General features: G+C 43.0%; 15 non-coding genes across 15 annotated transcripts; 13 read left to right on the forward strand and 2 right to left on the reverse strand.

Annotated features, from left to right (window-relative positions):
- The first annotated feature begins 4,444 nt into the window (after window positions 1-4,444).
- On the forward strand, window positions 4,445-4,517 carry trnak-uuu (transfer RNA lysine (anticodon UUU)). Its single transcript has one exon. It is a non-coding gene; the product is annotated as a tRNA-Lys (tRNA).
- A 2,949-nt stretch (window positions 4,518-7,466) lies between these two features.
- On the reverse strand, window positions 7,467-7,540 carry trnat-agu (transfer RNA threonine (anticodon AGU)). The gene has a single exon. It is a non-coding gene; the product is annotated as a tRNA-Thr (tRNA).
- A 304-nt stretch (window positions 7,541-7,844) lies between these two features.
- Window positions 7,845-7,918, reverse strand: trnat-agu (transfer RNA threonine (anticodon AGU)). The gene has a single exon. It is a non-coding gene; the product is annotated as a tRNA-Thr (tRNA).
- Window positions 7,919-28,762: 20,844 nt separating this feature from the next.
- On the forward strand, window positions 28,763-28,835 carry trnak-uuu (transfer RNA lysine (anticodon UUU)). Its single transcript has one exon. It is a non-coding gene; the product is annotated as a tRNA-Lys (tRNA).
- Window positions 28,836-29,256: 421 nt separating this feature from the next.
- Window positions 29,257-29,338, forward strand: trnas-gcu (transfer RNA serine (anticodon GCU)). Its single transcript has one exon. It is a non-coding gene; the product is annotated as a tRNA-Ser (tRNA).
- A 9,697-nt stretch (window positions 29,339-39,035) lies between these two features.
- trnas-aga (transfer RNA serine (anticodon AGA)) lies at window positions 39,036-39,117 on the forward strand. The gene has a single exon. It is a non-coding gene; the product is annotated as a tRNA-Ser (tRNA).
- Window positions 39,118-39,741: 624 nt separating this feature from the next.
- On the forward strand, window positions 39,742-39,823 carry trnas-cga (transfer RNA serine (anticodon CGA)). Its single transcript has one exon. It is a non-coding gene; the product is annotated as a tRNA-Ser (tRNA).
- Window positions 39,824-40,123: 300 nt separating this feature from the next.
- Window positions 40,124-40,205, forward strand: trnas-aga (transfer RNA serine (anticodon AGA)). The gene has a single exon. It is a non-coding gene; the product is annotated as a tRNA-Ser (tRNA).
- Window positions 40,206-40,507: 302 nt separating this feature from the next.
- On the forward strand, window positions 40,508-40,589 carry trnas-aga (transfer RNA serine (anticodon AGA)). Its single transcript has one exon. It is a non-coding gene; the product is annotated as a tRNA-Ser (tRNA).
- A 1,069-nt stretch (window positions 40,590-41,658) lies between these two features.
- Window positions 41,659-41,740, forward strand: trnas-aga (transfer RNA serine (anticodon AGA)). Its single transcript has one exon. It is a non-coding gene; the product is annotated as a tRNA-Ser (tRNA).
- Window positions 41,741-42,794: 1,054 nt separating this feature from the next.
- On the forward strand, window positions 42,795-42,876 carry trnas-aga (transfer RNA serine (anticodon AGA)). The gene has a single exon. It is a non-coding gene; the product is annotated as a tRNA-Ser (tRNA).
- A 302-nt stretch (window positions 42,877-43,178) lies between these two features.
- On the forward strand, window positions 43,179-43,260 carry trnas-aga (transfer RNA serine (anticodon AGA)). Its single transcript has one exon. It is a non-coding gene; the product is annotated as a tRNA-Ser (tRNA).
- Window positions 43,261-48,854: 5,594 nt separating this feature from the next.
- On the forward strand, window positions 48,855-48,928 carry trnat-agu (transfer RNA threonine (anticodon AGU)). Its single transcript has one exon. It is a non-coding gene; the product is annotated as a tRNA-Thr (tRNA).
- A 304-nt stretch (window positions 48,929-49,232) lies between these two features.
- trnat-agu (transfer RNA threonine (anticodon AGU)) lies at window positions 49,233-49,306 on the forward strand. Its single transcript has one exon. It is a non-coding gene; the product is annotated as a tRNA-Thr (tRNA).
- Window positions 49,307-49,925: 619 nt separating this feature from the next.
- Window positions 49,926-49,999, forward strand: trnat-ugu (transfer RNA threonine (anticodon UGU)). The gene has a single exon. It is a non-coding gene; the product is annotated as a tRNA-Thr (tRNA).
- Window positions 50,000-60,537: the final 10,538 nt, after the last annotated feature.

Here is a 60,537-nt window from a genome sequence, read left to right on the forward strand (position 1 = left end):
TGTTGCAAAGTCTGTTGTCTCATTGTTGAGGGAGCTGGGTGTAACTGGACAGAGTGTGAGAAAAATAGTGCAGGAGGTTTCAGATAAAGCATTACAATCCAGCCAGTGGATTTGGATTAGAAGATACAATAGCAGCTGGGGGCCCAGCACGGGGAGCACTTAGGGAAAACAGACTTTTGAAAAAGCAAAGAAGAAGTTCAAGCTATTTAAGTGGAGGGTTTGGCACATGTGATCCTTTTGAAACCAGGCGGCCATTTTGGGTGAGTTGGCTTGGAGTGAGTTGTATGGATTTGTTTTTGATGGCATTATTAGTGATTGTAGGACTGTTTAGGTGAGTTTGTCTGCTGAATCTGCTAGTGTGTCTTGTCCTTCCTCCACCTCTGGCACCCTCTATATTTTCACTACCCCTACCCGAACCAGGGTTTGAATCCCATTCCTGCTTTTCTTACCTCTTTTATTTCTTCCCCCTACCCGAACCAGGGTTTGCATCCCCACCCCGCTGTGACTGGTGTGCAGTTGGTGAGAGTGAGTTGTATGGATTTGTTTTTGCTGGTATTTTAGTGATTATAGGACTATTTAGGTGAGTTTGTCTGCTGAATCTGCTAGTGTGTCTTGTCCTTCCTCCACCTCTGGCACCCTCTATATTTTCACTACCCCTACCCGAACCAGGGTTTGAATCCCATTCCTGCTTTTCTTACCTCTTTTATTTCTTCCCCCTACCCGAACCAGGGTTTGCATCCCCACCCCGCTGTGACTGGTGTGCAGTTGGTGAGAGTGAGTTGTATGGATTTGTTTTTGCTGGTATTTTAGTGATTATAGGACTATTTAGGTGAGTTTGTCTGCTGAATCTGCTAGTGTGTCTTGTCCTTCCTCCACCTCTGGCACTCTCTATATTTTCATTACCCCTACCCGAACCAGGGTTTGAATCCCATTCCTCCTTTTCTTACCTCTTCTATTTCTTCCCCTACCCGAACCAGGGTTTGCATCCCCACCCCGCTGTAACTGGTGTGCAGTTGGTGAGAGGCTGAGGTAGATTATGGTCGTTGTGGTGTGAGGGGCAGTGTTGGCTGGCATTAGGGGGGTGACTCTGGGACGCCAGTGGTCATTGTCTAGCCTCCTGGAGGTGTCATGGGCCCAACTAGACGAAACACTGATGAAAGGAGGTTCCCACCTGATGACCCCAATGATATGTTGGTCAGCACTGCTCATTGATCTATATAATACGGAGTGTAGGGAATTGTTCACTGAGTCTGGTCCTTTATTTATTTTATTTTTATTTTCTTTAGCACAAGTTTCTTGTGTTTATATTGAATCCAACTAACAGGGACACTGCCTGGAGTTACAAAAACTTTTTTACAGTTTGTGTGAAAACAAAAAAACATTTCTGACTGCACTTTTTACTTTTATGCAGCCAACACTTTTGTATACAAGGTTCAACCTTCAAAAGTCTTGGCTAGATATATTTATAGTGTGTTTTCTTGCACTGTTTGAAGACCTCTAAAACTTGTTTTTTTGTACAGTTGTGTTTCCCCTCAATTTAAATAAAACTTGTTTGTATTACATTCACTTCACTCTCATATTGTTTTTTGTTAGGTTTTTCAGAATACAACCATATGTGTCACTTTTGCATAGATGTTTACAGTTAGTTGAAATACTTGAAAATGTCAAGGTGGTGACAACTGCCTCAAAGTCTCTGAAAAGGCCTTAGACCCCAGAGGGTTAAAGCATAGCCTGATGATCGCCGTTTACTTGCGATTTGTCCATTCAGCTCGGAACGTTAGTATTGCGTCTGTACTTACATAATCCTCTCCAATCACTTCACCACAAACGTTCAGTTCTCATTCCACACTAGGTGAGCCTGGTCGAGATGTTTCTGACGGCTCTTGTTGCAGCATCTCTGATGAGGTCAGGTCATCTCTCCCTTTGGGCGTCCGCTCACACTTGGCTGATGATCCGGGCACGGTTGCTCCTGCATGTCTGTGTTGCTTGCGCAGTCCTCCTCGCCCAAGTCTACACAGAAGTCTTCAGCTTCTTTGGCCGTCTCGAATAATAGCTGTTGTCCTCTGTGGGTCACTTTTAATGTGGCAGGATAGATGAGGAAGTTTGAGATCCCTTTTGCATGCAGCTTACTTTGTACCTCCACAAACTGTTGACGTCTCTGCATGGTGTACGCACTGTAGTCTGCTTTAAAGCGGATCGTTGCCGTTGTATTGTCCTTAATTGGCCCGGTTCTCTGTGCCTGTCTTGCCCCATTAAGAATTGCTTGGCGATCTTGGTATCTCAGGCATTTGAAAATCATGGTGCGGGACCCCGAGTTTCTCCCCTTTCCTTTCGCATAAATTCGATGTGCCCTCTCCAGTTCAATGATGGGTCTGTTCTGTAGAGTGGGTATCCACGCGGGTAGCTGACGTTGCAGGAATCCGATGGGATCGTTTGCCTCTCGACCTTCCTTGAGCCCTGTGATGAGAATACTATTGCGACGAGACCGGTCTTCCAACTCAGCTAGCTTCTGCTCAAGTTTTTTCTGGTCGCTAACGCAGGCTTTGACAGATGTGTTCATCTCCCTATTTTTTCTCTTGGTGTCATCCACATGTTGCTTAAGATCCTGCACAGTGGAGTCCTGTCTCTCGAGTTCAGCTCTGATATGTTGCAAAGAGGTGTTAATTTCTTGTAATGCTCCCTTCACTGCGTTTTGGACAACAGATTCGAGCATACCCTGTTGCTGCTGCAGGACTTGAGCAATGATGGCTTCCATGTTTAGCTCCGCGTTGTCGTTAGCCGTGTTCGCTAATCTTTCTTTCTCTGCTGCTAATTTAGAGGATAAAGATGCCGTTTTTTTCGCTGAACGTTGCATTTTTACTGGCTGTGGTGGTAGTTGAAATACTTTCAACCGCTGATGTAACGAATAGACCTGATTATTTAGCAAAAAGTGGAGGTTTGTGAGGAGCTCTAGTCTTCAGCGTCCATCATGGTTGTTGGTCACGTGACCTCCCAAAGTCTTTATTTTAAAGAAAACGATCAAAACAAGAGTTTTTCTGGAAGAGATTTAAATAAGTTCTGAATATGCATTGAAGAGAGGTTACATTTGAGTTTATTTTCTTTGTACAAAACTTAAAACAAAAACCTGAAGTCTGCACACTGTGGAAAACTGGTTTTGAGGATATTTATGAAATTTCCTCCTAATAACCAACTTGGGTCGGTCTCCCCAGTGGAACATTTTATTTGTAGTCTGCAGGTTTCATGTTTTCAGCTGGAGATGGATGCTTTTTGTTCTGTATGTTACATATTTTTATCTTGATCAGGACATTCAGAACGCTTGCATGCACAGGTAAGTCCAGCTTCAGTTCCAGGTGTACTCGTCCATTTAACTGGACCACCATGTTGTCCCAGCGTACATGCACGGGATAGACTGTGTAGGAAACCTTCATGACATTCTGCTGCCTCTAACTTTCTCTGTGGGACATCACGCTGCATGTAAGTGCAGCTGAAATCGCTGCCAACATGTTGTCTTTAAGTCACCTGAAGGGGGATTTTCTCAGATGAGGCTGCGGTTACAAAATCAGGATTTTATTAGAGCAGAGCGACAGTCTGGACATGCTTTAAGTGACCACGAGTTGACCCGTAGTCTTAATGGGCTGATTTTCAGTTAAGCCGTCTGACCAAAGAAACAGAAAAATATGTGGATGAGAGCAGCTTTATTGGGAATTTGGCTGGAAATATACACTCATTCTTTCCTGTTTTTACTAAAAGATGCAGAAATATTAAACTCTGTAACATGTGTTTAGTGCACCAACCCATGCCAACTCAGTTAGCATATATACAGTTATAGGAATAGTTTGCTGAATGTCCCATCTTGTAGACAGCCTCAGTGTTGCATTTCCAGTCCAGTCTGCTGTCCAGGTGAACCCTCAGGTATCTGTAATCCTCAACCACCTCTTCACCGAGGAAGGAGACGGTGTTCAGCTGACTGCTGCTCCTCCTAAAATCCACAATCATCTCTTTTGTTTGTATTCAGATGAGGTGATAGTTTATTTTCCTATAGATGTGATAGTTTCATGTAGATGTGCTGAGGTGTGACAGGGAAGCTGTTGGTACATGGAGGATGTGAGGTCTGTAGCAGGAGGCAGCAGCATGCTGAGTTTGTCTGAACTCTTCCATCTGTCTGATCCCACATTATCCCAAAGCCTGTGAGCTTTTCCATTCCTGACCACACATCCCTCACACTGTTCTGCTGCAGATAGTTTCCCACCGACTTGCTCTCTTCCTTTTTTCTTCACACTCCTCCTTAACTCCCTGTTTCCCTCCATGAAGGCCTTCTTCTTTATGCTCAGTGGCTGCAACACAAGTTCACATCAACCAGGCGTTTGTTCAGAAAACAGCGTCACAGCTTTGGACTCAGGAAGTGTTTCAGATGTCAGCTGTCACTCAGACACACTTTCATAGGGCCTGGATAGCTCAGTTGGTAGAGCATCAGACTTTTAATCTGAGGGTCCAGGGTTCAAGTCCCTGTTCAGGTGTAGAAATATAATCTACCTCTTAACCTGTACTTCCCTCTATGCCTGCACTCTGTTTCTACACTGTCACCTCTGACAGAGCCTGGCTGATGCTTTCCCTTCTATGTAGCTTATTGTTAGCTTTGCTGTTAGCTGCATCATTATATCCTCATTTGTAAGTTATATAAACTTTAGAATATTTCTATATAAACTATAGAAATCACCTTAAATACACCAGCTGCAGAGTGTTGATCACATTCACTGAAACTACAACAGGTTAAGAGCATTTATCATGAATAGTTCTGCTTTATATCAGGGCTTCTTTTCACTCAGATTTCACTATTTGGACAATCTGTAATGAATGAACACCCAGAACAGAACACAAGACATTACAGAGATAAATCAACGCTGGTGCAGTTTAAACAACAAGGGCATTGTTTGCTTCATTTAAGGGGCAATAAAACAAAGCACTTCATCAGAAAAATCAGTGTCAGAAATATATTTTGTAAAGGCCTCAAGAGACATAGATGTTGGAGGAAGCTGCGTAAACTGTGATGATGTCACAAGTTCAGTCGCAGTGGTGCTTCCAGCTTCTCTGGAGTTTGGTTTGTTCCACATAAGGAGCAGCATTCTTTAGTATTTCAGCTTTAGACTGACAACATTTGCTGCTCAGTTTTCCTCTGAGCCACAGAGATGCTCAGCTTTCATTGTGTCCAATAACTGCAGCTTCTAAAGTGGATTTCATAGCACTGCTGCATCTCTGACAGTTATCAGATCATTTGGGGGGAAACACATACATCACAACCCTCTGAATCTGCTTTCAGTCCCACTTGAACAGTCTCTCACAGTTTCAGACACAAAATGTGTCTTTTAGTTTGAATCTCAGCTGATATCTGCAACAACTGTAGAGGGACTCATATCATTTCACCAGCTGGTGTGATAAACTTACAGAAACAGCTCAGGAGCAGCACCTGGGATCTTTTGGGAGAAAAGGGGATTCTCTTCATGCTGATAGAGCTGGTGATAAATGAGTTTATGGATCCTACATATTACAGAGTAAAACAATAATAAAGGTGCTTTCTGAGCCTTGACATCTTTTTCCTTTATTAGAAAAATGTTCCAAATTTGAATCCCATGGAGGGAGCTAATGAAGCAAAGACTGATGCATAAAAGCATTAAAAACCTCTCCTGTAAGTTCTCTGTTCAAGTTTTATTTAGGTTCAGCTGCATGTTTCTCTTTATGGAATCTTTAAGCCCTCATAGATCAGTCTGATCCCAACAGAAGTCTGGCAGGTTTACTTGGTTGCTGTAGTTCACTAAAGCAGGACTCTGAGCAGGGCCCTCCACTAACAGGCTCCTCTCCTTTAGAGCCAGTGACAGGGTTGGGTTTGGGAGGTGACGCTGCTCTGTGCTTTAAACAGCAGGCTTTAATCCACCAAACTTCAGTTGGTTTATGATCTGCTTTTCAGAGGATTTGTAAATGACTAAATAAATAACACCAGCAGACAGGGTAAACACAATAGTTTACAGATAAACATGTGTTTGATCATGTGTGAGGCAGCCTTTCCCTGTAAGACTGAGCCAGAAAAACAACAGCCAGCACATGCAGAGAATTACATTCTCCATCACATCTCCCTCCTTTTGATCACACATGTTCATATTAATTAACGTTTTTATGTCCTGCCGGCGGGACGTTGCATACTTCAGGGGGGTCGCGAAATCTTTGGTTGATTAGACGATTTAAAAAAACAAAAAAAATTAAAAATTAAAAATTTCAAACAGTTTTTTCTCACAAATTGTGTGCAAACGTGTGCCATCCACAGATGCTTTGAGGATTCATTGTCCCATCTACATGCATGTTTAAAGTTAAAATCTGTGGATTATTTGAATAGCTCAGTGTTGTATGCAAGATGTTTGTTTATAAATGGCAGTGGCACGGCCACCTTGTACCTTGCACTTGTTTAAAATAAAAACATGAATATATTAACCTGTGTATTATTTGAGTAGCTTAGTATTGAATGTACAATAACAGAGTAGCTATGTTTATACACGGCACTAGGCCCCGTTAAATATAAAACACAATTGTATGCCATATAAATAGTAGGGGGGTCCCTGCTTCAACTCTCCATCAGTTTGGGGGTTCCTGGCCTGAAAAACGTTGAAGACCCCTGCCTTACAGTATTCTAAGAGAAGATACAACTCCAACAACAACGGTCCTGATACGTTGGCAAGAGTCCAGTAAAAGTAAAATAGTTAGTCTACAATAAGTCTTTCACCCACAACGACACAACTGCCTTTTGAAATGTAATCATTTGTGTGCAGGACATTTTTTGATACGATTTTTCCTTTTTTGTTTTTCCAACTGCCCTTTTAGGTACATGGGGGGAGTTGACCTATCAGATGGCCTGATAAGATACTTGAAGGTCTTGCACAAAACACAGAAGTAGACTTTCTTGTTCCACTTCATGGACATTGCTTTTGTGAATGCATCTTGCACAAAGAACATGGCAGAAGCAGAGGTAAGGTTCCTTTGCACCAGAAGGCATTCAGGGAGACCTTAGCAGACATCCCAATTCTCCCGGAACTTCCGGGAGTCTCCCTGATATTGATAGTTAATCACGGATGCCCGCGAGTCGGATCAAATATCACGGATTTTAGACTATGTGAGGGAGTGTTTTTTTTTTTTTTTTTCAATGATCTAACTCTGACTATTTCACAGTTTGTACGTTCATTTTGATGTTATGTAGTGTGACAGGAGGAGAACCTCCACCGTACTGTACCCTAACCATTTGACGTGTTATGTGAACGGAGGAAAATTACACTCAGAAAGAATAAAATAGGCATAAATGAGACTTTAAAAGCTGTGTGCTATTTATACGCACTTTCATTAAGTGGACCAGTGAAAAGGATTTAGTAGAAAGCTGATAACAAGCTGTTTTATATGCTAAGTCTTATTAAGCTCTGAAGCATCACAGGCACTGCTGGGATTTGAACCCAGGATCTCTTGTTTACTAGACAGGCACTTTGACCAACTAAGCCACAGCGCCACATGGTTCATAAAACTGATGAAAGAATAAAGAGCAGGAACTGGATCCACCTCAGGAAGTGGTTTTTGTGATTTATTTCCGATATTCATGTGATCTCTGCATAAATCAGGGCTTGATGTTATTCAAATTATCTTCATATGTGAAAACATTGGATATAGTCCAAGTTCAATCTTCTGTAACTCAAGAATAGTTAAAGCCATGAGATGAAGTGCCTCCAAGTACAGACTGTTTTGGAAGTCCAGCACTCCTGAAGCACTGCTGTAAACAGTTATGGCACCATGTTGATGTATATAATAACACCTTATTGCACTGCTGGGGTTTGAACCCAAGATCTCCTGTTTACTAGACAGGCCCTTTGACCAACTAAGCCACAGCGCCACATGGTTCACAAAACTGATGAAAGAATAAAGCAAACATTTTGCTTGTTGTTTTTAAGTACTTAAAATCAAAATTACTTTTTAAGATAGTAAGTAAGCATTGTTTCTAAGTGCTTGTTAAAATGACTATTTAAGATAGTAATTAAGTGTTTTTTAGGCGATGTGAAAACCGTTTGCTGTGACTTTCAAATCTGCTTCAAAAACTGGACGTGTTTCTTCAGATAAACTCCTGACCAGCTGTGAAAAAGCAGTGAAAATGTCTGGCCTGTATAAACTTTGTGATGTCAAACAAGATCAGAGATGACATCGATTGTGATGTCACCACAGTGATGACATCACAGCTTTGTGAAGGCTTCTGTTCTGTCTCTTCTGGTCTGTGGTTCCAACCACAGATTCTGGATGGAAGTGAAGTCCGGATTCCAGAATGTTGATTTGTGTTCTCTGTTAATCTCTGGACGACTTCAGCTGATTACTTCCTGTCACTGTCACGTTGGAAGGTCCACTTCTGCCAGTTTTTCAGCAGCCAGTATCATGTTTTCCACCAGCAGTGTTTTCCAAGACGGAATAATGTCAGTTTGTTTAAAATGTTGCCAAAATAAACTATTACAATTACAACAAATGTCATCTCAGCGCACTTCAGTAATAAAGTCCAATTCAGGCCAATTGGAGTTCAATTCATTGTAATTATAATCCAATTAATTTAATTCAGAATGAATCCAATTCATTCATACAGAGCAATTCAAAAACTATTTCCTCGCTAAGGAAACCAACAGATGGCACCGAACTTGCACGATTTCTAATTAGATCGAACTTTTTAATAGTTCTAAGATCATATCTTTCTGGTTTTATTTGCATTTTACAAAGAGTCCCGAGTAATTATGAAAGTGGGGTTTTAATTTGAAGAAAAAGCCTCAAAATAAAGTGATTTTTAGGAGTATGCAGGGATTCATTTCCATCTAATGAACAGCTCAGTTATATTAAACAGTGGGCCGTGTGAGCAGCAATCAGGGGAGTAAGGAGTTCACAGATCATAGACAGAGGCAACCGTCCAACTATTCAAAGCTTTTAAAATGAGTAATAAAATCTGACAGGTAACCAGGGAAGGAAGTCCTTTAATCCTGGAAGTATTCTCCAGGTGATAGTCGGCTGACTTCCTAACTGACCTGATCTGGCTGCTGAAGCTCAGCTCTGAGTCCATAATAACACCCAGATTCCTGCTTGGTTTGTGCTTTTTAACATCACAGCCTGAAGCTGAGCTCAGATTTTTAACAGCTGACAATGACCTCTGTTTTCTCTTTGTTTAGCTGCAGGAAGTTCTGGATCATCCGGTTGGTTATTTGTTGGAGGCTCTTTGCTGGGCCAGTTATTCCTCTGTGCCAGCAGCTGAGCACCAGTTCTGCCAAAACTAACAGGAAACATCATCCTGCACCGCTGGATTATCAACAAGTAATACTGATGAAGTCAGGAGATTAAAAAGGATGCAGAGGATAGTCAACCATCTCCTAAACACGGGACTTGTGTTTGACACCAGTCTTTGAACTGCTGTGAGACCGTTGTTTCCTTCATTTGTTTTTCACCTTTTTTTCCAAAACTACTTGGTCGAAAGGTGTAAAACATTAAAAGTACTGGGTTAAAGTTAGAAAAGCATCATGTTTAGGAAATAAAATACACTTTTGGGGGAAAAACTTGGCCAATAAGACCAGGAGCTCCTGACCTGTCTCATACATTTCAGTAAGACTTCGGGAAATTGTACCAAAAAGGGCAAAACATGTCTCCTTTAAAGGACCAATAAGAGCTACATCTCAGACTCTACAGGCCTCCGTTAACTTGTTAAATGTGTGAGTGGGTCGGTGTGAAAACTCAACATCTAGGATGTTATTTCCAGCTTCTACGTTTAGCTGAAATAGAAAATCTGAGAATTACGACAATTTGGGTAGAGCTATTTTACGACAGTAAAATATTTGGCAGTGACTAAGTGCCTTTAGCACAGACAGGAGGGTGGAGGCGAGAGGAGACAATGAGGCTGATACCAGAGCAACCAGATGAGCCTCCAGCGTCCACCTGTCCTGATAGTCCCTCACAAGCAGCTGTCTGTTGTTAGCACGTTAAGCTTTGATTGGTCTGGGCTGGTCTGTGGCATTATTTATAAACCTTCACCCTTGCTGTTTCCTCTCATAGCTTGTTTTCACCATGACAGCTGCTGCGTTCTTCCTGAGGTATAAGCACAAGCTGTCTTTTACAGTTTTTGTTTGTTTAATTGATTGGAAACATTAGTTAATATTGCATTCTTACTCTTTGCTGTACATAATTTCAGGGTTTCCCTCTTTGCCTTGTTGACTGCTGCTACATGGGGTTTTCCCACTAAAGGTGTGCTATCATCTGTTGTGGTAAAACATTACATGCTTGCTTGAATCAGCTTCTGCTAAACTTGTTCTCATGCACCCAGGTTCAAAATCAGCAGGCCAGAGCAGCAGCGGCACAAGAGCTGCAGGTAATTTTGGCTCTTACCAGGGAGCAGCCGCTGGCCGCCCGGTGACCGTGCCCAACACTGCTTCCAGTGGCGTTTATATGGCGACACCTGTGCAAGCCTCTGGTCTAAGTCAACCTGTTCTTCAGGCAGACCCAAGATTCAGTGGCTATGGCTCATTTGTGCCAACACAACTGGTTGTCCAAGCTCCTGGCCTTGTCCAAGCTCCCGGTTTTGTCCAAGCTCCCGGCCTTGTCCAAGCTCCCGGTTTTGTCCAAGCTCCCGGCCTTGTCCAAGCTCCCGGCCTTGTCCAAGCTCCTGGCTTTGTCCAAGGTGCTCTTCAGGCAGACCCAAGATTCAGCAGCTCTGGCTCCGTTGTGCCCGTGCAAATGGCTGTGCAAGCTTCTGGTGTCCCACAGGCTGTTCAGACGGGTCCAGCATTGAGCAGCTTGAGCTCTGGCCTGCCTGCAACAGGATACTCTACTGTCACTTATGTGCCTGTTGACGTAGGATCTGACGCTGGCGCTCTGCAACCTGGAGCTGCCCAATCTGGACCACAAGGTAACTCTTCTGCTTGGAGTGTAGATGGCCCAAAATATGTTTGGAAGCCTAAAGGTGTCTGTGCGTTTTCATGTAGTCACTAGCAAATCTTGCTTAGTTAAAGGGGAACTCCGGGGCATTTGAAGCGCACTTCTATTGCTAGAGGTTGTCAAATACTGATAGTAGGACACAGACAGGTGCAAATCTGCGCTCCCTGTGTGGAGATCGCGCTGTTCGCGCAGCCTGTCATGCGAGGCTAATACGTGGTGGCTAGGGGCAAGCGCTAACCCTTCCACGTAAAACAACAACTTGCACACTGCAGAAACGTCACACCACTTTATAAACCATCCGACAATAGTCACAAGCCTTACCATCAAAACCATATGCATGGTTCTCACATTACTGGTATGGGGCTGTTACAAAACAACTTTATAAACAGCATGTCACTTACCTCTTGTCGGTATGCGCCCGCATGTGAAAGCCCAAAAGAGTCAATGGACGATACTCCCATATACAAAGCAATTATCTTCTCTAGAAAAACTGCGTTCAAGTATTTAAAACATTACAACAATATTACTGGGCATGTATTGTTGTAATGTTTTAAATACTTGAACAGCGCGATCTCCACACAGAGCGCAGATTTGCACCTGTCTGTGTCCTACTATCAGTATTTGACAACCTCTAGCAATGGAAATGCGCTTCAAATGCCCCGGAGTTCCCCTTTAAGAATATGTTAAGACTCTGTGGTTTCAGAACTTCTGCTGTGAAAAGGACTGATTGTGAAATGTCTCCACACAGAAACCCAGTGGGCTATTGCTCCCTCAGTCTTTGAGGATGCGTCAGCCCAAGCCCTCAGCCTCACTGACGTTCTCCCTGCAGCCCCTCTGTCACCACCTGGCCCTGTCCTCCAGTCAGGGGAGACCTCCAGTGTCACCAAGGAAGCTGAACTCGGGAATTAACAGCAGCAGACGGAGGAATTCGGCTACCCGGATGACCGCCAAGGGTCTGGACCGGGATCCGCAACCGTACTGGTGCCACGCTTTGGTGTGGGTGGGTCTCCTGACTTTGACTACAGGCTTTTGTATGGCTTGTACCCCTCTGGAACCTACAGCACCTTCAGCCAGCAGCATGAGAAGGGCAAAGACTACTTTCAGGATGTCCACTACTTGAAGGAGCATATTACTGACAGCCATGGTTCTGGGCAGCAGAAAAAGTTCTTCCCAAGTGCCCGCTAGAGCTGAACATGATGTGCAAAGGGTATGTTGGGAGTGGTACCTGCAAATGTCTTTATCTCAATGCTCTAACTAATCTGGTTCTGTTTCAGATTGGAAAGCTGAATCCAACGGCACAAGATTCTTTTTAGTCTTTGAATAAAGTCTTGTCAAATGATCTTGCTTCAGAATGATTAAGGGAAACAATGGCCTGTGTACACCATCTGGGTTCAAGGCAAATGGCAGGCATCACCTGTCATATTTGACTCGGACATTCTGCTTTTGGTTTCAAACATGGCTTCTCAAAGCGCTGCATCTTGAGAGGAATTGCTATGGTGTTAAATAGTTGAACCCTTTGCTCAATTGACTATAGCGATCAGCTACAGCATCCTTTACAGCCATTTCTCTACACCTGTACATGGCAGCCAGACACAACCCCTTCTATAGGTTGCTGAGTGCACGGTAGCCAACCTGAAGGCTTTCCTAACAAACGTTGTGCTTGAAATGGGCTGGATACTCTTTAAATATTCTTCTGCAATTAAGCCACAGCCAGTGCTGTCTTGTCATGATGACCTTGTCTAGGTTTTTCTTTTTTTCCGAACCCTGCAGATGGAATGCTAAAATAATGGGAATCCAATGGATAATGAACATGATTTCTTCTCTGGGTATCCCTATACTAGGGCTGTAAAAAATGATTGCACATTCCCTCTAAAACCATGTATTCAGACATCTGTTTTAACACATCAATGACACATGCGCATCTGGGGGCTTTCAATCAGCCAAACTGGCAGGCAACGGCAGCTTTACATCAATAACGGGACAAACCGACTTAACTACTTGTATAGGTGGTTTATTAAAGTTGAAACCTTTAACAATTTGTTTCATGTTATGCCAAGTCAATTTTGGGGAATATTTTCAAGAATTAACCTAATGTTGCTGGTGGAATGATAAGCTAATTGTAGCTCGTATACAAATTTGTCTCAAGGCTCCAAAATTTTTCCATCAACTGACCAAAATCTGAAGTTTCCAGGTGGTGCTTTGTATATTTTTGGGGGTTAAAAACACTTTCTTTGTGCCTGCGGTCGAGTTGGGTTATGAACTTTCTGCTATCTTCACATAAGTCAACTTTCAGCAGTGATGCTTTACCAGACAGTGTGACTCCTGTGACCTGTCCCAGACCCCGTCATCCAGTGTGCCGACTCAAGGCAGATGGCGGCTGCGCAGATGTTTTTCCATATTCGATATTAATTTTCACCTTTGTCTGTTTTTAAAACTTATTCGAATTTAGAATATTCTTTGACAACCCTATCCTGTACCTACTATTGTGCTTTAAAGCTGCAGTCTGCAAGATTTGTTGTTGTCATACGTAAAGTCCTACTTTTTGGCATTTTAAGAGTTTACATGATCTATCAGAACGCTTGAAGTTGAAAACGGTGACCTCCGTAGTCGCAAAATGCAAGAAATGCTTATTTTTTAACCGAAAAATAAAAAGTTATTCAACTTCCTGTCCCGCCCCTTCAAAACACATGAGAACTCGTGCACGTGCCAGATGCGCCTACACAACTCCTCATTAATCAACTCACCTGTCATGGAAGACACAGTAAGTAGACAAGCCGTAATGAAGTTCAATAGTCTAGATAAATAAGCGTGGGGACGAGCCTACCTTGTATCGCGCGTGCACAATCGGTGATTGACAGGCAGCAGAGCCCAGCTCGTAAACCTGATTGGTTACCTTTTACCGGTCCGGTCTGCAATTTTGTAAACAAACCTGCTGGCTTTGGAGGGACCTAGCGGGACATATAGGGGACCTAGAGAACTCTTTTTTTTTTGTATTGGGGTATTTAATGTACTACTTTCAGAATCCCCGGACAGTTCCCGGCATTATGCTTGAAAAAGAGTTGCAGACTGCAGCTTTAACAGGCAACTTGTTGCCTTTCCACTCTGTAATGGCAGGTTGTGCCAGAACATGCCTATTGATGTTGCATCCTCTGAATGCAATAAAGAATTACAGTAGTCAAATCCTGAAGTAACAAATGCATGGAGCAGTTTTACTGCATCATGAGACAGGACATTCCTGATTTTAACAATATTACAAAGGTGAAAGAAGGCAGTCCTAGAAACCTGTTTTATATGTACATTGAATGATACATTCTGGTCAAATAACTCCAAGGTTCCTCACTGGAACTATCTTACCATCCATTTACTTTACTCAATGTATCCAGTTTAGGGTAGTGGAAGCCTTTAGCCCAGTGATACTATTTTTTTACCACAAGAGCCACAGTGGCAGAGCAAAATCAAGGGAAGAGCCACTTTTATGACAACATACTAAGTCCCCTTTTGCAAATATGCATTTCTACATATAAAACATCCCACAAAAAAAGAAACAACAGCTAATACATTTTCAATTAAGACCAAATTTACCTTGGAAATAATTTGCCTGGAATACTTAATACTCAATACTGGAAGCTGGCATGCATGTCCTTGACTTTCTTCATGTTGTATTTGTAGTTTGTTGCAATCATAGTGAGACATTCAAGATGAGCATGGTTTAGTCCTTTTTTAATTAAAAGACCCATTGTGCCTGCATCTCGCTAATGGAGCTAGCGTGCACTGCGGTCAAGTGTGATGGTGGTTTAAGCGAGCTGCGTTGCCAGGTTTAACAGTGCCCCCTTTAGGAAACACCATTAAGCCTTAATAACAATACTTCATACTGGGCAGTATTCGCTGTATGTTATTTGACAAAATTTGTTATTGTTACCACATTGTTATGAGCTACTATGCGAGTGTCAGCCACCAATTAAAGCTTGAGGAGCCGCATAATGAGTATCTCTGCTTTAGCCTATCCCTGCTGCCAATTGAAAGAGTCAGGGTACACCCTGGACAGCTCTCCAGTCCACTCTGCAAAAGGTCTAATAATTTCCACACTTCCATTCACTGAGACTCTGCTAGAACTGTTTGGAGACCTTTTCAAGAGGGCCGTATCAGAGAGCCTACTGTGGGAGAGTACTTTGAAAGTTTGATTGTGCCAACTATTGCTAGTTTAATAGCAAGTGATCTGAATCGAAGGAGTTAAAAAAATATTTTGCAAATTGATCATGTAGCTTTGCACTCGAGGGAATTTGAAAATGCATCTTCCACATGTGGTAGAATCAGGAAAACAAAAGCAGAGGAGATATTTAAGACTTGTGTAGGATGAAAACCAACATGGGAAGATGTGATGCCATGTTAAGGACCGAGTCTGTATGAAGCACAGTGTCAGCCCTCCAGCTGGTGTCCCAGGTGAGATGAACAAAGGCCGCACACACAGGGGGCAAGTCGAGACAGTTGGTTAAGAGGGATGTATGGCTCTGATGAGGCACACAGAAGACACCAAGTGGTGCCAAGCAGAGGGGCAAGGCTACGTAGCATAGGCTAACGAGTCACATGCAATTGAAGCTTGGAAAAGGCCAGCGAGTGCAGATTTAACTGAAACACCTTCATGGTGCAAGGTCAAGCAGGGCCACTGTACTGAGCGTCAAGTTATTTTGGTCTGGGTTTGTGTAATGCAACCATGAGGAGAAGGAAACATGTAGTGGTGGAATTTAAAGCAGAAGTATGCAGTTTGCCCTTCAAAAGCAGAGTCAGCCTCAGTGGGTGTGGTGAAGACTCAAAGCCTCTATGAAGTGAAAACAAATCTTGAGTTAAAGTATTCAGTACACAGACCTCATTTTATTGGTCAAGTTTATTTTGCCAGAGTTCAGCCACATGTTGGAATCTCCATGGAAGTGTCCATGAGAGTCACCTGCAGAAAACAGAAGGGGTCAGTATTGATACAGGAATCTCAATACTTCAGACACTAGTCCAGCTTTACCTTAGTACAACTTCTGCCCTTTAGACCCAGTCTTGGCATCAGCGTGGTCAAAAGCATCCTGGGAGTATTTGGCGTACGAACTGGAGTCGCGGGCTCGTTGGTAGCCATTGCTGGACTGGACGACGTGGGATGAAGGGTATACAGTGCGCATCTCAGATGTGTCCTTAGGGACCTGGTCGGAGGTCCAGGCAGACTGTGGGAAAGAACTGTCGATCTTCAAGTTCATTAGGGCAGCAAGGAAACGAGCAAAGTCTGCGTCCTGCGCAGTAAAGCCAGCATTAGACCCAGAGGAGCCGCTGCCGTAGCCAGAGCCAGAGGAGCCGCTGCCGTAGCCAGAGACAGAGGAGCCGCTGCCGTAGCCAGACCCAGAGGAGCCGCTGCCGTAGCCAGAGCCAGAGGAGCCGCTGCCGTAGCCAGACCCAGAGGAGACGCTGCCGTAGCCAGACCCAGAGGAGACGCCGCCGTAGCCAGACCCAGAGGAGCCGCCGCCGTAGCCAGAGCCAGAGGAGCCGCTGCCGTAGCCAGACCCAGAGGAGACGCTGCCGTAGCCAGACCCAGAGGAGCCGCTGCCGGAGCCAGAGGTGCTACTACCAGAGCCAGAGGACCCACTGTTTTGACCTGAGCCCAGAAATTAGTTGAAGCAAAGTATGACAGCATGGTTAGTCATGCTGTCAGTAGCCTCTGTATCACTGCCAATATGTTTAGTAACAATAAACAAAGCTAAAGGACTATTTGAATTTCAAGTGGGTCATTAAACCTGAAGTCTAATATATTGTAAGATTTGGTGCTGCATGATTAATATAGTTGCAGACCCTCTTCCCTCTCATTCCTACCAACATCATGGGTTGAGCATGTCCAGACTAAACAACTCGCCATGTTGGCTGCCTTTATATAAACTGCACCTAAATGTTGATATACTTGCTTTTCTGGGGGGGATAACATGTTCCAATGCTGAAGAGCAGGACACAAAGCCAGGAAATCCTGTTTGGATTTCAAAAGAAAAGAAAGAAACTTTAGTATATAGGAGAACAAAAACCTAAACCATTAAACATGAAGACTCACCTGAAGAAAACCTTAAACAACATGTTGAACAAGACAAAACAGAAGCAACACAATTCAGATAAAACTGGTCAAAAACAGCAATCTAGTGACTGCTGTTGAGAGCAGATTTGTGCTGTAACTCATCTGAGGCTGCAGCTGACTTTATATTGGTGCTCTACCTGCTCTAATTACACTCATAAACCTCACCTGGGACCCAGTCAGATCGTGCTGCATTCAATTCAGCTCTGAAAATGAACACTTCTGACATTTAAAAAGGTTTGTTGCAACATGTGAGGAATGAACATGGGACAACATTACAGAAGGTGAATTACGCTTGGTCAGATACGGTGTTAAACATCTGGACCAAAGTCCTGCAGATCACTGTGGGCCCCTAATCTCTGGCTGGGGAGTGTGAGGGGAGTGACAGAGATTTGGTCTGAAGGACTCCAGGTTATAACCTCGGTTCTAATACGTCACAAAGACGTCACAGTCATGAAATTGGGGTCCAACACATCACTTGTCCACTTCACTAGTGGGAGCTGCTAGTTGGGTTTCAAGGGGAAAAAACTGAGCTCAGCGTGACATAAGACTGGAGTCTTAGGGCGTATTCACACCTACCTCGTTTGGTCCGGACCAAACGACCAAACGGACCAGATTTTTGTTGGTTCGGACCTTTTGGGATGGTCTGAATACAAACCACCGAACTCTGGTCCGGACCAAACAAGCGGACCGAGACCGAGCTGAAAGGTCGGACTCGGTCCGGATCAAACGAACCCTGGTGCGGATCTTTTGGAGGTGTGAAAGCAGACCGGACCTAATCCCAGACGTTTTGCTTTTTTGTACCTCGGGAGCATCCGTCGTTTGTCTGCTGCTAGGTAACAGAACAGAGCGTCGTTCTTCTAATTACTAGACCGGCTGTGGTAAAGCTAACGAAAGACCGAAAATAATATTTCTAGACTGAAAATGAGTAGGGGACAAGCGTTATCCTCCGTAGCTGCCTTGCCCTTTGTCGTCGTTGTTGATAAATTACTTGTACAGCAGCATAGTAATTACACAGTTGTGAAAATAGCAAAACGTTGAAAAAACATATAGTTTTGATTATATTAAAAGCAATAACGGCACGGAAAGCGTCCATGAATACATTCACTTTTGAACTTAGCACTTTGTGTTGCGCATGTCGATTCTGACCAATAGCCGAACGACTTCAGGGCGCGTGGCTTTGTTGACATATTTTGGTCCGTTTACTGAAATGTACAGTCTGAAAGCTAACCGCACCAAAATGAAAAAAAAAAGGTTCGGACCAAAGCAAGTGAACTATCGGACTTTCCTGGTCTGAATACGCCCTTAGTAAGTTAACCTGCTGAGTTCTGGAAATAACTCTAAAATAATGTTGACTCCTTGGCAGGAATAAGGAGCTCTGCAGCTCTCTCATCCAGAGGATCTAGAAGCATGGATGTGTTTGGAACATAGCAGAGGGTGTATTCTTACTAAAGTCACGCTAACTGCCTTCTGCGCACTCTGAGATGTTTAAAGCTCAGATTAATATCTGAGCTGAGATGTAGAAACGTGAGACAACATGATGCAGAGCTGCTCTTTTATTAAGTGATATGGAGGAGATCTTAGATTTATTTCAGATGAACTTGATTAAACAGGACATAACGGAGGTTAAATGTTTAAAGCACCTTGTGCCATCATTTTGTTCATATCTGGAAGTGTTTCTCAAATTTGTCTTTTTTTTTTTGTCAATGTATCTTTATTGAACTTTTTTTTATAAAAAGTGTACACACAAGGCAATCAACATAAAGGATTAAATGCAAAACAGACAAGAAAAAAAAAAAAAGACAAAAAAAACAAAAACCTCAACAAAAGGAAAGCCCATAAAAGTAGAAGAGTCCAAAGAGTCCAGATGTATTGTCCATTGTTCCTCAAGAAAGAAAGATTAAGAAAGAAAAAGAATTGGGGGGGGGGGGGCTGCCATATTATACAAGACATTCTGAGTGCATTGTAAGCTGTTCCACATACGCAATGAATGAGTGCCATATAACCTGAAATTTGTCTGTTGACCCGTTTAATAAATATCTAATTTTTTCAACCTTCAGGAAAAACATGACATCACAAATCCATCTACCAAAAGATGGAGGCTTGTCACTTTTCCAATTCAAAAGAATGAGACGTGAAACTGGGCTGCAAGAGTTAGATTCCATATGTAGCCAGCCTGGAGCGTTATTTTGGGATGGGTCCCAAAACCAATGCAAAAGACTTCTGATATTGGCTGCCCAATAGTACATTTGAAAATTTGGTAGTGCCATCCCGCCAGTCATTTTGGGGCGTTGTAAAAACAACTTTCTAATCCTTGGCCTTTTGTTATTCCAAATAAAAGAAGAAACAACACCATCAATTTTAGCAAAAAATGTTTTTGTGAGAAAACATGGGATACATTGAAAGAGAAATAAAAATTTGGGGAGGATGTTCATCTTAATTATACTGATGCGCCCAGCTAAGGATAAAGGCAATGTAGACCAGCGGTTGAGATCCTGTTGAGTACGCTCCAAAAGTGGGTTGAAATTGGCCTTAATAAGCTGAGAGTGAGACTTAGCAACATACACACCCAGGTATTTTAAACCTTCGTAGGAGACTTTAAAAGGTAATGAATGAAATGAGAGTTTTCTAGCAGCTGTGTTAATAGGGAGGAGCTCACTTTTGTCAAGATTTAGCTTATAACCAGAGAAGCTACCAAAAACACTTAAAGTGTTAAGGATATGTGGAATGGAGGTTGCAGGGTCAGATATAAAAAGAAGGACATCATCAGCATACAGGGAGATTTTGTGTTCCCTGTGCGCCCTTGAAATTCCCTTAATATTTGTTTGCCGTCTAATGGTAGCTGCAAGAGGTTCCATGACCAGTGCAAAAAGTAATGGGGACAGGGGGCACCCCTGTCTAGTCCCACGCTGTAGGGGAAAGTAAGTGGAGTAAGTGTCATTAGTCCTAACTGAAGCCATAGGTGAGGTGTACAGCAATTTCACCCAAGAAATAAAAGTGGACCCAAAACCAAACTGTTGAAGAATATAAAACAAATATTCCCAATTCACACGATCAAAAGCAGAAGCCGCGTCCAGAGACAAAAGTGCCTCAGGCACCTGAGTTGACGACGGTGTGTAAAGAATATTAAATACACGCCTAATGTTGAGAGACAATTGTCTATTTTTGATGAAACCAGTTTGGTCGCAAGACACAAGTGAGTGCAGGACAGTTTCAAGACGGAGAGCCAACACCTTCGCTAGAATTTTGACATCAACATTGAGGAGGCTTATGGGATGATACGAAGAACATTTAAGAGGATCCTTGCCCTTTTTCAGTAGCAAAGATATTGACGCTTGGCGTAAAGTTGGAGGAAGGCTCTGGGAATAAGAGCTGTCATCAAATACTTCCATTAGCAAGGGGCTAAGCTTTGCTGAAAACTTTTTATAAAATTCTGTAGGAAAGCCATCTGGACCTGGGCATTTTCCACTCTGCATGCATCTGATGGCATCGTTAATTTCGTCAAGAGAAAAAGGGGCATCTAGTGACTCTTTAATGGTCACGTCTAGAGTAGGTAGGTCTAACTCTGCAAAAAATGACTTCATCACATTCAGATCAGAGGACTCTTCAGATGAATATAATTTGCTATAAAATTCACTTAACTCTCTATTGACATCTGAAGGATCTGACACAAACCCTGTTTCAGATTCAATTTGATCAATTACATGGTTTGTAGATATCTGTCTTAGACTGTAGGCAAGGGCTCTACCAGGTTTCTCTCCATGTTCATATGACCTATGCCTATTTCTCAATAGGGCTCGCTCTGCCTGACCAGTTGAGAGCATGTCAAATTCAGCCTGATATATTGTTCGCTGTTTGAACAGCTCTGGGGTTGGGGCAGTAGCATATAATTTGTCCACACCTGAGATAAGCGCTGAGAGTTCAGTCTGTCTGGCCAATCGCACTTTTTGTGCTGAAGCGTTATAAGAAATAATTTGTCCCCTCGGGTAAGCTTTCAGGGCCTCCCAAAGAAAGGGGGAAGTTGTTTCATTTACATTGGTTTCCAAGAAGATGTCTATATGAATTTTAATGAAGGTTACAAATGATTCATCTGACAAAAGTAGTGGGTTAAGTCTCCATCTAAATCGACTAGGCCTTTGGTTGGGGATGATCAAAGATAGTGTTACAGGGGTGTGATCAGAAATTACAATGCTATTATAATCACATTTTTGAATCAGTGAAAGTAAAGACTTATGTATGAAAAAATAATCTATGCGGGAATAGGTATGATGAACGGGAGAAAAAAAAGAATATTCCTTCCTTGTAGGATAAAGGAATCTCCAGGGGTCAGACATGCCATAAGATTGTAGAAATTTCTCCAAACATTCAGCTGTCTTAGACTTATTAATTGAGCGGGTTGATGATCTATCTAATACAGGATTAATTACACAATTACAATCACCAGCTAAAATAAGTTGATGAGTATCCAGGTAAGGTAAGCGTGACAGAAAGTTGTTCATAAATTTAAAATCATCCCAGTTGGGAGCGTAAAAACAAGCCAATATGACAGGCCGATTGTAGAGTTTACCCACAACAATAACAAAACGTCCCTGTGGGTCTGAGATGGTTTCAGAAGCTGCAAAAAAAACTGATTTGTTAATCAAAATTCCAGCCCCCCTGGCTTTGCTCGTAAAACATGAGTGAAATACCTGTCCGACCCAGCCTCTCTTCAGACAAATATGTTCTGAACTGCGCATATGTGTCTCAGTTAAAAATGCTATATCAGTTTTCAGACTTTTAAGATGGGCTAGGACCTTAGTGCGTTTAATAGGGTGATTAAGTCCCTTCACATTCCAATTAGTAAAGTTAACGGATTGGCCTCTTCCCCCAGATGGTGTATGTGGATTATCTATATTCAATACTATAGGTTATATGACATGAACATATTGATCTGACAAATGGCATTTTGATTTTGGCTCTGGCAAATGGACATGGAAAAAGGTGGAACCACAATTGGGCACAGAGAAGAAAAAAAACAAAAAAGAAAAGAAAAGAAAGCAAATATACAATACTTAAAAGGAATATATAGAAACACACAACATTTACCCTCCACCCACCAGCACTATCCCAAACACAGTGCTTAAACCCTTGGGCAGCAAGGCCCACACATCTCACATCTCTAGCTTGGGTCTCTAACATAACCAAACTCGACCCAAAGCACAGCGGGCAAAACAGAAACGAAAGTGCATAAATGGCAAATGCTGCTACCATTCTTAAATATACCACAATAAAAGGTGAAGCATATAAACTGCTTTATCATAGGCAGATCGTCAAATGACTGGCCTACACAAATGGTATGAAAAAAGGTGCCTGGAAAAATGCGGCCTAATGGGCGGCTCTAAATACAGCCATAAGGAAAACAAAAATGAGAGAGAGAGAGAAAAAAAAAATATGCTACGTCATAAAAGAAAAAATGTATCTGTTATAGTGGTGTTCGACAGAAATATTAGGGCTTCAGGTAGCCTACAAGGAAAGAAATGACGGCCTCTGAGGGCTCAAGCACAAACCACAAAAAATAAGTCACAATATATTTTTCATTTTTTGCATGAATGTGTGGTCAATATATTCAAGAACTAAGAAAGAGGAAAAGAACAGTCAATTAAATGCAGACTTGTAGTAGGCTAACCTACGGTACCTCGACATGCGGCAGAATGTTCTCCTTAATGTAGGAGACGGCTTGTACAGGAGCGGTGAAGGTTTCTTCCACCTGTTTAAACGTGATCCGGAAAGTGGCCGGGTAACGAAACCCAAACCTGACATCCTTCACATTCTTAAGAAGCTGTCTAGCATCCGTAAAAGCTGCTCGCTTCTTGGATACCTCTGGGGGGAAATCCGGAAAGATGTACACACGTTTCTCCTCGTAGAACAGCTGTTTCTTCTGAGCTGAAAGGCGGAGGATGTGATCCTTGACGTCTCCATGATGCACACGGATTATGAAGGGTCTTGGCTTTTCTCCGGGAGGCGGCCTAACCGCTAGTGATCGGTGGCCACGGTCGAGGCGTGGAGTTTCATCCAGACCCAGTATCTCCTTCAACACTGTCGCACAGAATAGCCGCGCGTTGTTTCCTTCTTTGCCTTCCTTTATTCCCACCAACCGAATATTCTGTCGTCGGCTACGGCCTTCCAAATCCAGACATTTTTCGGATAGCCGGCACACCTCAGCCTGCAGCTTTTCCACTGTAGATTCCAGACTCATGACAGTAGAGCTCCACTCCGTGGTAGCTTGCTCGAGGTCGTCAACGCGCTTGGAGGTCTGAGTGTTAGCAGACTGCAATGAGCTGACATTCGTGTGCAACTCATGGCGAACTGAGGCTATCTCTTGACGAAGGGCAGTAGTTTGAGTGTCAATTTTAGTGCCCAACGATTCAATTGCTGCCATTATTTTCTCAACGAAATCCGGGGAAGGTTGTGCCTCAGCCTCAGTGCTAGCTTTTTTGCTAGTTGTAGCAGGTTTCTGTCGGCTAGCCATTTTAAAACCAAAGTTGAGGAAAAAAGGAAAATAGTCCTTGCTGCAATTTTAGTCCTTCAAAAGTTCCTCAAAGCACTCAGACACTCGATTTCACTATCAATGACCACTTTGCACATTGATTAATACAATTAAATAAGATATACCCGCTGAGCTCGAGAACCACGCAGCCTCACATGTCGAGGGCGAACCTCCCTCTCCTTCTCAAATTTGTCTTGATGATTTCTGTGGATTTCCATCATTCCTGCTGAAAACTTGTTGCCTTGTGAGAACAACCAAAGACTCCCACAGACTCCCTGTGACACAGCAAACTTCCAACATGGGAAATGTGACATTTGAGCACTTTATAGTCTGTAGGCGACTGTTTTCTGTTCTTTGTACTGTGGAGGCTTTACCAGCCATCAGTGAGGTGGAACTGTACTGAAAATACACTGAAGTTAAAGTTACATTTTTAACTCATTTAAAAGGGAAAATGTGTCCATTTGAATAATGATCTTTTTTAATATGGGTCTAAGTTTCTGAGAAAGTCTTTTTTACTGTAAAATGTTGACTGTCACACCTGAACTTCATATTTATTTATGAAAATGAGAATATTTATATCTGCAGGTTGTTTTAATTCTGAAAACTAACATTTGTTACAGTAGTTCACATCATCTGTCCTCATAATTACTTTCATAAAATCCAACAAAGGCCAGACTTTATCATGTTCATATTTAAACTGCAACCTGCAGGTTAACAATGGGAGTGACTTAAAGTGAGGAAACAAGTCCACAGAAGTTTTTCTTTTAATTATATGTCAGTATATGTCGACTATGTGCAAGTAGTCCCCACAGGCAGTGTCCTTGCTGTAGGGACGACCAGGTAAGACATCTGATTCTCACATATAGATGGAACATTTGATGTTGCATTATGCCCAGTATTAATCAGACATGTTTGTTCATGTTCCAGACAGGATAGTGAATGCTTTTGTGCACAGTCCACTGTGTGGTTGTACAGCTCACGACTTAACTGAATATATTCCAACACCTGGCTCGCCTTCTTGCGTCCAAATGTAGAACAAAATAGATGTTTGATCTGTAAAATCTGATGTAATGAACAGAATCCATGAGAGTTGTTTGATTTATTCATTTATTTAATACATTTATTCTAACCCTCCCCAGGCTCTGGGGAGGACTCATCCCTCCATCAGACCTGTTGCCACTGATTTTCAGTCCACTTCTCGTGTCATTTGGCACAGCTCAGCCTTTTCTCCCCGTTTCCCCTCCTTAAGAACGGCTTCTTGACAGCCACCCTTCCATGGAGACCATTTCTGATGAGGCTTCATTGAACAGCTGAAGGTCCAGATGCATCTCTGGGAATCACCCATTTTCTGCAAAAATGCCATTTCATGCATGTCAAACTGTTATTTTATAGATGCAACCGAAGAAATGGGAACAGATGACAAATGCGTCCCATCCCTGAATTTTAGCTTGAGCAGCTACTGATGATGCAGCCCTTTTGGCCACCTGGTACCTGCTTCAGGTCAACCTCCTGAACAACCCAACACAAAAGGCCTTTTTCTTCAGCTTGAATGTTTCCCTACATGCTAATATTCACAAGCAGGTCCTATGCTACTGTCCTGATAGGCAATGACCTTCTGGCCACACCTCTGCTATTGAGGCGCCTTTCAGTTTCCATGACCCAACCTCAATGGTAATGTATAGATGTAATAAAAATACTCTGCTTTGTGTTTAAGATGTTACGGACAGGGTCCTCCACTAGATGTTTGCCCCACCACCTGACCCAACTGACTTCCAGGTAGTGAGTAAGTGACAACATTGAGCCAATAAATTTTGTTCCCAAGCCACTTCACTAAAAGTAGCTGCCACATCTTTTGATTTGTGCAGCACAAGCTTCATTACAAGTATTCAAAGTACAAGACCTTTGCAACCACAGACGATAGTTATGAAGCCATCCTCGGTCATGGACTTGCAGAAACTACTGTCCAGGTTTCACATGGCCCCAGCATCTGATGGGTCTGCCCTTACCCAGAGCTGTAGGGTGAGGATTGCTACAGAGTGGAAAGGTTTCCCCCTCAGCACAATATGCAGCAGTGGAATCTTCTGATAGAGCCCAAGGCCACACCTTTACCCACTGCTGTCAGAGAGCTGCAGTTGGCTTTTCAGCCATTTTTAGTTGGGAATACATTCCAAGCTGAAGCCGTCAAGACCGTCACAAGCTCCCCTTTGATCAGATACAGTCCTAAGTTAATGCCAACACCTTATTTATAGGATTAAGTCAGGTCAACCTGTCAGACCCTCAACTATCCCCTCCAACCCACAACTCGATGACCCAGAGACAGCTAGGAGCCATTTGATGGTGCAACAAGGTATTCAAGTTAAAAGCCATTTATTCAAGCGGCAGCAGCAGCGATGCCTCTAGAATATGCAGATCTGCAAGACAAAGAAAGTCAGTCACCTACCAGCAGCTACAGAGAGCACACATGCAGAGTAAAATGAGCCTCACCAGAAAGATCCTCAGAAGCCGCTCTGAACTGGAACCTTGTGCTGAGATGTTTTGCCGTGGTCTGGCTCAGATTCTGTTGGGCTGTAGCGGAACTGGCTGAACAGCACACGCTTCTTGTTGTAGCGGGACCGAGATTTGTAAGCGTAGACTTGATCCTCGTCGGCCACAGGAGTGAAGACTGGCTCGTCCTCGCCGCTGGTGTCAGATGAAAGGCTCCAGCTCCCATCTTCAAACTGGTAATTGCTGCCAGGAGCTCCAGACTGACCTCCCTGAGCGCCATGCTGCTGTGCTGCAGAACCACTGGTTCCAGCTGCTTTCTGATACGTTGGCTTAGATAGAGCTTGCCCATAAACTGAATACATGGGTGAAGAAACAGAATTAAGATCAGCCTTCCATTTATACAGTCAATTTAAACTGCTTTTAGTTGCTGAGCTTTAATTGGGATCAGCTTACCGCTTTGTGCAGGAATGCAGGTGATGCTTCCAATCAGCACACAAGAAATCCACAAAACCCTGCAGAAACAGGGACATCTCATATGAAGTTCTGAGTACATTTAGAGACCAGTGGGGTCCAACCACCACCTCCCCTTAACATGCCCAGTCCTGTTGAGCTTAACTGCATATTCATAGTGTAATGCTGCCACCAAATGAGGTTCTGCTTGCCTCAGACATTTAAGGCAGCAGAGGTTCAGTGCCACCACTTAGAAGCACTGGGATAGACTAGAAGTTACTCACCTCATTCTGCTGCAATATAATTAAAGCTTGCCTGGGACCTGCTCCTGCCAAACTGCACTAACACAAAGTTCAGAGCCCTGTGACACTAACCTGAAGCTGCAGGAGCTGCTTTCATATGATCCTCAGTGCAGAGGGAACTGATTGCTCAGCGGTAACAGCTGCTGCTGAAAGGTGCAAGGCTGCAGTTAACTGGCAACAATGGACTAACATATGGAGCATCTCAGTGTTATGTCCATAAATAGATAATAATCAGGAACTCTTGTGAGTATTATGTATTTTATTTACATATATAAATATTAGATTATAAATATAAATGATCAAATATTCTGAACTGCTGATATATGTGATAATAATAACAATAACAATGGAAGCTGCTCTCAATATGTGAAATCTCTCCCATAGTTCATTATTAGTAGGCTAATTGATGAATAAACATCCTGCTGCTGAATAAGTGTTTAAAAGATAAATAAATCAGAAGGAAACCTGCAGAAGAAAGTCTTCTAACAGCTGTCTCTCTGTGTTTATTGGCATACAGCACGGTTAGTGAGATCCAGATCCATGTGGGCACTCAGGACGGATTTAAATAGCGACTCTGAATGGACGGTAAACCCGCACTGAAGGCCCAGTGAGCCAAAGCACGGCCGCCACTGAAAAATAGATTTGAAACCCGTCAATATGCTAACTTTGCGTGTTTACCTCTATAACTGATGTTATATGTAAAACAGAGCACATGGTCAATTAGCTTTTTAAAAATCTTTATTTTAAAGAAAACAATCAAAACAAGAGTTTTTCTGGAAGATTTAAATAAGTTCTGAATATGCATAGAAGAGAGGTTACATTTGAGTCTATTTTCTTTGTACAAAACTTAAAACAAAAACCTGAAGTCTGCACACTGAGGAAAACTATGAGGATATTTATGAAATTTCCTCCTAATAACCAACTTGGGTCGGTGTCCCCAGTGGAACATTTTATGTGTAGTCTGCAGGTTTCATGTTTTCAGCTGGAGATGGATGCTTTTTGTTCTGTATGTTACATATTTTTATCTTGATCAGGACATTCAGAACGAAATCAGGATTTTATTAGAGCAGAGCGACAGTCTGGACATGCTTTAAGTGACCACGAGTTGACACGTAGTCTTAATGGGCTGATTTTCAGTTTAGCCGTCTGACAGAAGAAACAGAAAAATATGTGGATGAGAGCAGCTTTATTGGGAATTTGGCTGGAAATATACACTCATTCTTTCCTGTTTTTACTAAAAGATGCAGAAATATTAAACTCTGTAACATGTGTTTAGTGCACCAACCCATGCCAACTCAGTTAGCATATATACAGTTATAGGAATAGTTTACTGAATGTCCCATCTTGTAGACAGCCTCAGTGTTGCATTTCCAGTCCAGTCTGCTGTCCAGGTGAACCCTCAGGTATCTGTAATCCTCAACCACCTCTTCACCGAGGATGGAGACGCTGTTCAGCTGACTGCTGCTCCTCCTAAAATCCACAATCATCTCTTTTGTTTGTATTCAGATGAGGCGATAGTTTATTTTCCTATAGATGTGATAGTTTCATGTAGATGTGCTGAGGTGTGACAGGGAAGCTGTTGGTACATGGAGGATGTGAGGTCTGTAGCAGGAGGCAGCAGCATGCTGAGTTTGTCTGAACTCTTCCATCTGTCTGATCCCACATTATCCCAAAGCCTGTGAGCTTTTCCATTCCTGACCACACATCCCTCACACTGTTCTGCTGCAGATAGTTTCCCACCGACTTGCTCTCTTCCTTTTTTCTTCACACTCCTCCTTAACTCCCTGTTTCCCTCCATGAAGGCCTTCTTCTTTATGCTCAGTGGCTGCAACACAAGTTCACATCAACCAGGCGTTTGTTCAGAAAACAGCGTCACAGCTTTGGACTCAGGAAGTGTTTCAGATGTCAGCTGTCACTCAGACACACTCTCATAGGGCCTGGATAGCTCAGTTGGTAGAGCATCAGACTTTTAATCTGAGGGTCCAGGGTTCAAGTCCCTGTTCAGGTGTAGAAATGTGATCTCCCACTTAACCTGTACTTCCCTCTATGCCTGCACTCTGTTTCTACACTGTCACCTCTGACAGAGCCTGACCATTCAGAACTTATTTAAATCTCTTCCAGAAAAACTCTTGTTTTTCTCGTTTTCTTTAAAATAAAGATTTTTAAAAAGCTAATATGTTTTACATATATAAAGTTATAGAGTCGCTATTTAAATCCGTCCTGAGTGCCCACATGGATCTGGATCTCACTAACCGTGCTGTATGCCAATAAACACAGAGAGACAGCTACACGCAAGGCCATTGTATCTAATGAGGCTCCAATTTTGAGATCAAAATTATACCATTAAGTATACCATTATATATAAGTATACCATTATACCATTATACTATTAAGACGGAATTTTTTATGGTCAAACTTACAAGAGAGAGGACGAGGTGGCCGAGTGGTTAAGGCGATGGACTGCTAATCCATTGTGCTTTGCACGCATGGGTTCCAATCCCATTCTTGTCGGCTTTGAATGTCAAGTTCTGTTCTGGTTTGTTAATATTTCTCATTCCACTTCTTACAAGCAGGCTTTTCAAACAATGCTTTTGTCGCAATATTTTTATTTGCTTGCACTAGGTTCGTTTGGGCAATTGAATCTATCATGAAGAATTTTGAGTGTGACTTCAGGCTAATGTGAAAGAGCTGTCTTTCTTTCAGCTTGCACCCACCTTTGCCACATCCAGCTGTTAATCATTTCCTCCACAGTGGACAAAGGAAAGACAACTGGAGAATGCGGGCGTCGATCCCGCTACCTCTCACACGCTAAGCGAGCGCTCTACCATTTGAGCTAATTCCCCTTCGATTGATGTATTCTTAGTGCTTCCAAATTAACGAACCCTTTCTGACCAAACGATCCATTCCTTGATACATCAAAAGGAATAGATCTCACAACTGAAGCTTGTTGGTTTTTCTCAGTGTTTTTGTGTGGTTTTGAGTGGTTGAATGTATCAAGTAGAGTCTTGCGATCGATCAGTGAGACATGGAAAATCCGTAGTGTTTCATGGTTTTGCAGATTCTTTTTTCTTTCCGATTTTAAACAAATTTGAATTTGCACATTAGTTGGTTTGCCTTTATAAGATGATCATTAAGGCCTCTCACCAGAAGAGCACCTAAAAGATTTCTGAGGAGTGCGGACATCAATCCCACCACATTTTGCCTGGAAAGCAAGCCCTTTATAATTTGACATAGTTTATCTTCCATATTTGAAGAGATTGTAATAACCCCAACCTTAAATTTGACTTATCCTAAGTGCAATTGCTTTTGTTTCGCCCAATTTTAAATCAAACAACCTCAAACATCCCTACATGGTACCACATTTAGATAATAATGATTCTATTTTTGTGAAAGGAGGATGAATTCATATCCTCTGCAGGCAAGGCCATTGTATCTAATGAGGCTCCAATGTTGAGATCAAAATTATACCAGCTGTAGTTTAAGACGGAATTTTTTATGGTCAAACTTACAAGAGAGAGGACGAGGTGGCCGTACCCTCTGCCAACTGGCCGTCAAACAAGTTCCTAACAAATTCCTAACAGTCCTAACAAATCCTAACAACTCCTAACAAGTCCTAACATTTGACGTGTTTCGTCATCACGTAAGTCATGCGCAGTGGTGGTCGATGGGAAAAACAAAAACAAGTTTCCCGCTACCGTCTCCCAACTTTTGACTCCCGTTTAAAATCGAGATAAAATTGGTATGTATGGTGAATAGATTATTTAATCCGTTTAATATAGTTTAACCTGACTCTGTCCGTATCTGTGCGTCGTTCTGTTGGTTTAAAATATCCTTTCAAGCGTTATTGTCTTATTTTAACGCTCCTTCCTGGCGTTTTTTTGTACTATCATTCGGCTAAAATTTTAGTTTTTTGGGATGACGAAGACAGGGAAGCCCGATTCGTATTGGGCTGGTGTTATGCAGCTGTATGCTCAGGGAAAGTTCAAGTTTTCCACTGGGAAGAGACCTGGAACCAGAAGATGGAGGGCTGTCATTCAGCGGATAGGCGCTTGTCTACTGACTCCTGTCTTCAACCAGAGAGTCCGGACAACCGACATATTTGGAAAAGAAATCTCCTGCAATTGTGGTTATCATAAGGTGAGTTAAATTTTTTTATTTATTTACAATAGATGGAAAAAAAAGCTATGTTTCACACTGCAATATGTGACTGTTAAAGTTGTGAGTGTTTCACAGATTTTTACCTTTCTGAATATAAGACACAAAATCTAATTAGAAATTGTTCTAAAATTGATTGTTCTAAAACACTGGAAAGAATTTAATGTTTTATTACAAAAGTTTTTCAAGCTTTAGCAACAAATTCAATGTTGTTTTTCCACAGTCAGGTGAGCAGGCAGGTTCAACAAGGGTTCAATCCGAAAACATGTCAGGTGCAGGGACAGCGTCAGATTTCCAGGCCAACCAGAGCAGCCAAGGTGTACCTAGGGCCCCAGCAGATCCAGCTGCACAGAGCAGTTCAAATGTAAACCCGACCATGCACAGGAGCTCAAGTGTAGCCGCAGCTGCAGCAGATCCAGCCGCACAGAGCAGTTCAAATGTAAACAAGACCATGCACAGGAGCTCAAGTGTAGCCGCAGCTGCCGCAGATCCAGCCGCACAGAGCAGTTCAAATGTAAACCCGACCATGCACAGGAGCTCAAGTGTAGCCGCAGCTGCAGCAGATCCAGCCGCACAGAGCAGTTCAAGTTCAGTTGTAGGCAAAGTTCCAGCTGACCCCACAGCACAGAGGAGCTCAAGTTCAGGAAGCTGTCAACCTCAAAGCATCTCAAGCCCTTTTTCCATCAACGACATGATTCGCTTTAATTTGATGCGCATCAAGAAGTTAGTGTGATACATGTAATGGAAAAACGTTAAATCGCTAGAACGCCTGTTTTGTCGCATTAAATCAATTCGCTCGAAATAGGTGGTTCAGGGCTAAGTTGTATCGCTACAGAAGTGATGGAAAAGGTTAATGCGATTCAGACAAGCCACGCATGCGCAGATGGTATTGGTAAAGCGCAAGGATTCGAATTGTTGTTGTTGAGCCGCTCAGCCGCCCCATTTCACCTATCCTGTCGGTATCAAAACAGCAGCAACAACTAGTAACAACAATGTCCGATGATAAAAGAAACAACTGGTCGAGAGCAGAGACTCTGCTTTTTTTAAACACAATTCGGGAGGTCCTGAAGCAGCATAATTAATTCTCGCCTCGCTCTCATCCTCCTTCTTAAATTTCTGACGGCTATTATAAGCTGACATAGCACTAGCAGCATGTTTAGTCCTATCCTACGGTCCATAACTCTAAATAAGTAACTAGCCTAATAAATAAAACGAAAGCCGGTGGTGAAAAGGTACGTAGCCTTGAAAGTTATAGCAACTGTTATAACAGGAGGCTGACAATAACAGCGCGAGCAATTAAATTCCCGCTACCGAGCATTCTAATTCGCTACAATTCGCCACTTTTGTAATGGAAAATCATCTGGTCGAGTCAGAATAATGCGCATCAGCACGTTCCGGGGATGTCATTTTATTTCGCTAGAATCGTCCTGTTTGATGGAAAACCAACCGAACGCATCTTATATCGCAACAAAGTAATGCGATATAACTTTTAATTCGCTACAGAATCTGATGGAAAAAGGGCTTCAGTCAGTCAAACCCCAGAGCAGATACAGTGTGCATTATGTAGTGCAAACATCAACGTGGAACATTTTAATGAACACTTGTCTGACTTTCATGCAGAACAATGTTGTGAGCAATGTGGGAAAAAGGTCAAGGGTGCAGTTGGGCTGCTTCAACATATTGAAGAAGGTCATGACCCACCACACCAAACATCAGCATCTCAACCACACCAACTACCAGCATTCAAACCACCACAACATGGGAAACCAGCAACACCACCCCAACAACCACCACTTCAGCCACAGCAGTGCCTTCCACCAGTGCAACGCCTGCCGCCAATTCCTCCAGCTGCTTCTTCTCCTGTTGTCCACCTTAGGCCTCCAGAGGTGAATTGGGTGAGTTTTCTTCCCAAGCAGTTTTTGCGGGTCATCAAGCCGGCAGACCAGGAGTGGATTGCACAGTGCCTTTACCACCCCACAGGCCAGTTTAGACAACGGTTCTCCCAAAACTGGTTTCATCCACCCAGTCCACCAAAGGTAGTGACTGCACCTCCGGGTCCCCTGGTCTACTTCAGGCAGCGGATGTTTCTGTGGGCACCTATGCGGATGTGGGGTATTTCACTGAAGTGTCAACAGTGCAACACCAAGATGCACCACTCTGGGATCTACACAAAGGTCAGAGAAGTCGTTGACCTGGATTCAAGGTACTATTTGATTGGAGGAGATTATCCACGATGCAGTAAATGCATGATTCCTGTCTGTCCGTGGAGCACCGAGGTTTTAAGCCAATTAGATCCAGCCAACAGAAACAAGTTTCCAGCTACTCTCACCACACAGCTGGCTCTGGACAAAAGGTGCGTGACTTTGCTGAAACCGCGGACTGTTGGAAATAGCTCCAGTTATGTGCAGCAAGCGTTGGAAGAGCTGCACAGTGAGGAGTGGGCAAAGCGCACCATTGAGTATATGTCTGACTGTGAGCGTCACAAAAAAAAGAGTGTCTTAGCCAGGAGCCATAAAGTTGCCTACCAGAATCCGCCACGGTTTTGCCCTCTTCCTCTTGCACAGTGGTTTCAGACTGTGCATGCCAATGAAATACTGAGTCACTTGTCTGAGATGAAGGGTGTCATCACCTCAACATACGGCAGGATTTTAAAGCTTGACTCTACCAAAAAGGTAAAGTAAAACACCTCTAAAATTTTGTCAATTCTAATTATTATTTGCATTCTGATGTTCTTGCTTTTGATTTTCTTTACACCAAACAGATCACTAAAAAGCTTGCTGGTGGCATTTCTGAGACGGCTACGTGGATGACGAACATCACCAACGAACATGGCCAAGCTCTGAACTGTGTGCTGACCACAGGTGAGGGAGCAGGTTTGGAGGAACTGTGCCAAGGGATTGTCCTGCGCTACCAGAATGCTGGAGAACCAGAGCCAAAGATCCTTTATGTTGACAGAGACTGCTGTAGTGCATCAGGTTTGTGATCTTCAGACTTTGTTGCACTTTAATTTAAAAGAAATGCGTTTTTAACAAGGTATTATAATCTGGCAACAGTTATGTTTTATGTCACAACTTTAATACCACCAGCCCTGAGTCATCATGAAAAAGGAATAAAGAAATACTGTAGAATGTATTTGTGTTTTATTTTGCTTATTTTTTGTCTAAGCAGGTGCACCTCCAGTGCTTGAGTGGTTTCGGCCGTGGAAGACTACAGTGAGACTGGACATCTTTCACTACATGAGACGATTCCCAACCGGTCTCACCACAGAGCATCATCCTCTTTATGGCACATTCTGCTCCAAGTTGTCTTCCTGCATTTTTGAATGGGATCAAGATGATGTCAGCCACCTTAAAGAAGCCAAGAGCTCAGAGCTGAGGAAAAAGTATCCTGGTCATCCTCCCACAGAAGCACAAGTTTTGGCCAACATTAGCTCCAGTGAGCTTGCTAAACATTGCAGAAGAAGAACCAGAAGAGTAGAAGAAACCCGGAAACTCATTCAGGGATTATTAAAGTCCATGTGGGAACTGACTGACACCACAGGTTTACGCTTGATCAACCCTGAGAGCATGACTCGTGTGTGGCAAGTGCAGCAGAAGCACCTACCATGCATCCAAGACCCACCTGGTGTTGAACTATATACTAAGCTTGGCTCAACACAAAAGGGAGACAAAGAAGTTCAAACCTTCAGATGTGGCAGGGGGTCGTCTTCAGTTGAAAGCTTTCATCGACATCAGTGCTCCTTCATCCCAGGTAAACAGTAAATTGCTATATTTGATGTCATTCATTGCTGTCACACCTTCCAGATTTTTATCTGTACATCTAAAATTGTTAAATCAGCATAATTTCTGAAAAGAAAATGCAAAGAATATTTGTCATTTCATAAATGCAGCTAATCTTTGCCACATTGGGTTTTTTTTAAGGATGGAGAAGCAATGCCATGCACACTCAGATGTATATGCTTGAGGGTGGATCCAGATGGAACATGAAAAGAGCCCAAGAAGCTTTAGATGCGAGTCGCAGATCTCACACTAAACTCTACGATGTTCGTCTGATGTCCAACATCAACACCCTGAGCATCAGAGTGCTGGGTCATGCCCTCTTGCCAGAGTTCATTCCCCCAGGCTGTCCAACTGGTATTGGACCTTTACCTCACAAATTCCACAAAAATACTAATTTTTGTACAGCAAATTTGTAAACTTAAAATATGGTTGTAAGTGTACTTTATGATTGACTTTGTAGGTGAGCGGATTGCTGTGGAGTATCTTCTTGCTCAGTCAGACAGGGGAGACCTGTTAGGTCCCCAGCAGGACAGCGAACTGGGAGTTGTTTTGCCAGAGATGCAAGCCGATGTTCAGGAGGAGGACAGTGCTGATGGTACCATCAGTGACGTCACTGACATCGTCTTGGAGAGCCCCTCCAGGGTGCTGCAGTATGAGCAGTTGGAGATATCAGCCCCTAATATTCATTTTCTCCAGGAAGGGTCATCTCCCATGTCATCTCAGGTAATGTGATCATTTCATTAGAATGATTTGATTTATTTTTAATTACAAATATTCACTTGCATGTATTGTGAATAATTTGTCTCATTAACAGAACCAATAAGCATCACGTGTTGCGTGCTTATATATGGGCCTTTCCCCTTGTTCTAATTGACCAGATTTTGATGGTTGGCTGTCATCATGACTGTCAGTGAACAGTTTATGATGATCATTTGAATGATGAAAAAAAAATATTTCAATCTTTTATGTTAGAAAGACCTTGACATCAGGGACCAACATCTGAAATGGATATCATGAATACAGAGAAAAGGGTTTGTTTTTTTTGCAGTCCAAGGATATAAGGAATCTTTACTGTCTTTTCTGTATGTTTTCAGGAAACTAGTCTCGATGCAAGCCCTGCTTCTCCCACTCGCACTGTTGATCCAGTCAGAGATCTGCTTACTGATGACAACTCCTTTAGTGGACCAAGCAGCAGTTCATCCCAGGTATAGTGAGACCCCTATGGGTCCATTGTGTTTGGTTAGAGTATGAACCACTTTGTTTCGTAGCTGGTTTATGTTATATGGACAATTTGGGGACGTAGTTAGTCTTGTTTTGAAATCAGGCTTTGGCTCAGCTTGATCTACAGGTTCTTTTCCACTTTTATTATTTGGGTTAGTGTTGGTTGGCTTGCTTGCTATTCTCAGCACCTACACCTGCATACTTCATTCATGCACACCACGGACAGCACTTGATGTTACGCTTTGATTTACTTTATTTTTATTGAACAAGATATTTCTCTTTTTTTTCTTTGCTACAAATATGGATTATCCAGTCCGATACCAGTGGTGCATTCACAGAAGATGACTGTTCAGCAGTCCCAGGAAATTGTTTCAGGTAACATTAAAAATTCAGTATTTTTATACATTTAGTGTGTGTATCTGTATATAAATTAATTTTCCTTTAAGGAGACCCGGTGTGACTCCAGAGGTTTTCCTGGATGGGAGGCTGTTGACAACTTGGCAGAGTATCTTTTGAACCTCAATCGCACAATAACTGCGCTGTCAACCACAGAGGTAGAAGAAATTATGCAGCTGTATTCTGCTTTACACGACATGGACAAGCAACCCTCCAAATACACCCTAAAAAGTAAGAAGAGCACGTTGCCAGGACCATGGAGAGCTTCTCGGAAACGCAGTGGGTCTGCACCTGGTCAGCAAGCAGCTGAAAGGTAACCTGTCTGATATTTGACACAATGCATAATTTGTTTGCCTACTGACTAGTAAAAGCCAAGTCAAGTTTTGCAATTCCTATTTTTATGTCTTAGCATTTTAAAGTTTTAAGATTAGGAGATTAATACAGTAATAATAATTAATACTATTGCATTTCATGGCTGCTCCATTCAAATTAGTTTAAAGGAACTTGCATTTTTCTGCAATTTTAATGACCTGTTTTTCACACAGACTGTTCATGACCCATGGCCAGGCTGCCCAGAGACCTGACACCAACAGAATCTCTGAGTGCATTTGCTTCAAGCTGTTAAAAGAATACCAACAAGCGAGAAACCGACCAAAAGACTGCAAGGGAAAAGTTCTGCCCATTCCACAGTCAATCGTGCAAACTCACTGCCATGTCAAACAGCTGCTTAAAGACTCCCAGCCCATACAAGACCAGACCAACTTGTTGTTAGTCACCGTCAACAACACCACTGTGTGTGCTTGGTAAGATGCCTTTTTTATTTTGACTAGATTTTGCACTTTACACTTCACTTCACTTTGAAAAGTAAAAATGTTTCTATTGTACTATTTTTCAGGTTACATGAGCGACAGAAAAGAACAGACCGGGACACTCTACTCCAAGGTGTGCAGCTTCCTCAGAAGGTCTCTGTGGCTGAATCTTTCCTGCCAGAAGCAAGACAGCTTCCCTCCATTCCTGTGGAACATGGACATAAACGCATGGAGTTTCAGGAACCTGAAAACAGAGAAGGCGAGGCACTGATCCGTTCACACGTTGGTGGTAGAACTGGCTCTGCACAGCATTATCCTCCTTGTTCTAACACTGTTTCATCATCCTCACACCAGTCAGGCCACTTTTTTCAAGCCCCAGCTCCTGACTGCTGTTTGTATGCACAGAGTCAGCAGCCACCATCACCTGCTTGGTCCTACTATGAGCAGAATCAGATGCCACAAACTCTGCCCACTTCTTCGGGTTTCTGCTACAGTCCATCAGCCCCAGTCTTGCCCCCATTTAGACAAGGACAGTTCCCACCCCTGCCATCTCCTCTGGCTCCATGGTATCAGCCCCATACACCACCACTTCATGTATCAGCTCCAGCAGCTGCAGCAGCATCAGCATCACCATCAGATCTGCTTTCAGCAAACATGAATCGCTACAGGAGGTGGAGACAGAATAGGGCAGAACAAGAAGAGCAGGAACGCTTGGCAAGAGGGGAACCTCCCAAAAAGCGGCAGTGGAAACCGGACTACCACTATCAATGTTCAGTTTGTGGTCAGGCCAAAAATAAAAGCACTGGCCATACACAGACTAAAGGGAAATGGTATTGTCCAGCCTCTGGACAGACCATTTTGGAATGGAGAGAATCTCTTGCAAAGAAATGATTTTCTTTGTTACAGTTTGTTTGTTTGTTACTCTGTTGTTTTAATGTAAAACTTTTTTGAAGAATATGATTGACACTGTGTTTTGATTTAACACTGGTTTGTAGTAGATGTGATCAGTCTGAAGAAAAACGTTTGATCTGGAATATTCTCCCAGTTGTTTTGTTTTAGTCAGCCTTTACACATGTCCAGAAGAAACTACAGATCAGTGTATGCAGCTGTGTAAGACTAAATAAATTTCACTGATCATGATTTGTTTGTGTTGTATCATATAAATTCTGTTGGACCTCAATAGTAATAGTATAAACAGAAAACAACCAAAATAGTCATAATTGTGATTCTCTGCTAAATTTAACATAAATTTAAAATGTAAAAAGTATTAAGTAAAGGATAAATCAGTTTAATTAAAAATTGAAAGATATTACCACAAAGACACTAATGTGGTTGAAACATGTTTAATTGGTGTCGAAGTGTGATAATTATCTGTTTTTCCTTTCCTCTTTTCTCCTCCCTCTTCCCCCCCCCCCCCCCCCCCCCTTTTCCTCTTTTCCCCCCTCTGTAGCAGTCCCTATTGCCCCATCTTTGGCCGAGAGGTTAAGGCGATGGATTAGAAATCCATTGGGGTCTCCCCGCGCAGGTTGGAGTCCTGCCGACAACGATAACATTATTGACCCAGGGTTGCAAAAAGTTAACCAGGAAAGAAGCACAAGTTCCTTTCACCTTTTGATGAAATAAAACAAAGGCCAGACGTGTCGTTGATCACATGAATTATTGCACAGACTGATCTCTGAAGACACAACTCCTTCATCTGACCCATTTCGAAGACTGACCATTTCTAACAAACAAAAAAAAAGATTTTTCTTGATCGCCATAACTTAGGTCTTTCTCAGGAGTTGAAGTCCTTCATGAAAATGATGATTTGTAACACTTGCATGTCAAAGGTGAACAAGCATGTATGTAGTTGTCGTGGCCGAGAGGTTAAGGCGATGGATTAGAAATCCATTGGGGTCTCCCCGCGTAGGTTCGAATCCTGCCGACAACGATAACTTTATTGACTCAGGGTTAAAAAAAGTTAACCTGGAAAGAAGCACAAGTTCCTTGGACCATTTAAATGAACAAAACAAAGGCCAGACGTGTCGTTGATCGTATGAATTATTGCACAGATTGATCTTTGAAGACACGACTCCTTCCTCTGACCCATTTCGAAGACTGACCATTTCTAACAAACAAAAAAAAAGATTTTTCTTGATCGCCATAACTTAGGTCTGTCTCAGGAGTTGAAGTCCTTCATGAAAATGATGATTTGTAACACTTGCATGTCAAAGGTGAACAAGAATGTATGTTGTTGTCGTGGCCGAGAGGTTAAGGCGATCGATTATAAATCCAATGGTGGTCTCCCCGCGCATGTTCGAGTCCATCCGACAACGATAACATTATTGACCCAGGGTTGCGAAAAGTTAACCAGGAAAGAAGCACAAGTTCCTTGGACCATTTGATGAAATAAAACAAAGGCCAGATGTGTCGTTGCTCACATGAATTATTGCACAGACTGATCTCTGAAGACAAAAATCCTTCCTCTGACCCATTTCGAAGACTGACCATTTCTAACAAACAAAAAAAAGCTTTTTCTTGATCGCCATAACTTAGGTCTGTCTTAGAAGTTGAAGTTGTCGTGGCCGAGAGGTTAAGGCGATGGATTCGAAATCCATTGGGATCTGCCCGCGTAGGTTCGAATCCTGCCGACAACGATAAAATTATTGACTCAGGGTTTCTAAAAGTTAACCTGGAAAGAAGCACAAGTTCCTTGGACCGTTTGATTAAAAAAACAAAGGCCAGACGTGTCGTTGATGACATGAACTTCTGCACAGATTGATCTCTGAAGAGACAGCTCCTTCCTCTGACCCATTTCGAAGACTGACCATTTCTAACAAACAAAAAAAAGCTTTTTCTTGATCGCCATAACTTAGGTCTGTCTTAGGAGTTGAAGTCCTTCATGAAAATGATGATTTGTAACACTTGCATGTCAAAGGTGAACAAGCATGTATGTAGTTGTCGTGGCCGAGAGGTTAAGGCGATGGATTAGAAATCCATTGGGGTCTCCCCGCGTAGGTTCGAATCCTGCCGACAACGATAACTTTATTGACTCAGGGTTAAAAAAAGTTAACCTGGAAAGAAGCACAAGTTCCTTGGACCATTTAAATGAACAAAACAAAGGCCAGACGTGTCGTTGATCGTATGAATTATTGCACAGATTGATCTTTGAAGACACGACTCCTTCCTCTGACCCATTTCGAAGACCGACCATTTCTAACAAACAAAAAATAAGCATTTTCTTGATCGCCATAACTTAGGTCTGTCTCAGCAGTTGAAGTCCTTCATGAAAATGATGATTTGTAACACTTGCATGTCAAAGGTGAACATGCATGTATGTCGTTGTCGTGGCCGAGAGGTTAAGGCGATGGATTAGAAATCCATTGGGGTCTCCCCGCGCAGGTTGGAGTCCTGCCGACAACGATAACATTATTGACCCAGGGTTGCGAAAAGTTAACCAGGAAAGAAGCACAAGTTCCTTTCACCTTTTGATGAAATAAAACAAAGGCCAGACGTGTCGTTGATCACATGAATTATTGCACAGACTGATCTCTGAAGACACAACTCCTTCCTCTGACCCATTTCGAAGACTGACCATTTCTAACAAACAAAAAAAAAGCTTTTTCTTGATCGCCATAACTTAGGTCTTTCTCAGGAGTTGAAGTCCTTCATGAAAATGATGATTTGTAACACTTGCATGTCAAAGGTGAACAAGCGTGTATGTCGTTGTCGTGGCCGAGAGGTTAAGGCGATGGATTAGAAATCCATTGGGGTCTCCCCGCGCACGTTCGAATCCTGCCGATAAAGATAACGTTATTGACTCAGGGTTTCTAAAAGTTAACCTGGAAAGAAGCACAAGTTCCTTGGACCATTTAAATGAACAAAACAAAGGCCAGACGTGTCGTTGATCGTATGAATTATTGCACAGATTGATCTTTGAAGACACGACTCCTTCCTCTGACCCATTTCGAAGACTGACCATTTCTAACAAACAAAAAAAAGCTTTTTCTTGATTGCCATAACTTAGGTCTGTCTTAGGAGTTGAAGTACTTCATGAAAATGATGATTTGTAACCGCTGCATGTCAAAGATGAACAATTGTGTATGTCGTTGTCGTGGCAGAGAGGTTAAGGCGATGGATTAGAAATCCATTGGGGTCTCCCTGCGCAGGTTAGAGTCTTGCCGACAATGGTAACATTATTGACCCAGGGTTGCGAAAAGTTACCCTGGAAAGAAGCACAATTTCCTTAGACCATTTGATGAAATAAAACAAAGGCCAGACGTGTCGTTGATCGCATGAATTATTGCACATATTGATCTCTGACGACACAACTCCTTCCTCTGACCCATTTCGAAGACTGACCATTTCTAACAAACAAAAAAAAAGATTTTTCTTGATCGCCATAACTTAGGTCTTTCTCAGGAGTTGAAGTCCTTCATGAAAATGATGATTTGTAACACTTGCATGTCAAAGGTGAACAAGCGTGTATGTCGTTGTCGTGGCCGAGAGGTTAAGGCGATGGATTAGAAATCCATTGGGGTCTCCCCGCGTAGGTTCGAATCCTGCCGACAACGATAAATTTACTGACTAAGGGTTGCTAAAAGTTAACCTGGAAAGAAGCACAAGTTCCTTGGACCATTTGATTAAACAAAACAAAGGCCAGACGTGTCGTTGATGACATGAGCTTCTGCACAGATTGATCTCTGAAGAGACAGATCCTTCCTCTGACCAATTTCGAAGACTGACCATTTCTAACAAACAAAAAAAAAGCTTTTTCTTGATCGCCATAACTTAGGTCTATCTCAGGAGTTGAAGTCCTTCATGAAAATGATGATTTGTAACACTTGCATGTCAAAGGTGAACAAGCGTGTATATCGTTGTCGTGGCCGAGAGGTTAAGGCGATGGATTAGAAATCCATTGGGGTCTCCCCGCGCACGTTTGAGTCCTGCCGACAACGATAACATTATTGACCCAGGGTTGCGAAAATTTAACCTGGAAAGAAGCACAAGTTCCTTTGACCATTTGATGAAATAAAACAAAAGCCAGACGTGTCGTTGATCGTATGAATTATTGCATAGATTGATCTCTGAAGACACAACTCCTTCCTCTGACCCATTTCGAAGACTGACCATTTCTAACAAACAAAAAAAAAGCTTTTTCTTGATCGTCATAACTTAGGTCTTTCTCAGGAGTTGAAGTCCTTCATGAAAATGATGATTTGTAACACTTGCATGTCAAAGGTGAACAAGCGTGTATGTCGTTGTCGTGGCCGAGAGGTTAAGGCGATGGGGTCTCCCAGCGTAGGTTCGAATCCTGCCTACAACGATAACTTTACTGACTCAGGTTTGCGAAAAGTTAACCAGGAAAGAAGCACAAGTTCCTTTCACCTTTTGATGAAATAAAACAAAGGCCAGACATGTCTTTGATCGTATGAATTATTGCACAGATTGATCTCTGAAGACACAACTCCTTCCTCTGACCGATTTCGAAGACTGACCATTTCTAACAAACAAAAAAAAAGCTTTTTCTTGATCGCCATAACTTAGGTCTGTCTTAGGAGTTGAAGACCTTCCTGAAAATGATGAGTTGTAACACTTGCATGTCAAAGGTGAACTCTCGTGTATGTTGTTGTCGTGGCCGAGAGGTTAAGGCGATGGATTAGAAATCCATTGGGGTCTCCCTGCGTAGGTTTGAATCCTGCCGACAACGATAACATTATTGACTCAGGGTTGCTAAAAGTTAACCTGGAAAGAAGCACAAGATCCTTGGACCATTTAAATGAACAAAACAAAGGCCAGACGTGTCGTTGATCGTATGAATTATTGCACAGATTGATCTTTGAAGACACAACTCCTTCCTCAAACCCATTTCGAAGACTGACCATTTCTAACAAACAAAAAAAAAGCTTTTTCTTGATCGCCATAACTTAGGTCTGTCTTAGGAGTTCAAGACCTTCCTGAAAATGATGATTTGTAACCGTTGCATGTCAAAGGTGAACACTCCTGTATGTTGTTGTCGTGGCCGAGAGGTTAAGGCGATGGATTAGAAATCCATTGGGGTCTCCCTGCGTTGGTTCGAATCCTGCCGACAACGATAACATTATTGACTCAGGGTTTCTAAAAGTTAACCTGGAAAGAAGCACAAGTTCCTTGGACCATTTAAATGAACAAAACAAAGGCCAGACGTGTCGTTGATCGTATGAATTATTGCACAGATTGATCTTTGAAGACACAACTCCTTCCTCTGACCCATTTCGAAGACTGACCATTTCTAACAAACAAAAAAAAAACTTTTTCTTGATCGCCATAACTTAGGTCTTTCTCAGGAGTTGAAGTCCTTCGTGAAAATGATGATTTGTAACACTTGCATGTCAAAGGTGAACACTCATGTATGTCGTTGTCGTGGCCGAGAGGTTAAGGGGATGGATTAGAAATCCATTGGGGTCTCCCTGCGCAGGTTCGAGTACTGCCGACAATGATAACATTATATACCCAGGGTGGCGAAAAGTTAACCAGGAAAGAAAAATAAGTTCCTTTCACCATTTGATGAAATAAAACAAAGGCCAGACGTGTCGTTTATCACATGAATTATTGCACAGACTGATCTCTGAAGACACAACTCCTTCCTCTGACCAATTTCGAAGACTGACCATTTCTAACAAACAAAAAAAAAGCTTTTTCTTGATCGCCATAACTTAGGTCTTTCTCAGGAGTTGAAGTCCTAAATTATTCTAATAATTCTACATTCTAAGTCAAAGGGAACATATCGAATAAATGAAAAGGAATATATATATGTACCCAAATCACATTAAATCGTTAAATGATGAAATTAAACGATACCTAATTCAACAACAATACAAATTTTAACATTGCCATCACACTTGTCCACTGTTCGCAGTGCATAGGAGCGAAAAACCCACTGGCCGCTACTTTCGTAACTCATGTTCTTATCTTGGGAAAATTCACCTACGGCCCCACCCCACTTGGCGACCGACCACTTTACCAAAGGTCGCACTCCGAACAGTTGACTAACACAACTGGCAATGGACATATCAGTGATCAGTTCTGATTGATAATACACATAGAATGAATACACCGCCATCAAATGAATTAATCACAGTTTTGTACCAAGTACAATACATAAAATTATTGAGTATCACACAACAATAGTAATAAAATGCAATGTAATGCAGCTCTTCCAGTCCCGTCCCATCTCCCGTACTCTGGTGTCGTCTGCTTCTGACCGAACATCCGTCCGGCTGGGTCTGGAACTGCTAAGCTAACTCTGGGAGGAGAGGTCGCCAATACGTCACTCCCAATCAAAGAGATCTTCAGCATCTCTTCTCCCTGTCAGGCTATACTTGGTTCCACACCCGAAGAAAGAATCTTGTGAACCGTCCGTTGATAATCTTCATTCGTTGACCAGCTCTCCCATGCGTTGGTCCTCAGACCTGGTCTCGCATGGTCATCTGCCTCCTGGTTTCTTCCACTGTTTGTTTGAACATCACTTGCAGCAAACACCTTCTCAGAATGGGTATAATGCAACACACCAATAGGGAGACCATTATCACGATCAACAATATAGCTATTCCCGCCTTAACTGTCATCGCTCCCCAATCTCCCAAAATCCCATCCAGACCAAAACAAAATTTTGAATAATGCACATTGACCAAATTTCTACCCCTAATCTGGCAACGTATCTCAGGGGATACATACATTTGAAAAGCTGCTAAGTAGCACCACAAACACAGTTGAAACATTTTTTCTACATCAGAATGTTTAGACAAATGTCCTAATTAATATTAGGAATTTAAATTGTTGTTTGATTTAAAATAAGTAGACAAATATATGATTACTTACCCCCAAGGAAGAAGGTTCTCCACCACTGGCGGCAATTTTGTTTTCTGATCAGGCTGACGAAACGATGAAAGATAGCCTGAACCAAATCATGTGATCTAGATGCTAATACCGGACAAGACTTTTGATAAATGCCAACTTGATTATCGTAAACCTCCCAGCACACCCCTTACAGGATGTTAAAGAGTGCGTATCTCCTGGTGCACGTTGCCTGTTTAAGGGTTTTTAAGGGTGGCAGCTTCATGACACTTTCTCCAGTCTGACCCTCACTTGGAACACAATCAGACATACATGTGGGACATGTGGGAAAGGATCACAGTGATCATACTGTACATATCTGAGAACATCCACAGGAAGACACTTTATCATTTACATGCTGATTCTGTCTTTCAAAGGCAGATTCTTACTGGAATCCATGTTATACACTGTATGCTGACACGTAGAAATTATCCCATTCTGCTTGCAAGCAGCTCTTAACAGAAACCAGCATGACTGCACTGTTATTACTGTATTATGTTGATGCATGAAAGCAGCTGAATGATTGTGCTGTAAACACTGAGAACAAGCTGCAGATGTGGCTGTTGTGTTACTTTTGCTTCACAGTCAGTGTAGACAACATACAAAACAGCTTCAAAGACACTTCCAGGACTTCTGCTTCTGTTTTCATTTACATCTCATACAGCATTCATACAACCCATGTTTGCCACCATTGCCTCGGCTCTATGAACATGTGTTGCATATTATTTACAGTTCAGATCAGAAAGCTGAAAAAGAGAGCAAAACAGCACACGTGATGACTGCTGACTGAGAACAGAGCACCACTGCTTCTGAAATCACAAGAAGTGATGTCATCACTGATTATGACTTCACAGTTTTGCATGACATCACAGTGGAAACATGACATCAGAGGACATGACATCACTGTAGTTTCTAAAAGCCTGAAAGACAAAGCGCCTGAAAAACAACACGTACTTAAAAAGTCATTTAGACAAACGCTAAAAAACAACAAGCAAAATGAGTCAAAGCAGAATATCCTCTCCTGCACTTCTGTGGGGTGACCATAGTAACAGAGCTACAGGCTATCTAAGCAAATAAAAACACCTGAGTTCAGCCATTTAGCTTTTCAATTCCTCCTTCTGTAGCTCATCAAACATAATCAAGTCAGCCTTTTACAAGAGGCAATATTACTAAAAAACACAGTATGCACAGTGTTGCAACTTTCAACAGATCAAAAGATACAAAATAATGAACAATATTTCAGTCCAGGAACTGAACATGTTTTAATCTCACTGTGGCACAGTCAATAAATACTTCTACAAGAGGGAATATTGCTAAATAAAAAATCAAAATCTTAAATTAAGAGTTCCTTATATGGTCTGAGAAGTTATATTATCTTAACTTCCAAATTGCGCGCTATGTGTCACACGCGGTCCATTCGCTGAACAGGCGACGCACCCAATGCCTGCGAATACAACCTCCTCACTTCACTCTTTGGTAGACCTATGCAGCATTGGCTAAAGTAGGTTACGTGGTTGAAATAGGGAAAATCGTGCCTATGTTATTCTTCCTTGGCACATATCATCTTAGTAGTCTGAAGGATGCAATTGGGAATTTTTACAGGGGCACAACGCATGTTTACAGAGGCACGTGCCCCGGTAAAAAGTGTCTGGTGACGTGCCTGCATGAGATTACCAGAATTATGACTATGCTATATACAGCTTACTTCAAAAGTACACTCCTTCGGGTGAGTAAAATTCTTGCACCTTGTGCAAACCTCTATGTCAGTGAGGATGCAGAGATTACATGAATTTCGGAATAAAACCACATAAACCACTTCCTGAGGTGAATCCAGTTCCTGCTCTTTATTCTTTCATCAGTTTTCTCAACCATGAGGTGCTGTGGCTTAGTTGGTCAAAGTGCCTGTCTTGTAAACAGGAGATCCTGGGTTCAAATCAATCAATCAATCAATCAATTATACTTTATTAATCCCCGAGGGGAAATTCCAGTTTCGGTCCAGACAGACAACACAGAAAACAAACAGGGAGAGAGAGTGTGACCAGGCATCGCAGCCCACTGTGCAGGCGCCGCCAGATAAGAAGGAAGGGGGACAACATTGGGTGAGGGGAGGGAAAAAAAATCATACTTCACACTGTACCCTTATTAGGATACGGTCTGAGATCTCAAAAAACCTCAGCACAGAAAAAAAGCAACATAAACACAAAACAACACCTTAAGCAATGGGACAGTGAAGAGGTGAGGAATTGCATGTGTTATAAGTGAGCATGTATGTGTATGCATGAGTGTTTGTTCAATAAGTCTGCACAGAATGTTGGATCAGGCAATTGTCCTTGACAAGTTGGAATATGTCAGCCAGTCCAACAGATCTCACAGGAGTGCAGGAAGGGAGGGGGAGCACATGGGAGTGAGCCTCATGTTATCATAACAAACGTGGACAATGATTATGCAGCTGGCTACAAGGCCAGTATGGGGCACCGGATTGGAATAACAATTAATTTAATTTAGGTCAGACAGACAACTGATTGCGCTCTCTGTCTTTCTGTCCATTGCTGGTATCTCATGGCGAAGTCCCGAATTCAGCCGAATTGTGGGATGTGGACCCTTTCCGCCCGGTCCAAGCGATCAACCAACCATTCTCCCAGATTAATCCACTTCTCTTCTGAGTCCAGGAATCTCAGCCAGCCTGCGAACCTGCGCAAGGATCACATCCAGTTTCCGATTCTGCTCCCGTAGCATCTCAGTCTGAGCGTTGATTGCCCTTGTGACCCCATCAAACGCTTTCCACGATCTCTTAATTTCACAAAATACCAGGTATCCTCCAACTCCAAACAGCAGGAACCCGAGTATCATAAATCCAAATATGTAGACGTCTTCCGCGTCCTCGACAGCCAGCATCGCCAAACACACGGTGCGCCACTTCCCCCTTGCATCCTCCGTGTATCCAGCGAAGAAAGTCCCGTCGGGGCAAGACGCTTGTCCTTTCGTCATCTTCGTGGTTGAAAAAAATTTGATCAATAGCATTAAGACCCCAGCTGACCAAATCCATGTTAATTTGGCTTCGTCTGATATGTAAAAAGATGCTCAAAAGACACAGACACAGACAGGCTGAGCAGGGCAAAAAAGGGAGGGAGGAGCAGAGAGAAATGCGACCTCTTCCACCGAGAGCCAAGAGAGAAGGATCCCAGCAGTGCCTGTGGGCCTTCAGAGCAAGCTGTGACTTAGCATGTAAAACAGCTTATTATCAGCTTTCTACTAAATCCTTTTCACTGGTCCACTTAATGAAAGTGCGTATAAATAGCACACAACTTTTAAAGTCTCATTTATGCCTTTTTTATACTTTCAGAGTGTAATTTTCCTCCGTTCACATAACACGTCAAATGGTTAGGGTACAGTACGGTGGAGGTTCTCCTCCTGTCACACTACATAACATCAAAATGAACGTACAAACCGTGAAATAGTCAGAGTTAGAGTAAAAGCTGAGGGCAGGACGCCATTTCCTTGAAATATGTAGCAGAAAATAATACGCAAAAGCATAAAAAAGCCTTGTAAAAACACAGTAAATGACTTGGCGTGTAATAAGTACACTGCTTCATGAGATCTGGCTGTAACTGGTGAAAGTGACTTCCTCATGAACAGCAGTATCTGAGTTTAAAACCCAACAATATCTGCAAAATATGATGAAGTTTTTAACCAATTGGAGGCACTTCTACTCATGGCTTTAACTATCCTTGAGGTACAGAATCACAAAAACCCACTTCCTGACGTGGATCCAGTTCCTGCTCTTTATTCCTTCATCAGTTTTATGAACCATGTGGCGCTGTGGCTTAGTTGGTGAAAGTGCCTGTCTAGTAAACAGGAGATCCTGGGTTCAAATCCCAGCAGTGCCTTAAGGTGTTATTATGTACATCAACATGGTGCCATAACTGTTTACAGCAGTGCTTCAGGAGTGCTGAACTTCCAAAACAGTCTGTACTTGGAGGCACTTCATCTCATGGCTTTAACTATTCTTGAGGTACAGAAGATTGAACTGAGACGTAATCCAATGTTTTCACATATAGAGATAATTTGAATAACATCAAGCCCTGATTTATGCAGAGATCACATGAATATTGGAAATAAATCACAAAAACTACTTCCTGAGGTGGATCCAGTTCCTGCTCTTTATTCTTTCATCAGTTCTATGAACCATGTGGCGCTGTGGCTTAGTTGGTCGAAGTGCCTGTCTAGTAAACAGGAGATCCTGGGTTCAAATCCCAGCAGGGCCTTTAGGCCTTCAGAGCAAGCTATGACTTAGCATATAAAACAGCTTATTATCAGCTTTCAACAAAATTATTTTCACTGGTCCACTTATTGAAAGTGCGTATAAATAGCACACAGCTTTTAAAGTCTCATTTATGCCTATTTTATACTTTCATAGTGTAATTTTCCTCCGTTTACATAACAAGTCAATTGGTTAGGGTACAGTACGGTGGAGGTTCTCCTCCTGTCACACTACATAACATCAAAATGAACGTACAAACCGTGAAATAGTCAGAGTTAGAGTAAAAGCTGAGGGCAGGACGTCATTTCCTTGAAATATGTAGCGGAAAATAATATGCAAAAGCATAAAAAAGCCTTGTAAAAACACAGTAAATGACGTGGCGTGTAATAAGTACACCGCTTCATGAGATCTGGCTGTAACTGGTGAAAGTGACTTCCTCATGAACAGCAGGGTCTGAGTTGAAAACCCAACAATATCTGCAAAATATGATGAAGTTTTGAACAAATTGGAGGCACTTCTACTCATGGCTTTAAATATTCTTGAGGTACAGAATCACAAAAAACAGTTTCTGAGGTGGATTGAGTTCCTACTCTTTATTCTTTCATTAGTTTTATGAACCCTGTGGCTCTGTGGCTTAGTTGGTCAAAGTGCCTGTCTTGTAAACAGGAGGTCCTGGGTTCAAATCCCAGCAGTGCCTTAAGGTGTTATTATGTGCGTCAACATGGTGCCATAACTTACTGTATTGTATGTCTTTCTTAAATATGACAGAGAATAGGTTGTTCAATTATTCAAAATAACACAATTAACACTGTCGGGTATTCATATGTATTCACTTAGTATTTTGTTTCTTAGGCTGGCGGTGCAATGCTGTGCATATGCAGATGTATATGCTGGAGGGGGCATCAGGGTGGAACATGAGCCGGGCCAAGGAAGCAGTAGACGTGGAGGGGGCTTCAACCCTCAGAAGCTTTGACATTCGCTTGATGTCCCACCTGAACAACCTCAGCCAGCGCGTCCATGGTTGTGCTCTGGTGCCAGAGTTCACTCCACCCGGGAAACCTAAGAGTAAGAGATCACAACAAACTAAGCAACACTGATTGACCAGAGTATTCCATCCCCTCCTCCTCTCTTCCTTAGGCTACCCCCTACTCAGAGGATATGCATTTCTGTTGTGTGATGATTGTGCTACTCATGTTGGAGATAGATGTGTATGCATGTCCTTTCTTCATATTTGTGTTTATACTGGTTACAGGCGAGCGCATAGGAGTGGAATATTTATTGGCCCAGACCAACAGAGGTGACCTCCTGGCTCCATCGCAGGTCCTGAAGTCCCCTCGCAGGTGCCTGAGGAGGAGGGGGAGCCGGATGACACCTTCAGCACGCCTGACATTGTCGGCCAGTCAGCTGCGATAGGGGCAGGTGATCCTCCGTGCTGTGATGGGTGACGCTGAACCCGGACCCCTCGTCACAGAGGTCAAGAACACTTTCTGTAACACCTTACTCTAAAGCACAATATTTAACTGAAGTAAATGTGGTTACATTTTAATAAGATAAATGAATGTAAAATCAGCATGGCTCACATATTAGAAACAAGAGTGTACATTTATTTACTTGGTTATTCTTTTTCTCACTTATCACTTTTTAGACCAGTCAATGTGACTCGAGGTGTTGCAGGATGGGAGGCAGTTGATGCCCTAGCATCCTACCTACTAGGCTTGAATCGCACCATCACAGCCTTGTCAGCCAAGGAGGAGGAGGAAATAGTCCACCACCACACAGCTCTCCATGCCATGGACAAGGTACAAAATAGTAATTATTTTGCACACCAGAATTAAACATACATTCCATGGGCTGGATGAAGAATATGGATGTCTCTTTCACCATTTAGCTACACCCAGAAGGGAAGAAAGCGCGGGCATCAGGAGGACCGTGGAGAGCACCGAGGAAGCCGAGTGGCTCTGCTCCTGGACAGCAGGCTGCAGAGAGGTGCTTTCTATCATTTTGGTTCAATGCAAATCATTGATTAAGAGACAGCACATGTTATTAAGTGTAAATTACTTTATTGCAATCTCTACTGACATTGTCACTTGGTTCTTTGCTGCTTTACAACCTTGTTCACAGTCCAGATCATATCATACTTCTCTCCAACAAAATATACATGACTCACGGCCAAGCAGCCCAGGACCCCGAAGTCCACAGGGTCAGTGAGTGTGTCTGCCTCAGACTGGCCAAGGAGTTCGAGCAGTCACGCAACAGGCCCAAGGACATGAACGGAAAACCCTGCCCATGCCTCAGTCGACTGTGAGTGTGTACAGCCACATTAGACAGCTGCTGGAGGACAGCAGGGTTGTCCTGGTCCAGACGACGCTGGCTCTGGTGCCGGTGAACAACACCACGGTCTCTGCATGGTATGTGTTATTTCATTTACCTTCCCCTTACAGCTAAGACAGTATATACTGTATATAAATGTATATCAATATTTAACCTCAAGAAAAACCAAGAAAACCCTCCACCTGCATGCTTGTTGGAAAATATGTAATACGCTGTATGTAATAACCTTAGGGAGGGATGATAGGCTTACACATATAAAATAATGAATGTTTGTCTTGTAGGCTGCTTAGGAGGGACAAGAGGAAGGACATGAACATGCTGCTGAAAGGTACTGTTCTCCCTCAACAGCTGCACCTGGCCAAGGAGCCTCTCCCTCCAATCAGCACTCTCCCGGCTGCCCCTGTGCAACATGCACACGAACAGATGACCTTTGAGGAGCCAGAAAACCGCGAGGGCGAAGCTTTCCCCCGCCAGCGCATTCAAACAAGCCTGCAGTCATCTCTCTGCCACCTCCACCTCCTCAGTCCCCTCCACAATTTGGGCCAGCTCCGTTCCAGCGAGCTCCCTTTTCATATGCTCCCCCATTTCCCCACTTTCCATCTACACATGCTCCTCCTTTTTCTCAGGCTCCTCAACCACAAGCTCCTCCAGAGTGCCTTCCAGGTGCCCAGCCAAGGCAACCTGCCTGGAGGCTGACAAAGCTAACCAGGAGGATGAGGAGCGAATGGCAAGGTGGGAACAGCCACGGAAGAGGCTGAAAAAGGAGACATACCACTACACCTGCAAAGTGTGTGGCCAGGACAAAAACAAACAGACTGGACACACCCAGCTAAAGGGGCGGTGGTACTGTCCAGAGTCAGGACAGACCCTGGATGACTGGAGGAAGAGTGGAGGCCTATAAGCCGCTTTCGGACAGAGTAGTTATAGGAACGCAGTTATCAGAACTGCCCTACTCGAATTTCGTTCTGATAACTGTCCCTCTGTTTCAGTCTGCATTCGCACATGAGTCGGGACCTGATAGGGACTGATGCGCCGCGCGCAGCCCTCTGCTTCAGTGACGTGTTAGCCGTTTAGCGCTACATTCAAACACAAAACAAAACGGTAAAAGTAAGGAGAGTAGAAAAACCACCACCAAGAAGCTAATATGGAGAGCGGGGAGGCCACCGTGTTTATGGTCTGCATGATGGTGATATTAATCATGGACAATCACATCAGGCGTCTAATATCGAGGCTGGAAGAGCTCACAGAGAGAGGCAGGAGACGATACTTTTTCATTTCATGAAGGAAGAAAGGAGAGCAGAGCACTGCAGACAAATGAGACCAGTGTAAGTTTAACTTATTAAACACCCGCCGGTTGTGTCTGTGTCTATGAGGAAACATTTCAGCCGTGATAGAATTACATGGGGCGTAGCTACCGACCACCACACACCTCCGTCAGATTCGTTCTATAGAACCATGAAAAGACCCGACCTCGGAGAAGAAGCTAAATAGCTAAGGGAGATAGCCCCGAGTTCCTGTATGTCCGTCTCTCTGTCTGTTGGCGTGGATATATGACAGGGCCAGAGCTGAGGTGCACAGTGTGGGAGCTGCTGCGTGTGTGTGTGTGTGTGTGTGAGTGTATGAGTGTGTGAGTGTGTGAGTGAGTGTGTGTGTGTGTGTGTGTGTGTGCGTGAGGGTGCCAAAAGTTCTGTTCTGTTCGGTTCTGTTTCAGTGAGACAGGAGGGACGGGCATGTACATACTTTAATGCACTCCTGACCTCCTGAACGATATGTATATAGTGTATGTTAAATTAAAGTTAATAATTTTTGCCAAGAACAGCCTTCATGTTTTTATTTAATTTCCTCTTGAATAACAGGACAGCGAGTGTCGTCCACTGAATGTGATTGTGAAAACCAAAGCCAGAATCATTTACATTTATTCACAAAACACAACACTCTTTGCTGCTCAATTTGGAATTAGTTTTATTTATTTGTGCTGCACAGATGTAGTCTATCAAATAATTGAGATTACAATAAAGAAGGAGGGGAAACATGATGTGGGAGTTATTTACATTTACAGTTATAGACTGTATAATACTGTTTTAACTTTAAATGTAGCATATGGCAATTTGAGTTAATTATTTGAATATTGTATCATATTCATTTCATCATATTAAATGCATTCATGTGCGTAACTGCATAATCACAGGGTTATTACTTTGGTGATTTGTATGGAAAAAGAGTTCCTGTGTTAAAAATGACTACGTTACCCAAAATACATTACGAGACGAGAGAGCAAGCTAAAGCCCCTTTCACACTGCGACCCGCTACCTTAGCGGGTCCAAATTGCACCTTCGACCCGCGTCGAGCAATGTGAACGCTTGGCGTGTCAGGGTGACCCGTGTCGCCTGAAGCCGAGTTCAGGGGGCGTTGCCTAGTGGCAGAGCGTCACACGAAACACATAAAATGCTGGGCGTGTACAATGACGTAGGCACAAGCCATGCGTCGGAGGTAGGGTTAAATACACCTTGAGGATTAGTTTTTGCAATTGTATATGCAGTTCATGGAGATGTTATTTTACGGGGTGTGGATGGTTACAATGTGGGATGCCGCCAAAGAACATATGCGGAGAATACAAGAGCACTATAGTCCCCGACATGTGGCGGTAAATAACGTCCTCTGCTCGGAGGCTGAGGAGCTCGCGGACCTCCTTGTCTCCCCAGTTGGCCATATCAAAAAATGTCTCGAACTTGATGTAGGCTAAAACAGAGTAAAACTTGTCCTCACCTGTCGCTGTTGTTCTGAATCAGCTGTCCATTCTGCCTTTTAAACTCCTCACGTCACGCCCACGTCCGACACGCGTCGATTGCGTTCACACCAAACTCGGCTCGGCAAAAAGACTAGGGTCCGACGCGGGTCGAAAGGCGAGTCGAGTTGACGCGGCAGCCCAGGTCGGCAGTGTGAACGCAACAGCGCACACGCTAAATTTGCGGATTAAACGCGGGTTATTCCTCAGTGTGAAAGGGGCTTGCAAGTGAAATTGCCACAGCACCGGTTTGTATCCCACAAGAGACATGACAATTAAAGTGATGATAAACCTTGCAACAAGTGCAGAACTGTGTGTAAACAATGTTGAGAAGATAGAAGAGTAGATAAAAAATATATAGTTTTTTTTCCTCCTCTTCTTTCTCTCTCTTTCCCCCCTTTTTTCTTTCCCCTCGCCATGTAGTCCCTTTTGCCCCATTTTTGGCCAAGAGGTTAAGGCGCTGGACTGCTAATCCATTGTGCTTTGCACGCATGGGTTCCAATCCCATTCTCGTCGGCTTTGCATGTCAAGTTGTGTGCTGTGTTAGATTCGGTTCTTTTGATTGGAAGCTCAAGAACGGACCGGAGTAATTCAAGTGAAAATGAAGTCTTTATTGATGGCAACAAGTGAAGTATTTCAGCGCTGGTCTCGGTATGACAGAACTCTCGCAGGAATCCGTCAGACAGAGCCTCGATTTCCGGTTTATCATTTGCATTTATAGCCTCATAGGTTGGACTCAGGTGCGTCACTAGGTTTTAAGGACAGGGGGGGCTAAGCCCCCAGGAGATGCACAGGATGTGAGCGAACGTTTAATTTCACAAACAGCTAACAACATCTTTAGTACAGTACAACAACAAACACAGGAAGTACTGTATGTTTACAGCATTAACAACAACAACAAAAAGAAAAAACCCACATAGTTACAGTGCCGTATTTAACCAATGCTTCTTATTCATGTATTATACAAAACTATGCAAAAAAAGCACTGTGTTCTCACTAAGTACACCATTTTAAAATAAAATGGCTACAATTGGCAGTTACTTGGTGGGTGGAAGCATCAAAGAATGTCGTCTGTTTTTAAGGGTGGCAAAGGCGTCTATCACTCTATTGTGATTTAGGTGCTGAAGTGCCTCTTTTTCAATCGACATGACTGCAAGACTGTGAAGTATTTTCTGACCCATTGTTTGGCGTAGCCAGGAGTGCAGCCGGCGCAGTACACTAAAGGACCTTTCACACGAGCAGCTGCTTACAGGCACTGTTAAAGCAACTTGGATGGTTGCCTTCAGAGAGGGAAACATGTCTGAATAAAGGAGGTTGTGCACAGTCAACATATCTTTGGATGAATATCCAGCCTCTGTTTTCCGGGCAAGAAAGTTTCTGGCCACCAGAACCTCCTCTGTTTTCAGGTCAATGCTGTAGTGTTTTGCAAGTTCATTCAAGTGTGATTCACTCAAGAAGTTCTCAGATTTCGGACTGCATGCCTGGATGCCTTTTAGTGGCCCTGCATCTACACTGCAAAATCTTTGCTCAAGCTCGCCAACCATCCTATCCACACATGGGAAAAGTAACTCTCTTTTCAATGTGTCTGAGCTGTTCAATTCATTGCGTGCACCTGCAGTTTTCTCCAGCACAAAATCACCCATTTTCCTCTGTTTATGCCTTGTCCTGGCACCTTCTTCAGGGATACTGAGTGTGTGGCATAGGGCTTTGGTTCTGTCATAAAGCTCTGTGGCAAATGCATCTGTGCGTTTTCCCTTAAGTGTGTCACACACTGCTTGTTTGCAGATCAAAGCTTCTGCCAGGTCTAAAGTCTCTTTCTGAAGGAGCTTGTGGAGTCCTTCGGTTACAGACAGAAGGGCCTGAAACATCAGTATTGCATAGACTGCTGAGAACTTATAGAGCTTTGCTCTGAGACCAACAGCCATGGGGGATCTAATAGCAGAAAGGCACTCCAAAATGGCAGACATTGGGCCTCATGCAAGAACATTTTCGTATTTTTATTCTAAATTTCTCTTACTTTTTTCGTAAGAAGGTCTCGTACGAACACGCCACGTCAGATTCAACAAGCGCTCTTAACTTCGGAAAAAGTGTGTAAACGACCTGCGTAAATGATGAATCACACCTGTGCGTATCTTAAGTTCACGTGCACGAGGATAGTAGATTTGCATACTCCACGCCCTAAATGATACCATATAAGGCTGTGCTTCCTCTCTCCTGTGCCAGGAAGTGTTGAGTGCTGAGAATACGGGCTCTGAGATTAAAGTTCTGCTTTCAGAGATCCAAAAAGGAAAATCTGTCATTTTTAGCAGTGTCAGCAGTGGACGGGACCTGCTAAAGTGAAGAAATTGGAAGCAATTACGAGTGCTGTTAATACCATGTCAGCGAAATAAAAAAATAAATGGTTTGATATGAAAATGGCTTAAAAAAAAACGTCTCGCCATGGGCAGGCGATCGATGACTGCAACTAAAGCCGTGCAATCAGTTGTTGCCTCATCATGATGGCACTTTGATGGGGTGGTCCATGAGGGGGGTCTTCTGGCACCACAGCTTCTTGTCTGCCTCGGCTGGTTCAGGTAGTAGGAGACCCTCGTTCATGGCAATATTGCGCAAATCTGGCATGCCTCCTCTGGGCTATTTTGCCCCCCCGCTGTATCGAGACACACCCACCTGGCCTTCAGCTCAGTGCGCTCCACAACGGCACGGGTGTTTTGATGCGTATATGTCTCGTGCTCCAATTATGATTGGCAGTCCAGCCACGACATGAAAGTCCCTCTTAATTTGCACTTGTTGGACAGCGGCGTATGGGAATTTGATGTACCATGGTTGATAAACTGATGAGAGCTTTGATGACCAAGGGGAGCGCACGACTCACAGAGGACTGGGACACCCCCGATCTGTCTCCAATCTCCCTCTGGAAGGTTCCCGTGGCCAAAAATCCAAGGGTGGTGAGGTCCTGGACGTGTGGTGGAATTGGGTTTGATCGGCGTGTTTCTCTCTGGAGTTGTGGCTCTAGCAATTAAGCTGCATATTTGCAGCAGCACAGTCCTTGGCAATCTGAATCGCGATCTCAGCCATTCGTCTGTCTCCACACGCTCTCTTCCAAGAGCCTGACGCGCTGAGGCATCCAAAAGTCGCAAGTCAGCCGCTGGTTACGCTTCCCGTTATATACAGATTCAAATTAACCTTCGATTAGTGCATATTTGAAGTCAAACAGAATAATGTCAGCATCATTGTTGGGTATAATGTATATATTTATTTATGTTTTCTTCAAAGTAATTAAATATACAATCCATTAGTCAAGCAAACGTGATTTGAATAACAGCGGACTATTTTACGAAACTCCTACGACAGCTCTGGATCACTCGTAAATTCTGTTCGTACCTGAAAGAAAACGTAAAATACGAAAAGATTGGTGAATGCGCAAATTCTCTTAAATCACTCGTACGGACGATTTAAGAACAAATCTGTGCGTACGAACGCTTCTTGCATGAGGCCCATTGTGTCAAGAACTGCACTGATTGACGGCAACTGACAAGCCCAGCGAGTGTTTGAAAGTTGGACAAGCTCAACTGTTCTCAATCCAAGCCTTGTCTGAGCCTCCATGAACTTATGATGAATCACTAGGGAGGTGCTGAAAAAGAGTAAACACACTCCAACAAGCTGAAAAGCTCCACAGTCTCTGGGATGACCTTGCAAGTATGGCACAACACCAGGTTGAGTTTGTGAGCGTAACAATGCACATAGATAGCTTCAGGGGGGAGCCTTCTAAAATGTGCTTGTACACCTCCAGTGGTCCCACTCATGACAGCTGCACCATCATAAGTTTGTGCTACACACTTAAGCTCTGCAAGACCACTTTTTTGAATCTGCTGCTGCAGCTCCTTTGCAATGGACTGGGCATCAAATGACTTCATCTCCGCGAGCGCTACGAAACGTTCCTTCACTGCCCCATCTGACACATACCTGACGCAAACAGCTAACTGCTCTGATTTGACATCTCTTGCTTCATCTGCCATGATGGCATAGATTTTGGACCTTGTCATTTCAGATACAATGACACTCGTGACTTCCTGGGCACAACAGTCAATCATCTCATTCTGGGAGGTTGCTGAGGTATACTGAGCATTTAATGGGGGGTTATGTTTTTGCAGAAAAGGATCAAATTCCTTCAAAAGCTCCATGCACGCAAGAAAATTCCCTCTGTTTGTGCTGTCTTTTCCTTCATCATGGCCACGAAAAGGGAGTCCCTGTCTCCCTAACATAGAAGTGACTGCAACAATTCGCCTGAGATATTCTCTTCTCTCTTCTATCTCACTCACATTTGCTGATGCTATCATCTGTGCAACATTTCCCTATTTTCTAGTTGCCTGATAGCTCTTCCATGCAACAACACTGTCTTTATGTGTTTGTGCAACCTCATGTTTGCCAAAGATGACCAAAGCTTTCTTCCAGTTCTTGCAACCACTACTGACCAAACTATCATGTTTGATGTTTTTGCCAAACACTTTACATGGGAAGCAGAAAGCTGTATTGTGATTGACTGAATATTCTAACCAGTTGTGCTTTTCAAACCATGCTGCTAGGTGTATTATCCTGGTTTGCATTTCCGGTGCGAGAGAACTACAAACATCTCCTCTTTCCGGGTTCGGTGGCGGAGTAATATCAACGAACATCCAGTCTTCAATACAACATTTACATTTACAAAATGTCAAATAAAACACGACAGAAGCAACATTTCGCAACAAAATTTGATATGGATTACCAGTGCACACCAGTAACCACTCCGGTGAGTTGATGATTTTGAAAACGGACGTTTATGGTGCTTTTACGGACCTTTTAGGACATGCACCATGCTTGCCATTCTGAAGCAGGTTGAGATGAATCAAAATTAGGCAAATACAGCAGTAAAATAAAAAAAAAAGGTGAGGGGGTTCTAAAACATTGCAGACGACTCATAAATGAGGCTTAATGTTGAAAATACCGCAGTTCTCCTTTAATTACATGGGACTTTCTGTTGTTAGCTGGGGGGCTGGATACGGTGGCCGACATGTGCAAACGCGCTGCAAAGGGCGAAACAAATCCAACAGTAAAATGCTGCAAGAGAAAAATGTGGCAATCACAAAAACGACCGGAGCACACGCGCTGCAAACATCAAAACACATGCAAGAGAGAAACGCTGCAAACATCAAAACACATGCAAGAGAGAAACGCTGCAAACATCAAAACACATGCAAGAGAGAAACGCTGCAAACTTCAAAACACATGCAAGAGAGAGACGCGGTGCAAACATCAAAACACATGCAAGAGAGAAACGCGGTGCAAACATCAAAACACATGCAAGAGAGAAACGCTGCAAACATCAAAACACATGCAAGAGAGAAACACTGCAAACTTCAAAACACATGCAAGAGAGAAACGCTGCAAACATCAAAACACATGCAAGAGAGAAACGCTGCAAACATCAAAACACATGCAAGAGAGAAACGCGCTGCAAACATCAAAACACATGCAAGAGAGAAACGTGGTGCAAACATCAAAACACATGCAAGAGAGAAACGCTGCAAACATCAAAACACATGCAAGAGAGAAACGCTGCAAACATCAAAACACATGCAAGAGAGAAACGCTGCAAACATCAAAACACATGCAAGAGAGAAACGCGCTGCAAACATCAAAACACATGCAAGAGAGAAACGCGGTGCAAACATCAAAACACATGCAAGAGAGAAACGCTGCAAACATCAAAACACATGCAAGAGAGAAACGCTGCAAACATCAAAACACATGCAAGAGAGAAACGCGCTGCAAACATCAAAACACATGCAAGAGAGAAACGCGGTGAAAACATCAAAACACATGCAAGAGAGAAACGCTGCAAACTTCAAAACACATGCAAGAGAGAAACGCGGTGCAAACATCAAAACACATGCAAGAGAGAAACGCTGCAAACTTCAAAACACATGCAAGAGAGAAACGCTGCAAACATCAAAACACATGCAAGAGAGAAACGCTGCAAACATCAAAACACATGCAAGAGAGAAACGCTGCAAACTTCAAAACACATGCAAGAGAGAAACGCTGCAAACTTCAAAACACATGCAAGAGAGAAACGCGGTGCA

Source organism: Odontesthes bonariensis, chromosome 11 (genome assembly GCF_027942865.1).
Source record: "Odontesthes bonariensis isolate fOdoBon6 chromosome 11, fOdoBon6.hap1, whole genome shotgun sequence".
Taxonomy (NCBI): domain Eukaryota; kingdom Metazoa; phylum Chordata; class Actinopteri; order Atheriniformes; family Atherinopsidae; genus Odontesthes; species Odontesthes bonariensis.